The sequence below is a fragment of the Nicotiana tomentosiformis genome, chromosome 11, assembly GCF_000390325.3.
Source record: "Nicotiana tomentosiformis chromosome 11, ASM39032v3, whole genome shotgun sequence".
In the NCBI taxonomy this organism is placed as follows: Eukaryota; Viridiplantae; Streptophyta; class Magnoliopsida; order Solanales; family Solanaceae; genus Nicotiana; species Nicotiana tomentosiformis.
Window position 1 is genome coordinate 75,205,312 of NC_090822.1, and position 72,089 is coordinate 75,277,400.

Here is a 72,089-nt window from a genome sequence, read left to right on the forward strand (position 1 = left end):
ATATATATATATATATACATACAAGTTATAGATATATTGTAGATTTTGACCGAATTTGTATATATATCTTGTAAAAAACCTTAGTTACTTCCTGTAAATAGAAAAACTTAGATAAACCGGAAAATAAGTTTAAAATTTCATATATATACGAAAAGGTCCCTTTTTTAAAAACATGAGCTACAGTGTAAATACTGGGTTATGCAGGTAATAAAAGAAAAATTGGGCCAAATCCGATATACTAGAAGGCCAACTGTGTATTGGGCCATAATTATCCCTTCTTTCAAATCCAAACATGCTTAGCTCGACAAACTTAAATCATGAGTATTTAGCCCATCATATTTTGTGAAAATGACATCAGGTAGCCACTTTTAAGCATGTTGTTTAAAATATATCCATTGTTTATAATGTATTTAAAAATTAGACAATTTCGCTCAAACTTCAAGATATGGCGTCCTAGAGTTTAAACCTCAAATTTCAAATTTAGGACTTCGTGTCCTAAATTCGAAAATTATGTCCAGAAGTTCAAATCTTATGTCCTAAATTTTAAATTAGTAGTTTAAAAATTCAGAATACTTAGTCCTGAATTTCAAATTAATAACTCAAAAATTCAGGATACTAAGTCTTGAATTTCCAAATTCAGGATACTTAGTCGTGAAGTTTGGGTGAATTGGCTAATCTTTAAATACATTGTAAATTATAGATATATTTTAAATAGCGGGTTAATGTAGCCATTGCTGCACTTCGCCCTCAATTTTTCGAGGGAAAACTCATAGGTTCCCTTATTGAATCTATTTGGGCCAGCACAATAGCCCATACTGCATAATTAGGGAGCAGAAGACAACGGAGAATGAAAGATCATGGTCATGGGCTGCTTTCCAGCCATGCCGCATGACCCCTTGGACGCGCCCCGTGGCGTCGTGGCAAGCCTCCCAACGCTTAGTGCTACGGTCGGTCCCGTGATCTCGGCAGCGCCAAGTGACAAGCGCGCATGTGCCTCTGTCGCCCCACCGATAGCCCTCGCCAGCGCCCATTAGATGACAGATGCCAACAGTGCCGCGGGCACAGACCATGATGATGCCAAGAGTGTCGCGCGCCCAGGTCCTGATGCCTCACCAGAGCCCAACCGCAGGCAGATTCCAACAGCGTCGCACGCACAAACAATATCGTTCCCGCAAACCCTGATGCCAAGTGCTAACGCCCAGCCGCAGGCAGATACAAATAGTGTCGCGCGCGTAGACCCTGATGCTAAAGACAAAGTTTCTGCCAACGAACTTGTTGCTACCTTGTAGAAGACTAAGTCCTTTTCATTGTAAATATAGAGTAGTTTAACTTCATTTGCTTTCAGTGTGCTTATACAGCTTAGATAGGTCAAGTCATGTAACTTTGGTTTATTTTTTTAAGCATTATTAAGGGGGATCAAACAATCAAACTTTCTAGCAAGCAAGCAATTCTCTGTACTGGTGTCTCTCCCCCCGATACCGTGTTGCTTTTCTGTAATAGCTTTCATTAATGCAATCAATTGCTCTTGACATTGATTTTCCTGTACGATACTGACAATCTAGTCTAGCGTACAGAGGGAACCTCAGTTGGCAGAGAGTAACTACACGGACATCGATTGCTTAGCCTTAAGTCGCCCTTCCAAGGAATTTTAGGAAGGCGTCGCGTAATAGTTGGTATCAGAGCCTAGGCTCGACATCGGACGAGGCAACACATTGCCATTACCACCATTTCTAACCATGGTGAATTATGGGGATCGCATCGTGGTCCTTGAAGAGACGGTTGACGTATTATGGCCCATCGTGGATACGGTTCCTGATCTAAGAACCATCCTAGTGCAAAGGTTGGATTACTTGGACCGCAGAATGCGGCAGGCCGAAGTTGACATAGCAAACATCAGTCACGACTTTGAGGGAGACCGGGAAACGGCAACCATAGAGGCAGCCGAATGGCAAATTCGAGGACCTACAATAGGAGCGCGCTGAGGATTTAGCCCATCAGGAACTAGAGGCTGACAAGGTGACTGCCATGCAGCAATCCATAGACAACTTGACAAGCCATCTCAATGTTGTCAATGTTGCCCTACAAGGCCTACTCAGAGGAGGCGAAAACCAAATCAGGGGTGCCACGAACCTCGCCATTGTGCCACAAAAGCTGAAAATTCTGGAGCCAAAGCCATACAACGGAGCTCGGGATGCTAAAGAAGTGGAGAATTTCATCTTCGACATCGAACAATACTTTGATGTCGTAGGAGAGTTGGAAGAAGACAAAAAGGTAGCAACTGCTGCCATGTATCTTCAGGGTGATGCTAAACTCTAGTGGCGAATGAAATATGAAGCCATCAGGTCCGGGGAAGATATTCTCAACACATGGGCAGAACTGAAGGCAGTCATACGCCTGCAGTTCTTCCTCAAAAACGTGGAATACAATGCAAGGAGAAAGTTGCGGGAGTTCCGACAGACTAGGTCAGTGCGGGATTACGTGGGCGAATTCTCCGCGCTCATGCTAAACATACGGGATATGGGGGACAAAGACAAACTCTTTGCATTCATAGAAGGTTTGAAACCTCATACTCGTATGGAGCTGCAAAGACAAAGGGTAGATACCTTGCCCAAGGCGATCCAAGTTGCAGAATGCCTTGGTGATTATCATATGGAAACTCGGAAGGATAGGCCTCAGCCGCCTGTCCGAGGGGGATACAACGGGAGCCAACCTTTCAATGGTGGACCTAGATGAAATGGAGGAGATAGAAGTGCATCCAAATCTAAGACTCTTTCCTCAAGCAGTAACAGTGTTGCATCAGTCAACAACAATCAGGGGAGAAAGCCCCCTTCAGAATGTCGTCATTACGGCGGGAAACATTGGAACAATGAATGCCCACATACACAGATCAATGCTCATCAGACTATTGAAGATAGGTCAGATGACGACTTAGACGACGCAGAGCAAGTAGGTGCCTTCAATGCAATTGTTGGCTCCATCCCTGATACTTTGGCGGGAACCAGTGCTGGTAACCCTAAGAAGGATGCATGCCCAATCGCTAAGAAAGGGAAAAAGAAGGCGGATGAGAGGCCTCATACCACACAAGAGAGGATCCTAATGTTCGTCGAAATGAAAGTAAACGGCAAACCCATTCGGGGAATGATAGATACGGGGGCTACCCACAACTACTTAACCTCGACTCAAGTGCAACGCCTCGGTCTAGTTGTGCAAAAGAGTAGGGGTCGCGTCAAGGCCATCAACTCACCACCACAGCCAGTGAGTGGAATAGCCAAATAAGTGCCAATGAAGCTTGGCCCATACGAAGGAAGATTCAACCTACGAATAGCAATCATCGATGACTTCAAACTGATAGTGGGATTGGAATTCGTGAGGCAAATCAACACTATACCAGAACCATATACTGACATGCTCCTGATGATGGGAGAAAATGGGGCCAAACCCCGCATCATACCATGCATACCCATAAAGATGGCCGCTGAAAATATCTCGGCCATGTAGTCAAAGAAGGAAGTCAAAAGACATGAACCTATGGTTCCGGCTACCCTCAACATCAAGAATCAACAATCATATCATCGGCCTCAAATGACTGATGACGCCCCTCAGTGCATGAAGACTTGTCAAGAATGCCAGAAGGACAAGTCGGATCGCTCAGCACAAGCAGGACTCTTAGAGCCATTACTTGTCCCAAAGAGACCTTGGGAAAGTGTTTCCCTGAATTTCATCACAGGATTGCCCAAGGTTGAAGATCTTGTAACCATCTTGGTTGTGGTAGACCGGGTTTTCAAGTATTCCACCTTCATAGCAGCCCCACAGAACATATCGGCAGAAGATACAACTCGACTCTTCTTCTCTCATATTGTCAAATATTGGGGATTGCCCAAGGACATCATTAGTGACTGCGATTCACGCTTCACTAGCAAATTTTGGACCCATATTTTTGGGTGCCTCGGATCCAAATTGAATCACAACTCAAGCTTTCATCAACAAGTAGATGGCCAGGCAGAACGGTTCAATGACATGCTGGAGGAATATCTCCGCCACTTTGCAACCGGATCACATGCGAATTGGGTGAAGCTTTTGAATGCTGCTCAATTGTGTTTCAATTCTCAAAAGAGCTCTAGTTCAGACAAAAGCGCTTTTGAAATTGTTACCGGACAGCAACCGCTACTCCCACAGACTGTGAATGCACCAAACATGCCAAAATCGCCTCAAGCTGCCAGTTTCTCGAAGGAATGGGAGCAAACTTTGGAGATAATGTAGAGCTATCATATCAAAGCCCAAGAAAGGGCAAAGAGGTATGCCGAACAAAACCTTCGCTTTGTCCAACATCAAGCAGGATACAAAGTGATGGTAAGAATCCCAAAGCGGTACTTGCTTGCAGCGAGGACCCATGACCCTCGCCTATTGCAAAAATACATCGGACCCTTGTCCATTGAAAGACGCATTGGGAAAGCCACATACCAGATGAATACCCTAGCCCGGTGGAAAATCAATCCAGACTTCCATGTCAGCGGCTCAAATCATTTCAATAAGACATGGAGCATCATTCACAAAGCCACCTCACAAGACTGGGGGGAACAGACCTTCAGGCCTAAAAGAACCTGATCAATCATCACCTTGCATGTGAGGCTCTGAGGACGTTGCCAACTCAGGTGGGGGAGAATATCATGAGTTTCTTTCCATCCATGCCCCATGACCCCTTGGACGCGCCCCGTGGCGTTCTAGCAAGCCTCCTAACACCTAGCACCACGGTCGCCCCATGGTCTCGGCAGCGCCAAGTGACAAGAGTGCATGTGCCTCCGTCGCCCCACCGATAACCCTCGCCAGCGCCCATCAGCTGGCAGATGCCAACAGTGCCGCGCGTACAGACCATAATGATGCCAAGAGTGTTGCGCGCACAAATAGTGTCGCACACTCAGATCTTGATGCCTCACCAGCGCCCAACCGCGGGCAGATTCCAACAGCGTCACGCGCACAAACAATGTCGCGCCCGCAAACCCTGATGCCAAGTGCCAGCGCCCAGCCGCAGGCAGATGCAAATAGTGTCGCGCGCTGACAGCATCGCGTGCGTAGACTCTTATGCTAAAGACAAAGTTGTTGCCGACATACTTGTTTCTACCTTGTAGAAGACTAAATCCTTTTCATTGTAAATATAGAGTAGGTTTCCTTCATTTGCGTTAAGTATGTTTCTACAGCTTAGATAGTTCAAGTCATGTAACTTTGGTTTATTTTTTTTTAAGCATTATTAAGGGGGATCAAGCAATCAAACTTTAAGCAATTCTCTGTACTGGTGTCTCTCCCCCTGACACCATGTTGCTTTTCTATAAGAGCTTTTATTAATACAATCAAGCTTTCTTTCATTCTCAATTCTCTTTTATGTTCTCTCAATTGCTCTTGACATTGGTTTTCCCGTACGGCACTGACAATCTAGTTTAGCGTACGGAGGGGACCTCAGTTGGCGGACAGTAACTACACGGATATCGGTTGCTTAGCCTTACGTCGCCCTTCCAAGGAATTTCAGGAAGGCGCCGTGTAACAGTAACTATGTTGAACACATCATTCATTTTACACTTTAAAAAATTTTACAACCTGATTAAATATCAACCCATCTATGTGGGAAATTTGACCCCTCGTGATTTCCCATAGTTTACTTATGAAATTAATTAAAAGCAAGCACCACTCCGAAAACTTATATAACCCAAAAATCATGCACTTGCATGAAAACACACAGCCAAGAAAAACAAAACAGCCCATAAAAACATAACAAGACAAAAACAAGTAGCGAGAAGCATTTCTTGTTTTTGTTGCTAATTTAATTAAAACAATAACTGCATCTTTTAATCTATTTACTTTTTCTCCTTATAAGTTTTTCTTCACTTGTGTCCAATGGAGGAAACATCTGCTGCATCATTCTCATTTGCCTTAAGGAATGGCACCCTACTTACTGAGGCTGATTTGGGCAAAGTAACATTATCCCCTGATTTGGGCTTAGTGTCCAACTTGTCATCTGATTTGTACTTGTACCAAGATGCCCAATAGAGATAATTTATAAAGTTTAGGCAGCTTAAAATGGCCAAGAACCAATAGAAAAGTTGCAAATTATTTTGATCCAAATCTTGGCCAGCCAACCATCCTTTGTTGCTTTGTGAAAATCTTTTGGTCACTGAATTGATAATATCCACAAAAACACTGCTCAAGTAGTACCCAAAAGAGAGTGAAATCCATGTAAAAGAAGTAGACAGTGACCTCATTCCTTCTGGGGCTTCCTTGTAGAAAAACTCAAGCATTCCCACTAAGGTAAACATATCAGCAATTCCAAAAATCCCATATTGAAAAGATAGCCAAAAAACATGGATAGGCTCCAATGGATTTTTCAAGGATTGGTGTTTTCTTTTTATCTCAACAAGTGCAGCTATACCCATGGAAATAATCGAAAGGACTAATCCGACGCCGACACGTTGGAGTTGTGTGATGCCAGAGGGATGATTGGTGATTTTTCGAGCAAAAGGAACAAATACAAAATCATAAATTGGTATGAGAAAACACATGAAAAGTAATGGAATTACTGGTACTGAAGGTGCTGGTATTTCAAAAGAGCCAAAGTGACGATTCATTCGATAGCCTTGTTGGACTGAGAATGTTTGGAGTTGGGCCAAACATGTGTTCATTAAAATTGTGCTAGCTATGATAGGCATCATTCTTGTTAATATTTTCACTTCTTCTACTTTGGTCACTGTGCAAACTGTCCATTGTGTGGGCTCAACAGTTTTAGGAAGAATTGCAGCTTTGTCCAAGTATCTGCAACAAGTTAAACTACATTAATCATATAAAAAAATTGCAATATATCAATGTATGTAACTTATGTACGCAAACATCATCCGGCTAAGCTCTAGAATTATGTAGCCAATCTTGATATAAATATTTAGAAATAATCATAGCTACTAATTAATGAGCATCAATTCTCGAAAAGAATAACATCATAACCTCAATCGAATGAGTATTACGTATCTTTTAACCTGTCACTTTAATTGCCACATTGTCCAGTGTAATATTGACGAATTTATTTAAATTAAGTATTATAGGTTCCAGCGTAGACCGTAGTTGTGATACTTTTGGGAAATGGCAACTTCTTTTGAAAGTATCTAGTCTTTTAATCAGAAGAAATAACTAAATAAGCTAACTTTTTCAGAAATGGACTCAGAAAAATTTATTCCCTGGGTTCCCTTTTTCTTCTTGTCTCGTTTTCCCCAGTTGGGGTCTTTAAATTAAAAAATAAGAAATAACAAAATAAAAGCATAAAATCATAGCGTCCAATTATATTAGTGAGATATAACATTACCTGAATTGATCAGTATGTGCAATTTTTGGCTTTGATGAGTCTGATTCTTTCACATTAATCTCATACAACTCTTCAGGATTTTCTGGTGATTGCAACTTTCGGTTTCTGATTGCCACTGTGATAACCTATATATAATACCAACAATTTGTTTTACAGAATTTACACCATATATCCTATGTAATTGAAAAAAATACACGATTCTTAGTTATATGACAGTCATGCAATTAGTCCTGAATAGTGTCATGATTTAATTTATTTTAAGGATTTCCTATTTGACATGTAATCTGCGCCATGAATATTTGAATAATAAGATTAAATTACATCGAATGACAAAATAAAAATACTGCAGGCTTTTATAATTTGATTTAGTCGAACCAAAAAATAATAATAAAGAATATGTAAACTCTTAGAAGTATGATTAATTTCAGAAAATGTAAATCTGACCAATGTAAGGGAATTACATTAGGATAGAGGCGAAGTAACATAAACGCATTATGCATATACAATTTGACTATTGCCCTTAATATTTCTATGTTGCTGTAAAACATATTTACCCATCAGGTTACTTATAAGGTATTACATGTAAATTTTTATGATTAATATACTCCTAGTAATTGGTAACCTAGTGAAAATGTTAATTAAATGACCTACTACGACAACTTAATTATGTACTGACTATGTAAAAAAATATTGCACAATAGACATATACTCCTAACTTAAATTCTTAAACTAATTACATATAAGTTTTTAAGCATTAATAGGTAACCTGGTAAAGATGGTAACTAACATCGTTAGTATAAAAAATCTTATATAACTTAAATTGTTACTTAAATATTAAAGAAAAAGTATTGCTATTTTGGTAGGAATATTTTGTTTCTTAAATAAATGTTATGACATGCAAATTCGGATTAGTCGGGTTTCAAAAATATAAAAAACCAAAATGAAAGAAAGAAGAGAGTGGGAAATTAAACCTGCAAAATCCTTGTGAGAGGGCTTTCAGCAGGAACTTGGAGTCGGTAGAAAGGCTTTCCAAAGAGAAAAATAAGGAAACCAAGGAAAGTAGCACCCAAACTAATGAGGAAACCAATCCACCAACCTTTATTAGTGCTAACCCAAACAATGACAGTGACTCCAATTGCTGAACCTGAAACTGAGCTAAGCAACAGCCAATTAAAGTATCTCCCAAGAGCCTTGGCCTCATTTGGATCATTCTGATCAAATTGGTCAGCACCCAATGCAGGAAGTGCTCCCCTTACCCCACCAGTCCCCAATGCTAACAAGCAAAGTGAACCATAGAATAATAGTGCTATCCCACCTTCTAAACAGTTTGACTTTCCACATACTTGTGGTTGCAAACTTGAGTAACGACCTTGAATTGTCATCAATGTCCATGCCTACATATGAAGAAACTAATATTTTTAGCACCCTGTCCGTCCAAAAACTAATTTTCTGACGTTTATTCTATTGAAAATTCCAAAAATACCATCATAAAAGTAAAATGCTATAGAGAAGCTATATAATTGCAACAAAGGTTTCAATGCAAAGTGGTGCTTGTACGTAAATTAATGATTACTTACAAGTATTTCAGCTGTTCCAAATATGAGAATGGTATGGAATCTGCTGAGGTAAGTATCAGAAATAAAACCACCAATGATTGAGAGCATGTATGTTGAGCCCAATAAGTTAGTGACAGTGTTGGCTGAGCCGCTGAGGTCGAAATGCATTTTGAATGACAAGTATAAGACCATACTCACCATGTTTGCTACAAATCCAATGTTATCTAATCCCACAAAACCTACAAAGTAATAATTACGACAAAATTCTCAAACATTAACCATTGTTGTTTCCCTACATAGGACAGGAAATAACTCTCTTACCATAGATGAAGGAAGAAGCTCTGAATCCACCTTTTCCTTTAATTTTGTATGAGCTTACAGAATTGTACTCTAACTTTGTACCTTCCTCCTGACAACACATAAAAAGAACCAAGAAAGTTATTTTATTTTTTTATCTTTTTTTGTTGGAGGGTGTTAATTAAGGGATAGGGAGAAGGGGGAGGTAGAGGATAGCAAGCACTGACCATTGTTGCAGAAAGTTGAGAGGATTGTCAGTTAGATAGGAAATAACTGCCCAATTCGTGTGTTGTGTATGACTTGTTTTGAGTACTAGAAGTTGAATGGCAACGTTCTATATAACAATCACAGGCTTAAAATTCGTCGCTTTCTTGCTCTCTCTGTCATGATTAAGATAGGCTGGCATCTAAGTTGGGCTTACTTCACTTTGACAATTGCCATAATAGCAAAAAATATGGATTGTGGGCACTCCGATCCACTAAATTAAAGAACGTATTTTTATTACTTATAACTTTTTATTTCACCAATTCAAGAGGCGAATCCAGGAGGATTTAAAATTAGTCGAGTACTTAGAATATGTGTAATCTCTTTTTATATATATATATATATATATATATATATATATATATATATATTAAAAAAATTCATATACATATCGCATTCAAGTCGATCGAAAATAATAAGTTCAATTGAATCGACCGAACCTCTCTTAAATCTACCGTTGAGTGCTCCAATTATCTGGTTAATTTGCATTATTTTTCTCTCTTTTAGGGTAGGGGTATAGGGGAGGGTGGATTTTAAAATTTTGGAGTTACTATGCTGTGTTGGTCGGACCAATGATAAATGTACTAACCTATAACCCTATCTTTGGGGGATTTGCATCAATTCTAAGGTAGCATGTTCAACTTAATTATCTAAAATTATTGATGTCCTTTTCACGTTTAAGTGTGAATTATATAAGAATATAGGACCTTCACAAGATTTATGGTTACAGAGGTAAAACATCAAATCAACGTTATGATTTTTCATGGAAAATTTGAGGTTATGCCAATTATTGCAAGTCCAACTATTTTTCTGTATCTATATGCATTTCTTTGGGATACTGATCGACAAAGTGTAACGCACACGGACTGATGGACATATGCACAATACATACACAGACATAAATTACATTAAAAAGTTGATTTCTTCATTGAAACAAAACCTAAAATATGATTGGAATATTACATATCCAGCCTTTTAAATGAGAACCTCATTAGTCGTTAGTAGGCATCTTAAACTTAACTACTGTTATCTTTAGTTATATTCAGTAATTACGGCGTCCTTTTTCCCTTATTCTCTGTATACGTGTAGAAAACATAACAAAAAATATTTCATCGTCATTAATGTATTTGCTCTTGCAATTGTGACATCTCGGATGACTAGATGACTAAACAAAAGATTCAGTTTTGGCACATTTGATACTTCTTAACTAAATAATTGTATATAGCGCAAGGAGTTATTGAACAAAGGATTATTTCGGACCTAACCGAAATGTTGATGGTGATTGTCTAGTCTTGTAGAACATAATGTGAAAAATGAGAATATAACATTAGTAACTTGTACTTTCTATTTGTTTACCCGTAAAATGATATAGTTAAATTTGTAACGTGGTTTATAGACACGTAAATTAGTTTGACCCAAGAATATGAAAATAGTAAGAACATAAACAAGATTATTAAAATAACTTGAAGAAAATACAAACCCGGTTGTGGATCTAGCTTTTTCGGAAGCAGTGATAAGAATAGAGTTAAGAGCAAAAGAAAGAGAATAATTTTATAAAGTAAGAGAAAATCTTAGCTTTTTAGTACACATGATTTCTCGTGTCCAACTATGGATACAATTTTTTTTATTTAGCTCTATTCGGGGAGACAAGATCCTCAAAAGCTCTTCTTGAATGACAATAAAACCCCTATTGAATGCTGCATAACGGTCGAACGTTAATACTGAGATTCTTCGTAACGGTTGCTCATTGAATGTTGCCCTTTCTAATCGATGTCATCATTTCAAATCTTCGTTCTCGGTTCCAATGCCTTCGGAACTTACTCAGCACCGGTCACATGCTTGTATCCGGTGCCAACTATTTGCTGACTCATATCTTACCTCTCTTCAGTTCCACGTGCCATCTCGTCATTCATCCAACTGTCGCTAACCAATTTTACCTCATATAGATAGCCCCCCTACTTTTCGGTGATAAAACCCTGTGTTATCGGGAAGTAGATAAGACACCTTTTCTTGGCGAGAAATCTCCTGAATGATTTCTGACACTTGAAAGGACGCACGTCTTCTCGCATTTAATGACCCGAACAGGTGTAATTCCGTGATTCGGCAAATATTTTCGCCAATTTTCAATGTAATCATAACCATGAATTTTGCCGTGTATAAACTTCTCCACTACTCATCACTTTTACAAACCCTTCTTCTTGTTCTTCGAATTTCCTTGGAACCCTATTGCAAAATCTCTCTTCCTCAGTAAAGTCCTTTTACTTAAACTTCTTACCACAATGTCTTCTACTACCGATGTCTTCGAAAACTTTGGTTTTCTCATCGATGGTGGCCCTAAAAAGAATAAAACCAAATAAGTTGATGCTGAATCCGAGCCTCCTATCCTTAACACCATCATACCTTCACAACTTCATTCTGAATTAGACCTTCAAGTACATAAGGGACAATCAACCCCAAAAGTGACAAAAATTGGCTTGTCCGTAGAAATCCTTCTTTCATTCACCCTAACAGTATTCCCGTTGTAAAAGAATATTGCAACCGGAATAATATCGAAATCTTTGCCCCCAATGAGGTGGAAAGGATCACCTTTACCAAATCAGGGTTCATGTATGTTTATACATACCCTTTTACTTTGAGATTGAATCAAGAAATTGATCCCATAATTTTATAACTCTATCACCGTTACCAAATTTGTTTGGCTCGGGTAGGCCCATCAATATGGCGTACGGTGGCTTGCCTTTGAAAACTGTGTTCTGAGGCCAGGGAAACCCTAACCCTCGCACATTTGATCAACTTCCGTGGAGATATGCTAAAACTTAGCAAACGTGGCCATCATGCCATTGTTACCAGCGTCAATGATGATAACGACCGTGGATGGAAGGAATAGTTTGTTGTCATTGCCACTAGTGACATTCTCCCGGTGTCAACTCCTGCTATTCCCAAATCCTGGAATTTTACTTGTAAGTTATCGAACATATTTTTCGTTATTGTGTTGAAGAAAATTTCCTTGCTGCTAACTTTTACTTTCCTTACTCCAGCTACCCGTTGGGAACCACCATCGGTACAGAACGTGATTCAATGGGTAAAACAAATTCTAGACGTTTCCACACCGGAATCCCGTAGGTAGAAAGAAATTGCTCCCAGATTCAATTGGAAAGCTAAAAACCATGGTACGTAAGTAAAAGTTTTTCTTTCCTTATTTCAATTTTCAACATGACTCAGAACCAGTTTGTTGACTCCCCCTTTTGCAATACACAGACCTTCTGAAAGGATCTGTTGTTTGCCATGTTGTTGACGTCTCCGATGACCCAGAGGAAGCTCAACAACAATTACAAAATCTCCTTAACCGAAAGAGGGCTCATGAATCCTCACTCACTTCCGGTGAAGGTGCCTCCTCCCGGAGTCCACATCCCAAGGATAAGAAACCAAAGAGAAAACGTACCTCTACGGTTGGGACCCGAGAGGAAACTTCAACAAAAGAAGATCCAACTAGACCAGTCGCAGTGGTCCTTGTTGAAGAAGGAACTGAAGATGAAGTGGTTCCTCTTCAAGTAGAAAAAGATCTTCATCAGCTCAACCAGATGCTCAGCCGGGATAGCTTCAAGGACTCTTCATGGAAATAGAACTAGTTGAAAATGTTGAGTCTAGTTTCGGGGATCCTATCGACGCTTCCGTTCAGAGGAGCACTACCCCTTCATTCCCCCGCCATCAACTTCTATACCAACTACAACCGCAACCGCAACACCTTCTACACTGACTGCTACTTCTCTACCGGCCCCAACCGAATAGGGAGATGATGTTCCTTCCCCACGGTCATCCGACCATGGAAATATAGGGAACACTTAGGTGGCACCCACTCAAACCCCTAGCAGAAAACGGAGTGTCATTCTCACAGTTTCGAATGAGTGCCACCTACTCTCCAAACTGGTAAAGGTCGCCAATTACCTAAAGCCTTTGGCCACAGACAAAGATTGGAGAAAGATGGATAATCTTTCTATTGAATGTCTGGTCAACAATAGCATGCACTGTTCAGCCCAAGTATCAATTTAATATTTCTCTTTTCTTTTTTCTTGCTAAACGTTTGCCTCAATAACCTCAACTTTAACCTTTTTAGGATAACCTCCTTGCTTCCGAGGGCCTGCAAAAATTGATTTTGGACAAAGAAGAGCTTACAACGGAACGAAATTAACTTGTTGCCGATAGAAATCAGCTTGCCGAGCGCCTTCCGGTTTTGGAAGAAAAAGTCACTCAAATGGGAGAACTCGAAGCCCGACAGGAGCAATTTGAGCAAGAAAGGAAGGCCCACAGCCAAGAAGCCGCTCAATTACATGAAGAGCTTAAGGAGGTAAAGGCCAAGTGGGTTGAACTGCATGATGCTGTAACTGCCGCGGCCGAGCGTGAGTTTGATTTTATGGGGCAAATCAACAATTTGGAAGCTAGCTTACGCTCCAAAACCGAAGTGGCTACTGCTGCCGAGGAGAAGAGAGCCAGAATGTAAGAGTGGTTCAAAAAGGACATGGAGCAGAACAGTGAACACGTGAGAACCAATACCGTCCTGGATTCCAGGATCAACATAGTTCGAGCTGAAAATGATAAACTTCAATCCAACATCGAGAAACTCTAAGCTAAACTCCAAGATCAAGAAGATTATTTCCTCCTTGAAAACATATGTGTAATTTACCACATGAGGAGAAAGACTTTGAAGGAGGCCAAAGAAGGCATTGCAAATATAGATGATTGCATTTTCAAAGCTTGTAGAATGGAGACAACTGCTCTCGACAATATTCCAGCTTGGCCTATTGCTCCAAGCTCTTCGAACATAGCTCCGAGTATTCAAAAATCGGGGGAAGAAGAAGAAGAAGAAGAAGAAGAAGAAGAAGAAGAAGAAGAAGATAAGGATGAAGGCTTTGAACCGGATGCGGAACAACCTTCTCCTGTAAAAGAAACTGAAGATAATTCTCTTCATTCGTGCTCCGCATGCAAAAATAATTGATGTATATATTTTACTTTTCCTTTGTAACTATGCCAAAACTTCTTTATTTAGTTTGGTATTTTAAGTAATGACAGAATATATTTTTTTTCTTAAATATTGTGCAAAAAATATTCTTTTTTATTTAAATGATAACACTCGAAAATTCTTTTTACATCCGATAACTTTAATTTCGAGCATTCATACTTCTGGAATCTACTTTTTGACTATGAGGGTTTCATAAGAGAGGGCCCTTATATTTATGATGATGTTGAAGAGGACGTCTCTTGTTCATTACGGCACAAGCATTTGAAGTTTAATTAACTTTCAAACAGAAAATAATTTAACATATCATTTGGAAAAGAAATAAGATAAAAATAAAGGACTTTGATTTATTCCTTCCATCTTTAAAAGCATATTTACATAAACATTCATTTGCTTAAGTAAATAAAGCTTCCAATATATGTGAGTAACTTATATAACTTATTTCTAGGGCTGATCATGCAGTCCCCGGTCCTGATAAGACATAGCCTCTGGTTCTAACAGTCCCCGGTCCTGATACGACATAGCCTCCGGTTCTAACAGTCCCCGGTCTTCATAACACTTTTAGTGCTCTAATATGTAATAATTTTCCCAAGTGTTCGGATTCTAAGTATGAGATTTCGAACACTAGAGATCTCTCTATCGCTGATGACACTTTCTTCTTAGTGTGCTTTACATTGTTGCCTCATTAAAAACCTTTTCAGGAAAACTCAATTGGGATAAAAACAGGACAAAGAAAAAAGAGTTCAGTATCAGCAAGGATCTTCAGCAACAATACCTTTTGAGGTGAGTCACGTTCCAATTGCTTGGCAATTTAACTCCATCTTAGTTTTTTAATTGATATGAACATTTACCGGTTATAGCTAAAATCCGGTAAGGTCTTTCCCACGTTGGTCCCAACTTCCCTGCATTAAACTCTCAAGTACTTTGAGTTACTTTTCTCAAAACCAAATCTCCGACTTTGAAACATCGAAGATTTTCTCTGCGTTGTAATATCTTTCCATTCTTTGATTTTGTGCCACCATCCTCACATACGCTAAATTACGATGTTCTTCGAGCAGATCCAACTTAATCAGCATTGCTTCATTATTCGCCTCCTTTTTTGCTCGGGGAATATCTTATGGCCGATTACCCAATCTCCATTAAGATCAAAGCTTCTGCACCGTACACAAGCAAAAAATGATGTTTCTCCCGTGCTTGACTTCACCATCGATCGGTATGCCCACAGTACTCCCAGTAGCTCTTCTAGCCAATTACCTTTAGCATATTCTAACTTCTTTTTTAGATTTTAAATTATTACCATATTGGTTGACTCCGCTTGTCCGTTAGCACTTGGATGATATGGAGAAGATGAAACCCGTTTGATCTTCAATCCTTCCAAAAACTTTGTGACTTTGGAACCTAAAATTGTGGCCCATTATCACATGCATTTTCTTTTTGTATTCCAAACCGATAGATGATGTGATCACATATGAAATCAATTATTTCTCGCTCTCCGGTCTTTTTGTAAGTACCTGCTTCAACCCATTTAGTGAAATAGTGAGTTAGAACCAAAAGAAATTTTACGTGCTCTGGCCCTTGTGGTAAGGAACCAACTACATTCATCCCCCATTTCCTGAATGGCCATGGTGACACCACTGAATGCAAAAGTTTTGCCGGTTAATGCACTAACTGTGCATGACACTGACACTTATCATATTTTTGAATGAATGCCTTCGTGTCTTGTTCCATCCGGGGACAATAGTAGCCAGCCCCTATTAATTTGAGAACCAACGAATCTGCACCGGAATGATTTCCGCATACTCCTTCGTGAACTTCTCTTATCACATAATCAACCTTCAATGTCCCTAAACACCGAGCCAATGGTCCTTGAAAAGACCTCTTGTATAATTTACCATCAGCAAGGCAATACCGAGCAGCTTTAGTCCGAAGTGCCCGGGATGCTTTCGGATCTTCAGGAAATTTACCATGCCTTAAGTACTCTATAAACTTATTTCTCTAATCCCAAACTAAGTTTGTTGAATTAACTTCACAATATCCGTCCACGTCCAATATCGAATGCAACAATTGAACTACCGTACCAGAATTAGATCCCTTCATTTCCATGGACGACCCCAAATTGGCCAATGCATCTGCCTCAAGATTCTTTTCTCTTGGAATGTGGATGATCGACCATTCCATGAACCGGGAAAGCAATACCTGAACCTCATTCAAGTACTGTTACATGCGCTCATCTTTGGTATCAAAAATTCTATATTCCTGGTTCACTACCAGCTGGGAGTCGCACTTTATTTCAGTAACCTCGGAGCCTAGTCCGTGAGCTAACTCAAGTCCTACAACCAAAGCCTCGTACTCGGATTCATTGTTAGTTAATAGTACAGTTCTAATGTCCTGACTTAGGATTTCTCCTGAAATAGTGATTAACTTTATCCCAAGACCAGACTCTTTTACATTGGAAGATCCATCAGTAAACAAGGTCCAAACACTTGATACAGTTTCTGACACTAGTACTGCTACTTTAGCAGCTAAAGGCATCAGTCCCTGACTAAAGTCAGCTACGAAGTCGGTCAAAACTTGTGACTTGATCACAGTCCTGAGTTTATATAGAATTCACTAATTTCTACCGCCCATTTATTTTATGAAGGACGTTCTTCAAGGGAAAAGTCGTCACAACGGCTATTGGATGGCACTGAAAATAAGGCCTTAGCTTTCGAGAGGCAACTACGTGAGTTAGAGCCATTTTTTCTAAGTGAGTATAGCGTGTCTCCGCTCCCGGCAAAACCTTACTAACATAATAAACAGGAAATTGCGTACCTTCCTCCTCTCGGATCAGAACAGCACTTACTGCTACTTCCGAAACCGCTAAATAAATTAACAACTACTCACCTTCCATTGGTTTTGACAATAGTTGAGGACTAGATAAGTACCTTTGCAAGTATTTCAATGCTTGTTGACATTCTGGAGTCCACACGAAATCATTCTTCTTTTTCAAGAGCGAAATGAAATGATGACATTTATCCGAGGATCTTGATATAGATCTGCTTAGGGTCACCAACCTTCTGGTCAACCTTTGCACCTCCTTCACACTTGTCAATTGATCCGGGATATCTTCGATGACTTTGATTTTATAAGGGTTTACTTCAATTCCTCTTTGAGGGACCAAAATTCCCAAAAACTTTCCAGAACCAACTCTGAAAGCACATTTTTTAGAATTGAGCTTCATGTTATACTTCCGTAAAATATCAAATATATCTTGTAGATGAGCCAAATGATCTCCTGCATTAAGAGACTTAACCAACGTATCATCAATATATACCTCCAGTGTTTTACCACTTTATTGTTCAAATATTTTATTAACGAGCCTTTAGTAAGTGGCCGCGACATTCTTAAGCCCGAAAAGCATCACATTATAGCAGTATGTGCCAAAATTTGTGATACACAAGGTTTTTTCTTAATTTTTCGGGTGCATCCTGATTTGATTATACCCTAAATATACGTCAAGAAAGCTCATTAACTCATGTCCGGTCATAGCATCGATCATTTGATCAATGTTTGGAAATGGGAAAGAGTCCTTAGGGAATGCCTTATTCAAATCTTTATAATCTACACACACTCTAAATTTAATATTCGTTTTAGATACTACCACTACGTTAGCTAGCCAATCAAGATAATTTACCTCTCGAATTGAACATATATTCAGTAATCGGGTTATCTCTTCTTTGACAAACTTGTTTATGACCTCTGTTATCGGTCTTTTCTTTTGCCTTACCGGAGAGAAGTTAGGGTCAAGACTTAGCTTATGGACATCCACTTCCAATGGAATACATGTCATATCTAAATATAACCGCGCAAAATAATCAACGTTAGCTTTAAAGAAATCAATAATTTTTAGTCCTAGTTCGGGGCTCAACCCCATTCCTAAGTGGCATTTCCTTTCTAAAAACTCTGTGAATAAGGCAACTTGTTCGAGCTCCTCTACGATAGATTGGTTGCGTATGTTTCCTCCGGTACCTGAAAAGACCTCGGTACCTGATAGAAATTTGATGACTCCTATTCTCCATTATCTTCAATCGGGATGGAAGAGGGCATTGACTCCTGTAGTTGCTATTTGCTTGTTTTCCCCTTAATACTGGACAAGGTAACTGCGTGCATTTCTCTTACAGTTGGTTGACCTCCTCTAATTTGTTTGACCCCTTCTGGTGTAGAAAACTTCAACAGTTGATGATAAGTTGATGGCACAGCATTCATTTCATGTATCCATGGCCTTCCAAGGATCACGTTGTATCCCATGTCGCCATCTACCACTTCGAACAAAGTCATCTTTATTACGCTTTCAGCATGTGTGGGCAGTAGAGTCTCTCCCCGGGTCGTTACACTTGTTAGATTGAACCTGGCCAGAAGCTTTGTTGTCGGAGCTATGTTTCCGGTTAACTTTTCTTGCTCCAAAACTCTCCATTATATGATATTGGCTGAACTACCTGGATCAACCAATACACGTTTAATTTTAAAATCTAAGACATTAAGAGATATTACCAGAGCATCGTTGTGCGGTAGAAGAAGTCCATCAGCATCATCTTCCGTGAAGGTGATGTCATCACCTTTCGAAGCTTCTAGGATCCTTTTTCCATGAGTTACCGATATCTCCGTCTTCTTTACTGCTAAAAATGTCACCCCATTTACTTCGTCGACACCAAAGATCATGTTAATTATCAAGCGAGGTGACCATGCAGCCAGTTTATCCGGCTCCATAACGTCTCAATTTTTCCCATAATTACTTTTGGCCTGATCACTTAGAAATTCTCTAAGGTGACCATTCTTCAATAACGATGCAACCTCTTCACGAAAGTGTCGGCAGTCCCCAGTCCTGTGACCATGCGTTCCATGGAACTCACACCATAGATTAAGATCCATTTGACTAGGATCCAATCGAATTGGTTTCGGAAACCTAGCCTCCTTAATGTTCCTCATAACCGATACCAATTCTACTAAGCTGATAGTAAAGTTATAATCGGACAACCGGGAGTATACTGAATCTCGGGACCGCGATGGTTCCTTCTCCTATAAAGCTCTGTTATTTCAACCACGATCTGCTCTTTTATCGGCATCAAACATGTTCGATGATTGAAATCCTTTATTTCCACACCCCTCAACCCTTTTTGTAAGGTTGAAAGCGACTCCTGAAAGACCTTTGATTTGCATCATAATTAGTTTTGAACTTGTCCTGATTTAGATCACGATTACGTCCTTTAGAAGACACCGAAGAGCTCAATTGATCATGTACAATTCTGATCTCTGATTCATAACAATTATGGATATCTGCCCATGTAGTTTCCTGAAATTCCAACATGCCTTCCTTCAATTTCCTGAAGGCATCAGGGCTTAATGGATTAAGACCTTTAGTGAATGCTTCAGCTGCCCATTCATCTGGTACTGCCGGCAATAGCATCCTCTCCTTTTGAAATTGGATCACGAACTCTCGCAATAGTTCGGATTCTCCTTGAGCAATTCTGAATATATTCGCCTTTCTAGATTAGAATTTTCTTGCCCCAGCATGAGCTTTAATGAAAGAATCCGCAAACATTTTAAAAGAATCATTAGAATGCTCAGGTAAAAGTGAATACCAAGTTAAAGCACCATTCGTTGGGGTTTCGCCAAATTTCATCAGTAAGACAGATTCGATCTCGTATGGGGCCAAGTTATTTCCCTTTACAACTCTTAGTATAAGTTGTGATATGCTCTTATGGATTTGAAGTCCTATCATACTTCGGAATATCTGGCATTTTAAATCTTTTCGGAATTAATTCCGGGGCAGCACTGGGTTTGAACGGCAATTGTGTATATTACTTTGAATATGGTCTTGTTAACACCGGTGGTTCCCTCGGGATCTGATCTATCCGAGCATGAAATTTCATAGTATTTTGGTACATTCGTTCATTAATTTTCCTTACGAATCTCATGAGCTCGATTTTGAAAGAATCATTAGCATTGTTGTCTTTCTCGGATCCACTACCTGCACCACCTGCCTTATTAAAACCGAACTCCTACCTTGGAGCATTGTTACATGTCCTTTGAACTGTTTGATTTGCAGGAACGTTGGGAGGACTCTGAAATCCTCCATTGGAGTTATGGGAAGCAACCGAAAGCACCTACTTCAATTCTGTCATCACCCGGTCTTGTCTTGAGAGGTGATTCATAATTTTCCTTTGTTGCTCCCTCAAAATTTTAACCATCTCAACTACGCGTTCATCGTCCATATCGTCAGAATTTGGGCTTCTCACATGTCGAGAATTTTGTTATCCACGAACCGGGGTTATTTTATCCCCTTCGTTGCGAGTTTCATTAGTCGAAACATCGCGCTAGAACACATCTTCGTTGTTTGTTCCATACTTGTAAGAGTTGTTCACATCATTAGCTGCCATATCTAATTTTTCTTTTAGTAGAGAAAAGAACCAAACTGCGTTAGTAACAGATGAATGGATCCAAGTAATTACACAATTGTCTATGCCCCACAGTGAGCGCCAAACTGTTTACCAGTAAAATGATAGTTGAAATTGTAACGTGATTTGCAGACATGTGAATTAATTTGGCCCAAGAATATGAAAATAGTAAGAACATAAATAAGATTATTAAAATAACTTGAAGAAAATATAAAGATGGTTGTGGATCTAGCTTTTTCGGAAGCAGTGATAAGAATAGAGTTAAGAGCAAAAGAAAGAGAATAATTTTATAAAGTAAGAGAAAATTTTAGCTTTTGAGTACAGATGATTTCTCGTGTCCAACTATGGATACAAATTTTTCTATTTATAGCTCTATTCAGGGAGACAAGATCCTCAAAAGCTCTTCTTAAATGAGAATAAAACCCTTATTGATGGTTGCATAACGGTCGAATGTTAATACTGAGATTCTTTGTAACGCTGCTCATTGAATGCTGCCCTTTCTAACCGATGTCATCATTTCAAATCTTCATTCTTGGTTGCAATGCCTTTGGAACTTACTCAGCACCGGTCATATGCTTGTATCCGGTGTCAACTATTTGCTGACTCATATCTTACATATCTTCAGTTCCACGTGTCATCTTGTCATTCATCCAACTATCACTAATCAATTTTACCCCTACACTATTATTGTTTCCTTAAATGCTTTCACGCTTGAGTAAACTAATGGTTGAGTATTTGTATTTCTTGACTAAACTAAGTATAGAATATGTAAACCGAGTTATATCACTGGTTAAATTTGGAGACTCATATCTATGTTAGCTTTCAGATGCCAGCCAATTGGACTGCCTACTAAAGCTATAGTGAAAAAAAGAATTAAAGTTAGGAGCATTCGTTTTCCAAAGTCAAAAGGATATATAGGGCTTAGCCATATAGGGCTTGGTACTAGTACCTAGCTACGTATTATTCACCAGAAAATCTATGCATATTAAACTCCTTTTAGTTTAGAACTTCCAATTCTAGAACAGTGAAGTTTTTCAAATGAAATTGAGTAGTTTGCTGTTCTTTTCTTTGTTGAGTTGTGATAACTTTTCCTCTTTTGAAAATTAGCAAATACAAAATCGTACTTGATGAGATGCCCGGGGCAGTGTGCACAAGCTGCTCATTCCTCACTTATTGATTGCATTATCTAATCTTTGAAGTTAGTGTTGTTGTGGGCACATTGATGCTAAAGTAGATATAACATCTTTTGCCCACTCCTACATGGCTTGTCTAACAAAGCCAAATCTAGGTAAAGTAGAACTTCATGGGGCCAAAGGAGTTGAAAGCAAATTCTTGGCTGGGGTCAGGGTTAAATCCAACTAAAGTTTTCTTCCATGTTATTATTAATTTCCTTATTAGTTTATTTTAAAAAGGGCATCATCTTTATAAATCTAAAAATAAACTTAAACATTTTATTTTGTACTTAATTAATAATGATAAACTTTTACAGTCATACAGATGTTATGGATAGATATGTTGTAGGATATTAAATCAAAAGTCGATCTTATAGCTGCCGCTCAAAATTATGACATGCTTAACACCTCAAGTTTCTAATATTTTTTTCTTCTTTTTTTTCTTGAATTCCTTGTCCAATCAAACTATGTCATATAAATTAAAACGGTTGGAGTATTAAATAATAAGAATAGGGCTTCATTTCCATTGAAAAGAAAAGGAGGGAAAAAAAAAAAGGAATGCATGCACCTCCCCCAAAGATGATCATTTTGTTCGATCACTTCTTTTTAAATAACAAATACAAGTCAGAAGAAGGATCTTCCAAGTTGATAAAAGGAAAGAAAAGAAAGGGAAGAAAAAAAAATACAACGGATATATCTCCTGACCAGAAATGTGAAGACCAACGGGATGTATCCATTTGAGCTTTCCCTTTTTCTTTTCTTTTTTTTTTTCTTTCTTTTTGGTGTGTAAAAACAATTCAATAATAAGACCACGTTAGACTCACCGGTGTCAACTGTCAAGTCATTCAATAAATATCCATGGTTAATTAGCGACCCATCGACAGATACAGTACGAGGACAATGGCCAGTATGTGCAGTCGCAGTCGCTAGTGAGTCTAATGCGCAGTGTCACAATCACAGTGCACGTGCACGAGGGGAGCTTAGTGCAATGGACTATTATTTTTAAATTTATTTCTCATTTATTTCAACAAAGTACTAGTAGATACTTTAATTTGTACCAAGGGCGGAGTTAGATACGAATAAAGATTTAATTGGATCCCCTCATTGTAGAATTATACTTATATTGTTTAAATAGAAAAAATGAGTTTTTTTTTTATTATATAAAAACCTCTCAATCCACTTGAGGTAATGACAAATGGTTCAAAAATTAAAAATCCTAAGTATGAAATTGTGGTATTTTCTTGAATACTCTTAATTATTCCTTGTGGAAGTCGGCCACTTGGAAAGACATTTATTCTACAGCACCACTATTCAACCATCCATTCGAGTTTGATAAACTGTCTTTCTCACACTTCTTTTCGGATCATCTTCTAAGATATACTCTCTAAATTGCGATCTACTTTGAAAGTTGCCAAAAATTTTGTAAGGTTTCTCTCGTCAGAGCATAGCAAGTACTAACTACTAAGTCAGTGTCAACTTTGGACTTAAAATGACAAGATAACAACTTCTTGATTTATGATTAATTACACGAAGTAAGTCCTTTTTGATAATTAATAGACAATAATTGAGTCACTTTTTGGATACTTGAGTTGTCTAATCTCGTCTGGGGAAACGATTTGTTGTGATAATTGTTTAGACAAATCTATTTGCTACGAGTATCTGCCTATCAAAAGCTTTGGATCTTGCATTTGATTTTGTTATTTAATCCCTTGGTGTGATGGAACCTTAAACTGATAGCTTTGTCTTCAACTCATTAATTTGATCTGGAACTAATTGATAGTACATACAATAACTTCTAGTTAATGCTACAGTTTCAGTCAAATAAAGTGGGATAAGTCATGTCTGTCTACATTTTATACTAAGGAGTCAGTTATTTTCAGAGATGTATTCTGTGCACATGAGAATGTTTTCCTGACATCAATGATCATATAGAGGCGACAAGTTTAAATGACTCTGTCACAAATGTCAGATAAAAATGTTGCTTAGCCTATAGATTTTAGCTGTTTTTTTTTATTTTATTAAAAAAAGATTGAAAACATTGCTCGTTCATGTAAAATGATCAGTTTTTGCGTGAAACTTTTTCTTTCACTCATAAAACTTTAATTTTTTTCAAATAAAATATATATTCAAACATAACTTCAACTTCCAAAAACTCATTTTTCAAGTTTCAAACCAAATAAATATTCATCTGACAGAAAACTGTAAGATTATTTTTCCAAATAATATTTTGCTTTGTTCTTTCTTTTGTCCTTTGGATCAAGACTATTGTGCATAGCTTTTTTTGGTCATGAAACACGAGACCTGGTGTCAATACAACATAAAGAGAACAAGAAGCAGTAACACAAATTCTCTATTCTGGGAGTCATAATTTTAGATTTAACCCATAAGCCAAGAGAAAAAAGATGAAGCAGCAGAGGAAATTAAATAAAGGTACAATCAGTTGTCAACTTCAAAGTTGATATCTTTTTTCTGGTTCAAAGAAAGATGAGTCTAGAAAAAGTTAAAGTGTGGAAAACAACCACACAATACAAATGAAATCTTTGAGGATTATGTTAAGTTTTTTGGACCCATCAATCAATGGATAAACCATTAAACATTTATGGCTGATCGGCACATCATATAGTATATGAAAAGGGTATTGTTGAAAAGAATGTTATGCGCCACATGGATGCATCCCCACACAAAATATTGCTTTTTCATATTTTATAGGATATAGCTTAGTGAAATCCAGTCTATCAGCTATGACTTGAGCTATTTCTTCTCACTAAAGTTTTCTAACTTCAGCAATTTTGTCTAAACTAAGATCAAATTAATATCAGTTTTCTCTTTATTTTCTTGTCGATAAAACAAACACAATGAATACAATTCAGGCTGAGTCAGGGCTAAGTTCCTTGTACTGGTCATTGAGAACCTAATCATCTGTGACTATCGTTTTCAACTCAGCTAAAAAACAGAAGGTAAACGCCAAGCAAATCAAATGCACACGATCGACCTCAACTCTAATAACATCATGCTTGTCAGTTTATGAATCTAGGAATTCTTAGTCGTATTTGATGTGAGAATTAATGAGTCGTGGAGCCCAAGGACCAATAATCAGACAGCAGGAAAGGCCTAAAAAATTAAAGAAGCACAGGTTACATCCATAGAAAACTCCGGAGAAATTAAAAAATAGCCAGATTTACAAGTGGTAATTGAGAAATAGCCACAATTCCATTATATTATACTGGAGCTCCAGCATATTCCATTATAATATACCGGTTCGGCGTAATATGCTGGAAGTTTATACACAGGTGCTCCAATCTTCAGTATATTATGCTGGAACTTTCTGCGTGTTGGAGTTCCAGCATAATATGCTGAAAGTTCATACACAGGTGCACCAATCTCCAGTATATTATGCTGGACCGGTCCGTGTTGCAGCAAAATAGTGACTATTTTTTAATGACTTTACAAACGGTGGCTACTTTTGAATTACCAGTCCGAAAACTGACTAGCCCGTGCTATTTTTACAGAAAACTCATAGCACTAAAAATTAACAGCAAAACTTATATCCCAATAACTTTTTGGAAAAAGATAAATCACTGAACTCGAAGTTATTCCAAGAGATGTAGGCTAATAATTAATTTAGACTTATGTTTCTCTGTTATTTGGCTGAATAATCTGGAGAATCCGCAAGCCTTTGTAGAGGACTCAGTTGAATGAGAAACACTTTATCCAAAATACTACTAAGAAAAAAAATCAGACAGGCTGAAATTTAAAATCTTATAGTTGTGCTGATACTAAAAGGCCTCTTTCTTTTCCTTATTCTATTTATCTGCTGTTAACTTTCTGTACACACAAAATAGGATGCGAAAATATCTGTCTTTGAAATGTAAGGGTAACACTCATGAAAAGCATTGGAAGTTTGGAACTACACAACCATTTCATTCCACTAAAGCATATGCTTAGATCAAAAGGAAACCATCTCAATTTCCACTATAGGTGATCTTACTTTTGAGACCTAAAAGAGAGAAATATCCAAAGTAAGGATTTCTCCACTTTGCTCAAGTATATTGCATGTGATGAAAAGGCCACTTGACTTCTTTGTCACCAAAAGGAACAAAAGATCAGATAAGTCACAAGATAAATTCTACTTTTTTAACCTTGTTCTGCTTTTAACCATAAAATGGGATTGATAAAATCACTGAAACATCTTTGCATTCAACTTTATCTTTTTTGTTGGGTTTAAACATGAGTATCCAATTTGGATGCAGGCATTATAATTTTACGTGTCTTTGTCCATTTGCTGAAATATTTCATTGCAGTGTATTTGTTCTGCTGTTAATCATGATTAAAACCCTTTTAGCAAGGTTTGGACTTTCAAATCACAAGCAGTTTAAGATAAAGACAACTGTACTGTAGCTTGAAATGAATTGAAGCAATTTTAGAATACCCGTACGAGAGATGGCCCATTTGATAAGAAGCCAAGAACCATAATATAAACGCCTGTAAAGGAAACAACTTGCTATTTTCTGTCTTTTACCCTTTGGCTCGAGTTGTCAAATATATCACAATAGATCATTGGAAGACGATCAACAGCGCACACGCTCACCTAATGTAAGCTTGCAGCGAACTCCAAAAATTTTGTACCCCACTTAGCCCCATTCTTGCCGTGGTAAGACCCGAGTTATCCACACAAAACTGCAACCTGGCGAGCTCACATTGACCAATCTGGTGAACATAAAACTTAAAAATAGACGGATACTGAAATACCCAGCTAAAAGGTCACCTCGCTGTCCAAAGACCCAAAAACAATCCTGAAACATACCAAGCAATTCCCTCGTAATACAATACAATTATTGCTTGAAAGCTTCCTCACTTGCATCACTATGTTTTTCTGCTCAGTCGGACAGGAACAAATCTTTGTATCATCTACCACGGACATTTTTCTTAGCTTCAGATATATGGAACATCAGCTGCATTATAAGATCATAGCATGATAAAAAGCATCGAGGAAGTTCAAAGTGAATTAGATGCATTTGGAGAGTCCTACCTTAGTGCCAACGTAAAACGTAATAAACATGCCACCAAGTGTCGGGAGTCCTAAAACATGGAATATTTTGTCATCTCTGCACCTACATCAATCTAATAGACAAGCATCAAGTAAAATGTGACACAGTACCTTCTTTCTGAAGAAATCTAGAAAGAAACCAATTGATTCCGGACGGTCCGATGACAAAGCCAACAAGATTGGCCACCTGATGACAAAGCAGTGTGGTTAAGACAAAATTTAACCATTTCAGCTTTAGGTGGCAAAACATCCGCTAAAATGCAACACGAAGACCTTTGAAACATAAAAGTTGTCCGCTTAACCCTTCTAAACGCACACTAGGGAAAGGTCAATCAGAAGTTCAATTTTTCTCATCCCACCTTGTGGCTACGAACTGTGGCATTGTTGCAATGCATTTGCATGTGCTGATGAGTGCTCATCATGCACAATATGTTACGATCATAAAGTGCACAAAATAATTAGTGACACTCGGCAATAAGTTAAGTCATATGGTTGAATCTTGATATGCAGAAATATCCAAAATTCTTCATATTTCTAGTCTTATGTCCTGTAATTTGAACAACTTTATCATTCTGAAAGAGCAACATTAGTTTTTGTTCTTCAGTTTTTTTTAGCAGAAACAATAATTCAAGTTGGAATTCTTTTTATGCTTCAGAACTACTTGCTTAACTTTTGCGGTATACTTAGTCGGATAAATAATACCACAATCCGGTTTAAGTGCATAAAATAAAATAGAGTTAATACCTAAACAACGCCCCCCCCCCCCCCCCCCAACAAAAAAAAAAAACTAAAACTATCCACGTTTTGCAACTTTAATACTTGAACTATGGAATGTTGTTACACTTAACTATAACATTTCTTATCTAAAAAAAACCTACAGTGCAAGTGGCATGGAGAGTGACTTCACTCTTTTTGTAGTATGTGAAAGCTAGAAAATAGACCAAAAAGAGCATCAATGTCGCATTTTACATTTATTTTTTAAAATTAATTATTTTTATTTGTTATTTTTTCTTTCTACTCTCTTTTACTTTTTTCTTCCTCAAAACTCTACATCTTTTGCTAATAACAGTAAACTAGTTGAAATCCATAAACTTAAAATAATAGTAATACTAAAAATAATTTAATCATAGAAAATGATAAACCTAGTTGCCAATCACAAATGAATTATATCAATAATGATAGACTCAGTTAAAAAAGACATAACCATACGTGAACATTTATTTTAAGTACATTTTAATGTTCAATCTTTTCAATTGGGTTTAATTTTATTGATTAAATTCGATTCTGATTTGCAATTAGGTTTACTGTTATTGATTATTATTATTTTGTTTTACCGTTATTTTACGAATATGGATTTTCAACTAGATTTATTTTTATAAACAAAAAGTTTCGGTTCTGCAAGAGGAAAAAAAAAAAGAAATCACTAAATTTAGATAAGGCAACAAGAAAGAAAAAATAAGAAAAAAATATTATATGCTTAAACGTTCAAATTTTTGTTTCTTTTTTGTTAATTTTTTGGTATTACTGCACCCAAGGGTATGGCCTAGTAGTTAATGAAATGGGTGAGAACCATGAGGTCTCGGGTTCAAATCCCAACGAAGACAAAAACACTAGGTGATTTCTTCCCATCAGTCCAAACCTTGGTGGACAGAGTTACCTGGTACTGTTGCTGGTGGGAGATGTCAGGTATGCTGTGGAATTAGTCGAGGTGCATGCAAGCTGGCCCGGATACCACGGTTATGAAAAAAAAAATTAGAAGTTATCTTTTTTAACTGAGATACCACGGTTATCAAAAAAAAAAATTAGAAGTTATATTTTTTAACAGAGTTTATTTATATGATAAAATGCACTCGTGATTTCAAATAGATTAATTATTTTTTGATGTTATTATTATTTTAAGGTTATGGGAAACAAGAAGTTTAATGTCATTAGCAAAAGATTTGAAGAAGAAAAAACTGAATAAGAAAAAGAAAATATTGAATAAGAAAGAAAAAGAAAAGATACCGACTAAGAGATAAAAATAATTAATTTAAACAATGAATGAAAAATGCCACATGTATACTCTTTTTGGCCAAATCTCTAGCTCCGCACACTACAAAGAGAGTGAAGTCACCCAACAATTTAAGTATTAAAGTTGTGATACGTGGATAGTTTAAGGGGTTTTTTAGGTATTAACTCAATAAAATAATATAAAAGCATGCTATTTTGACTGACTAATAATTTAGCAGACAAACCATGAGACAAGTGATGGTGATAGCCCCAGCAACAGCACTAAGTTCACGGCAAAGGAACTTGCCAAAAGAGCTCTCCACCTAGTGCGTACAATAGGTTCAGCAACATGGCACCAAGAAGAAAAAATAGTCGGTCATAAAATAAAATAAAAACCGGCATGCGTAGAACAAAAAGAACTACGAATTAAGCATTGAATGGCATAACCTTGAGAGCATTCGCTGCCGATTTTACTATCATTTCTGGTACAAAGAAGATGCATGTCAACCATGCCCAAGAAAGAAGCTTCCTGAAGCCAATTGCAAACAAGATGTCAGGTGAAGTCTAAGCCTAGTACAATAATACAAAGTGGAGTTGATGATTGCAGAAACAGTACCACTCCAGATCATGCCATATAGCAACAAACGTGAAGATGACCCACACATTTAGCAGTTTTCTCTGAGTACCTCCAAGAGGAATATACATATATCTAAAGGTAGACACATCATACCAAATCTTAGTGTCAGTGCGAGACAGATGCTCAGATAAAGCAAGTCAAAAGATTGAGAACAGTACCTAACAAGCCATTTGTTAAAGGAGGCATGCCAGTTTTTCCAAAAACTTTCCAAGTTGTAGCAATTATTTAAACACCTTGGCATATTCTCAGGAGCCTCAATGCCATTGACCTGGACAAATATTATGGTAGAAAAGAGGCTTCTCCTCAGATATATGATTAACATGCTGCGGAGACCAAACGTCTCCAAAAAGCATAAGCATAAGGAGCTACAGCTTAGGAACGAGTAGAAAGGCAAAAGAAGCATGACTGCAAAATTTACCAGTGACCAGAATCTGAAGTAGCGCCAAAGCAGAAAAAACTTGAGCCACATGAAATTCAAAACCTGCTCTTTTTATCATAGAGATTAGTAATGGTACATCCTATTAACTGGAAAATCAGTAACTCAAGAGATAGTCTGAAAGACCATTGGCACTTCAATAACAAATACCAAAAAAGATGCTTGAGAGAATAAGCATTTTAAGTAAATATAAGAATGAGGGAAATACAAGAAACCGCGGAGGGAAAAGAATCAGATTTAACAGCAATTCCTTGTTGATGATAGTTGGTGTTCTTTCGTTTGACTTGCTTATAAAATTCTCCTTTAGATGTTGAACCATAAGGTACTATTTGCAAGGGCCTTTCCCTTCCACGCTTGGGGAGTTTAAAGGCGAATGAAAGGATTGAACCTCACTACATAGAGCACCTCAGAGGTGTTGCGTTTATATATATCTGTATAAATAAAATAGGTCTGAATTTTCTAGTTGAGCAGCTCTGTAGAAAGAAAATAGGTAGCATACAAATGTACAAACATTTCACCACCTCAGCATTGAATTAGAGAAATAGAATATCACACTTGAAGAATGGTGGTCAGTGTGCATCTGCAGGGATCTAAAGACAAAGCCTCAAAGTATCTGAAGGATCTAGAATAAGTGATACTTTTTAAGTCTTTAAATGGTTAAAGAACAACGGTCCACATTCCAGTTAGACTCTTGGAGTTGTGCATCGTTAAGGAAAAATATTCCATGTGGCAAAACTGGATAAATCAAAGACATGCGCAGCAAAACTCAATAAAGCCAAAACATTTAAAAATGGAACTAGGGGAGTGAAAAAGCACAGATCTTGCTTGCTTTGAGATTCATCTGTTCCTTCACAATTTTTACCTTTCAAGAAAAAAAATCATGTATTTTGTACACAGAACAGCACTAACAGCTATGACCTAAGTAGCTCTAAATTTAAACACCAGCATTTACTCCGACCTAGATCAAGCTGTTCAAAGGATTTACGACCAATAACTGCAAGCTGCTGTTTTCAATTATTCATTTTTGAGAAACACATAGAATTATGTTTACTAGGGAACTCTATGAGTTAAGTGGCTCTAGCATCATATGTTCCAGCACTTACTCCATACCCAATGACGAAGATGTCCAATGGAGATAAGTATTTCCATGTTCCACTGCAAATTTAACAAGATTCAATCACAAGGCCAGATAGGAGTTCAAAGAAATTGGGGTTATTTGAACACCATAAGATACTCACCTGATTGCGAAAGCATTGTAATAAAAGAAATGTGTCATTGTCTCCATTAGCATCAAGCTAAAAATCCAGCGTAGTCCATACCACACTACATCTTGTACTGAGTATGTTTTCTGAGGAGTATCCAACTGCAACGACAGTAACATCAATAAATAATGAGATTGATGAAGGTCATGCTGTTCACAAAATTCTTGGTTAAAGTAAAGGAAAACAAAAGTGGTCAAATTCATTGCTCAAACTCGTACTGGGACAATCAGCTATACCAAAGAGAAGTACACACCAAAAATAAGAACAGATTCAAGATGTACCACACAAAAATAATTGTGATCTCGCCGAAGGAATGGTTCTTAACAACCTGTCATTCCTTCTGGCACATGGCATTCCAGATAGAAAATTACTGTTTTTTAAATGGAGGGCACTGACATAAGTACAGTTATTCAACAGCATGTATGTTCATATTTTTTACGCTATGACAGTATCTTCTGCACAAATATAAGGACATAAAAGAAGAAAAAGGATGTAAAAGCAAAATCATCTCTACCTGTGAAGCAAATGCATTGAAGCTAATAATTGGTCCAGCAATATAAAGAGGTGCATAAATCAGGTAACACAAGTATATAGTAAAGGAGAATGTGTCGTTTTTGAGACTCCTTCCCTGCAAAGGGGGGAGATGGTTCAGACACGTAGAGAGCTAGATACATTTAGAATCTAGCAATTGAATTACCGGCTAACCTGTAATAGCTGGTAGCATGTTTTTCCTGATGAGCAATTATTGCAACGCTGAACATGCTTCTGTAATCACCGTAACTACTAATATCAGAACAGATAAAGGCTTCATTTTATATGATTGCATTCATCAACTGTTAACCACTATATATAGGATAAAACAATGAAGATAAGATTCCAATATCCAATCAATGAGCTCATACAGGAAATTGATGCTTGAAGTGGTATCTACCCTATTGAGAGAACTAAATAAATGGAGACCATCTATCAGCAGCACATGGCAACCTTCTCTTAACACGCATGTTCATGCAAAGATATTATGCTGTGAGATAAAGGAGATCTCTTAAGGAAATAGCGTTCATGATGCAGTACTAAAGGAAAGAATCTATGATGGTAACAAGGATGTACATAATTGACAGCACTTTCGAATGGACATCTTACCATCAACATACCTCTTGGTCAAAGCGATTATCATGACCTGCCCAATGGTAGTCGTACCCAAAGCTAATCATTCGCAGGACAACTGCAAAATAGATACACTTAAAACTTCAGATAACCAACGAAGATGTTTCTATCCATGTTGACAGCAAAGTATAACAGGGAATTATTAGTTAAACGCTACAGTTCCTTCACTGTCTTTCTTGGTATATTTGCAGTTCTAAACAGGCACGTTACATAGCACCTTTGCGCTAGGCAGAAAGATAAATAAAACTAAATCTTTTTCCCCAGTAAAATGGGATCTTGATACAAACATATTGCGAGCAGGTAAAGTACCTTTTATTTTTAAATTAAAGAGCACAACTTGGAGTTTTCCTCAAGAAATAATAGGCATGAATCCTAACTTCTCATAAAGCAACAAACTTTCCACTTTGTCAGCTATTATGCATATGTAACATAAAGTTGCACTCAGGAAACCTTGTAAGCAAGGACACTATAAAGGTCATCAAGTGTGTTCCTATTACAACAATTGCCGAGGATTTTCTTATCCACCGACCACCATTAACTATGTTTTTACTTCTTTATGTTTCAAGATCCTCAATATGTCTCCTTATGTGTCACCTGTAATAAATCAACTAAATAGATTGGACATGAGTATAGCGGAACAGTTGAGCTTTATCATATTTAAATGGAAGTGGGTCCTAATATAGAGAGATTTTACCCCTTTAATGAAATTGTTCCCTTCAGGGGACTAAAATAAAGATTATTTTTGGAATAAAATATGGTTCAATCTTATCTCAACGGCATCTTACTGAAAAAATGTCGAACAGCGTAGAATGTTTATTTGATATCCCAAAAGTACCACGGCAAGACTTTTCTCCCCAGAAAGAAGACTCATTTTTAGATCAACCAAGAAGGGGTAGTTATTTGAGAGAACAGATGAGGTGATAAGTGATGGAAATAAAACATGCATGCAACTTAAAATAGACAGATCGAGAGTATATACCAAAGTTAAAGCATATATGCCACCTAAATGTGCCTCGATAATTGTCCAAGTAGGCCCACTTTGGCCTACAACATAGACACAAGATCATCGGAAGTATTAAAATAACGTAATTTCTGGACTCAGATAAATCACATCATAGTAAAATGCAGCTTGTGATTGACCAAAGACAACTTACCCCAAAAGGGAAAATGGATATCCTCCATAAACACGGTTACATATTAGAAATGTAAGATTAAATATCCACAACAGGAAGGCATATTTGGTCCTTCCGCATACCTGCAGATACAAAGGTATAGTAAATAAAAACAGAATAACTTCTTTTGTCATGTGGGACTATTTTCCGCAACTTTAACAATAAAGATATTTTTAGTTATGAAAATCCTCCACATCCAGCACTATGGAATGAAAATTGTCTAGTTGTAGCTCTTGCAGAAAGATGAAAAATTTCTGCAACACAGCTAAAAATAAAATCTCCAAAGGAAAGCTAGCAGATTTGAATATCATAAATTCTCTATATCAACAATAGAATATGAAACTAAAATTCCACGATACAAACCTTAACTAAAAGATAATTAGCTGAAGCAATTGACAAGATGTATACAATGCTGCACCAAAAACAGAACGTCACAAAGGAATCCCGAGACCCACAATGGAAAAATATTACTTTTTAAATTTTAAAATAGAAAACACACCAAGCTCCATGGAGATATGACAAATAAGCCATAGACAGTAAAAGCCAAACGATTGACATTCCCTTTGCTTTTAGGCCATATGATCTAGATACAGTAGCCACTAGAGCGAAGATTCCAAAAACCAAGGTAAGAATCGGCAAGTTGCCCCGAAAATTTCTCCACTGAGCATCTGATACATCCTAACAATAGAGCAAAACTTAACAAAGAGGATGAAAAATATCTAAAATGTTACTAGATGCACAATTGATACAAAAATGACTACTCCCTCTGTCTGAAAAATAATGGCAGGGTGCGTACCAGAGTCGATGCATCTAATTTAATATGCTAATTCAAACATCACACCTTAATTCTTGAAATAAAATTTTCTTACATGTGTATGGTATGGAGAAAATGTTATCCATGAAAAATATTTTCTACAGAAAATGTTCAACCTTGGAAAATCATTTTTTGGATCAACTACAAGAAAAATAATTTGACAATACTACAACAACTCAAACAAGTTGGGTCGGTGATAGTTGACTATTAAAAGTTGAGAACAAATTCTAAGTATTAATTCAAGTAAGTTACAGTAAGAATAAGGATATTTGTATAGGAAATTACTTCATAAGTGAAGGAAGTAATTTTTTCCCTTTTTGCGGAAAATGTTTTCCCTTCTGAGAGAATATTTTTCACCAATCAAGCACATTATTTCGAAACTACGTAATAAGTACTACAAACCACAATGTTCTCTGGTTTAAAATATATGAAAGACTCTAGTGGTAAAAGAAGAAGCTATTTGACTCCTAAAGTAGTAATTGTGCCCCACAAATTAGGATAGAGGGATTACTATAACAAAACCCAGTAGCAACAGTAACCAAAATAAAGAGAACTCAAAAATGGTTAAAAAGTAAAATTAGCATACATTGAGTCTATCAGAGATCCAGCCAGGTCGAAGCCCATAAAGTTTGGTGTAATGATCTGCAGATTCAATTAACCAAATAAAAGTTGGATTAGTAATTATTTATTTGTCCATTCAACACACAGAGACATGGGGAAAAGGAGAGAATACCGCGGGAGATTTGGAGAGAACGACGAATGATGATAAAGTAAAATCCAACGGCGTAGAGAATGAGAAAGGGAAGCTCCTTCCTCTGCCAAGAGCTTGTCATGGCTGAATAGCTTCAATCAACTATGCCTACTCCTGTAACTCAATGGTGAAGAAAATGGGAAAGAATCTACTTGGTTTAGAGCAAGAATCATTCAGGCATTTCGTCAAATACTTTAAAATTCAAATCAAATGAGTACTGATACTGGGGGTTAAGCCTGGAAGCAATTGTTTTTGGGGCTTTTCTTTTAGCGGGTCAAAAACACTTCTATGCGGGACATTTGTCGAAAGAACATTTCAGATATACTAGTACTAGAATAACATAAGAAAGTAAACATAAGATAAATTATACAAGTAACTCATTGGTAAATTTTATTAGTTGCTTCATATTTGCTCCTAGAAGTTAGATTAATTAAGCCATAAAAGTTTTATGTATTTGTAATTTTTATTTTAATATCTAATTTTAGATTTCAAAGTTAAATTTACCAGATTTTGGTGTGTACACACGGTGTACACCCAGTATATGGAAAATGGTTTCTCAAACTTTGACCTCGATTAGGCCAAATGCCACAAGAGGTCCTTAATCTTCGTTAGATCATAATTTGTAGTTATGTACCTTCTCCTTTGTATTCTTTTGTTCTATAATCATAGTAACGGAGGTTAGTTTTATTACAATTAGTACTGCTATTAGGTTATATGCACTGTATATTGAGTTTTACAAGGACAACAAGGCCTCATTTGTTTTTATTAAGATTAAGACATTTGAATTTGAATGCACATATGAATATTAAGATGTATATGCATATCTAAACACTGAATAATTAAGATTGTTTGTTCAATATAGAAATGTGTATAATTTATCTATATTTAAATATAACAAATATACAATTCAAATAAAAATATTTAACTATTATATGAATAAAATACTAGAGAAATACTAACTTGAACAAAAATAATCATTATTTGAGATAAATTGAAGTATTTAAATATGTAAATGAGTATTTTGTGTTTGATTCAATTATTAAACTATCTGAACTATAAATAAATTATATATCAATAACAACAATTTTTGTAACAAAATATAATCATAAATATTTTATTCAACGTAAATTTATCTTCTAATCAAACTTATCCAACAAATTTAAACAATAAACTCAAAACTAGTTCTAATTTAGATGCACAAATATTAAAGTATTTAAATAACTAACTGATAATCTGATCAAGTTTAAATATTCAAATACTGAAAAAAAAAATTAAATAACTAAAACACAAAACTCTCTAGTACCTCCTCTTCTTTCTATTAGTGGAACCAACAACAATAATCTCATATCCAAGAAAGAGGGCACATACACATGAAGTAAACATTTTTTGGTCCTCAAATAATCCAATGATGAAGCTTCAAAACACAAAAGGAGCTTTGTTAAGGGCTATAATTTCCCATGATTCAAGATAATGTTTTTACCATCACCAACCCAATTTACTATATTTCACTGTTCTACTGTTCCAAACAATGACATAAAACCCTTTAAATTTGATATTACTCTATGCATCTGAGATCTCTCATACACAAACTGATAGTGCCCAAAAGTTTTTCAGGGAGTTAGAATGTAGATTTTTCACTTAGAACTCACAAGAAGAAATGTAATTTTAGAAGTTCAGAGAAGATTATGCAAAGAACTGTATGACGAGCCATCGAAGTTTACTCAGACCTAACACTTCTGTCAAACTGTCAATAACTCTATTCTTTATACTAGAATTTATCCTTCCCATCTGAACCCACAATTTTTATCAATGCATCCTTCTACTTTAGAAGGTCTTCTCTTTTTGATGATTTCAAAAAGGGTCTTTTCAAACTCTAATCTCAAAACAATAAATTACCATTGAAAAAATGGAATCAGGATGGAGAATTCTAAGTAAAGATTTTGAAATATTACCGAAGAAAAACATTTGGCTGTGGCTGGTTGATGTTGATACGAGTGAAGTCGTTTTGCCGAAAGTAGAAATAATGTTTTACGCGAGAGAGAGACAAGCATGTATTTTAACGTCCGGAAAAAAAATGGACTCAATGGGCTGAGATCAGGACCATTCAAATTCAGACCCTCAAGTAGAGAAATCCAAGGAAAATTTACATGGTATAACCAGTGGCGGATCCAGGATTTTACACAAGCAGGTTCAAAAAAACAACATCGATAGATATTAGTATAAGCAGTGTTAGGTATGACAAGCATGTAAGGTTTGATCACTTCTTTTTTTCTTAAAACAAAATCAAAACAAAGACATGCTAAAGTCCGCGCTCTATAGTTTTAACAAAGTTAAAAATACTTTTAAAAAGATATAAAAATAAATATTTTTCTATTTTTAGCAATTTATCTATTTAATTTAACAATTTTTACTTCAAGAAATTCAATTTAAAAAATATTATTAGCTCTAAGATATTCATATAAAATCTAGAATTTTTCTTGTTATTATGTTAGAAGTTGTTATTTCTAAACAAAAGAGAATAAAAGAATTTATAAATCCTAAATTAGTTCCAATAATTAGTGAAAAAGAGTTACTCTATAAACCACATCCAAAAATTTAGTATAAAACAAATAGACATTTCAACATAGACTAAATTTAAATTAAACTAAAAAATAAATAGTTTGAATAAATATACTTGCATTTTAATCAAATTTTAAGAAAGAATCAAAATTCGCACCAAAGGGAGTGGTCGGGTGGTCAATGAAGTGGGTGAAAACCATGAGGTCTCAGGTTCAAATCCCAGCGGAGGCAAAAAATACTAGGTGATTTCTTTCCATCTACCCAAGCCTTGGTGGATAGAGTTACCTAATTTCTTTCCATCTACCCAAGCCTTGGTGGATAGAGTTACCTGGTACTTGTTGCTGGTGGGAGGTGGCAGGTATCCCGTGGAATTAGTCGAGGTACGTGCGCTGGCCTGGACACAGAAAGAATCAAAATTCACTTTGTAGATAGATTTAATTTTTTAAAGCAAATTAAATTATAGAATAATTATTATTGATTTCAAGCAAAGAAAATAAAATAAACTAGTAAAATGACAAAGGAGAGGACATGAGAGTATAAATTCAGAAGGGACAAAATGTCTTTGCCTTACATAAGTCTTTCCGCTACAGGCTAAAAAAATATATTGGACCAAGCGTCGAGCGGATTCGAATATATGACATAATCCCAAATTAAAACCAAATACCCAGTCAACCTATACTTCTTGGTCAAAGGTGCAGTTTAGGTTGACCAAATCTGGTACGGATCACACAGCCACATCCAAATCGTATCTGATCGACGGCAGTGCAGCAAGGATTTAGAAGGAATTGACAATATAGCTCATTCATAAATAGCCCAATGGGATTGTTAGCAGCATTTTTAACAACATTGATTGTTATCATGTCATGAACCATAAGCTTAAAGTTAAATTGAGTGAAGAAGAAACCAAGATAAATCTCTCACCACTTCTCGCATGCAAACTTCACTATAATGCAGATGACTGCACTTTCCTGGATACTACCAGCAAGGGAAAATACAATACATCAAAGAAGTGGCAGCCTAATGAAATCTTATCACACAAGGAACCATGGAGGTTTTGTCATGATAAATTGAACCTATTATGATTTGACTACAAATTTACGTATTCCAATCTACAGTGGCGAAGCCACATGGTCCTAAGGGTGGTCAACTGACCACCCTTCGTCGAAAAATTGCACTGTGTACATAGGTAAAATATTACGTTTTAGAGGTATATAACACATATTGAACACCCTTTGTCGGAATCTTTTTTCGCTTCTTTTAAATTTGAACACCCTTGGAGAAATTCCTAGCTTCGTCACTGCCAATCTATGTATGGTCCCTCCCTTACTCCCTCCCTTTAAGCCAACCAAATAAGGGAAATCAATTGATAAAGATTTAGAATTATTACTTAGGTGCAAATTCTCTGCAGTGGTCAAAGCAGCTTGCTCCATTGTGACTGAGAAGGCAGAGCTGCTGAGAACACTAAACTCAAGTGAGCCAGGCGCATTGTTGTTACAACCAAGTAAAGATCAGCTGTTGAGAAACATGCTCTCTGTCGAACAAATATAGGTGTAAAAACAAAAACAGAACACCTCTACCAACTCTAACTGCCCCCAACCCTTTATCCCCCACAAAAAGAGTGAGAAAATTACGCCTTTCTTATATCAAACTTGATGTTCTAAAATTAATTGCAAAATTGTAAGTATTGAGCAACTTCTTTTTGACTGTTCTCTTGTCATGTTAGTCTCAAAATCAAGTCTAGAGGTGAGGAGACCAAAAAGAGGTAAAAGAGAAAAGAAAGACACAGTTATATGAACCAAAATTCATATGGGATGTACTTGTGTATAACTCTAATGCCACTCACCATACAAAAAGAACCAGCAGCCTGGTGCACTAAGCTCCAGCTATGTAGGGAAGTGTTGGACCATATTGGGTCTTATATACGCAAGCGACCATATAAAAACAAATCTAGCAAAATTGTAAGACATCCCTCCGATAGAATTTGACCACCCTCCAATAATTTAGTGGTAAACAAAATAGTAATTACTGTAATTTTTAGAGGTATCAAGTATCTAGTTCTCTAATATATTAACCTTAAGGCATGCAGAAAGACTGGATTATACTCAAGGGTACCTAAAACAATGATATCTAAACAAAGAAGTTTTACAAAATTATAAGACATACCATAAGATAATACTTCACCAATCCCTAATGTAGAGGTCCTAATTATCCGTTTTGGTAATTTATTAACCTTCAGTCAAATATACCAATTTTGCGCTTAAGCTGTACTTAAAACAATGATATCACACTGCTTATATTTGACACAAAAGACTTTGAAATCAAATTATCTGGAAAGGATGTGGCAGATGACCTTAATATTTGTAACTTTTTCCCAAGAACTGATAAATATTCCATCTTTAATACATTTGGGACACAACTTAATCGATGATCAATCTAGACATACCAAATGGTGGATACTATTAGCAAACCACTCATGTCCCACCTAGCCCACAGTTTCTTTCATGTCATATTAGCAACCTGTAAGCTTAAAGTTAAACATAGTGAAGAAAGAAACCAAGATACAAACTCTTTCCTACTTCTCAAGTCCAAATTTTAGGACAGTATAGACGAATGCAACTTACACTAGAACAAAAGAGCACAATATGGCGATGAACTAGCAGCATACTGCCAATTAATCATATCAAGAACCATGCCGGTTTATCAAGATAGTTGCTCTTAGTTTTTTATTTGGCTGCAAAGTCAAGACTGGTAATCTTAACTCGACGCATATGGATAGAGTGAATTATACTTAAAGGAGTAATTAAAACAATGGCATATAAGCAAAGAAAAGTAACAGGAATCTGTAACACTTCCCTCAGATAAACTTGTCCACTCTCTAACAATTTATAATCTAGGCAAACAAGACATTTATAGTTAATTATCAGAAAAATTAAAGTTCTAGTTCTCTAATATATTAACCTAAAGTCAAGCCATGTGGATACAGTAATTTGTGCCAAAGTACCAGTAATTGCTAGCACTTAAAAGCTAATTAGTACAACATAACAAGTTAGAAGCCATTATCACATGGTGAAACACAATTTTATGCAGTATGAGCAGACACAAAGCAATCGATTCGGAATTCCTATTTTACCATTAAAGCACATTCGAAGACGAAATAGACGGTAACTTACAACTTGATTTGGCCGGCAAATAGAAAGAAATGGAGCCTGGGGCGAGTAGAGTAGGGTTGCAGTGTCAGCTGGTCGAAGAAGAAAGTGTAGCGCAATTTGAAATTGGGGGCGAATTCAATTCCACTCTGATTTTGTGATTTGGGTTCGAATATGGAGTCCGTTGCGCAATCAAGGGTCGCGTGCTTCATAGACTCGTTTTGTTATAATTATGAAAAGAATCGTGTTACGTATAATGCATTGGTTATAATTAATTTATATTCAAGGTGTCAGACGGCCAGGCTGGCCGGTTTTGGACCGGCCCTGATCGGTTGCAGACCGGACCGGCCCGATAGTAAGGGGGCCAGACAAAGCTGGATTGGGACGGGAACCGGCCTGTGTCGGGGAGAGTTTTGATATCGGTTAACCGGATCGGTACAACCTGGAACCGGTTAAACGGACAGGCCTGGATTGGTTCAATGACTAAGTTAAAAAAATATATATATATTGACCGTTGCTCAACGGCTAATTTGCAAGAATATCCCTTTTTGGATATTTTTTTCAAAAATAATACTTTTATTATTTACTAATTTAACCCTTTAAAAAACTATAAATAGACCCCCGCTCCTTCTTCATTTCTTCACTATCTCTCAATTCTCAAACCCAAGTTAAATCATGCCCCATGCTTCTAGAGTGCGCTCATATATTTGGAAACACTTTGAGGTGGTAGAAGAAAATGAAGAAGTTCGCAAAGTAAAATGCAAGAACTGTGGTCGAGTCTTAAATGTTCGCGAAAGTGAGAGGACGCATGCTGTTTAAGGAGGCATATGAAGAGTTGTCTTGAGCGTCTTCCAAAAATTCTTATTTAAGTTGATTTGAGACAATTTGTATTATTTTAAAATTATTAGACCTATTTAAGCTTAATGTTTTAGTTTGTTAGACAAGTTAATTTGAAGTATTATTATGCAATGAAAATATGAAATGAAAGCCTTTGAAGTTTGATCCTTACATATCAAGTTATCAACACTCTAGTATAAGACTTATCCTATAAGTTATATTTTTTTCATGTTCATTGTATTATCTAAATTCGTAATGAATTTTTCAAATATAAAGCTTTTAAAGCTTTTGAAATTTATTCAAACATTCTTTTTATACGTTAGTTTTTAGTGTTTTGCATTTTTACTTTATCTTAGTATAAAATTACAATTGCTATAAAATACAAGAAGAAGAAAAAAACGGCCCGGCCCATTAGGCACGGAACCGTTTCGGTTCAATTTAGCATCGGGGAAGCCTGAAACCGGTAAAAAATAACCGGTAATCGGCCCGATACCGAAACCGACCTGTTCCCTTTTCCTCTACCCCGATCGGCCCGGCCCGACCCCTTGACATCTTTAATTCATACTAACAATACCTACGAGGTTGTTTGATTGGAGGGATTAGAAAACATACTCCTAATACAAACTCCTCTACAAAAATAATAAAATATTTTATTGGAGGAATTAAGTTAATAAATAATAATCCCAACACAAGTAATGTAGTGTTTATTGGTAGTACAAGAAAAAAATAAATTTTGCGTAATTAATGAAGCGTTCGATCAGCGATATTAAATAATACTCGCATTAGTTATACTCGCTTTAAACAAATTATGTGCAAGATCAAACGAAAAACCTTCTTGTTTTTTTTTTACCTCTTTGGCTTGACTACTTCTTTCAATATAGACATAAAAGCATTTAACAATAAATTTGTCCTTAAAGCAAGTATTCTCGCCATAATAATTAGTGTATTATTTCCTCCGTCCTAATTTGTTTGATACTATTGGGATTTCGAGAGTCAAACTTCTCAATTTTGATCGCAAATTTAAACATAAAATCTTTAAGTTTTTAAAAAATGTACATATTTTTTTAAAAATGTATAAAAAGTATTATAAGTTATAACAAGCGACTATTTAAAATATTTAAAAGGCATATGAAAAATATGTAGTAAAAGAGAAACTCGTTTGACTCTTGAATGAACTATATAACTTATTCGTCATATGACAAATTGATAATCCTTCATTTGTTAAATGAAAATGACAACCAAACAAAAAAGATAATACCAAATTGTATTAGGATTATTTTGTTCGGTTAGTTAATGTTGGGCATGATATGGGAGAGGGCGGAGAACCGAGTAGCTTAAAGAGTAAGCTACACGTACGGTTACTCGGCTTAAAATGTAAGTCTGCGTAAAACTAACTACTCTTCTTCTCTATTTATATAATATATACTCCTATACACGATCATGTTTCCTCATTCCCATACATTGTCTTTTCCAACATTCCACTTTTAAGGAGAATATACCAGTGATCTTGCTCTTTGCTATCTCTGTTTCAAAACATGTCGATGTTTTCCTTTAAAAATGATACCGCACCATGTAAGTGAAATTTATTCTTTCTGCTCTTATGTTTGCTTGCTTTTGTTCCTCCTCTATTTCTGTTGGTTCTAACTTAATTCTAAGTTGAAAGTTTATGCAGTTTCTCCATATCCTTGATATTTGAGAACAAGAATGACTACTTATATATTGATAAACACTTACAGTATAATATAAGCATTTTGCCTCCTTTTTTTACAATTTTTTTCCCAATAATTAAACACAACTTCAACTTTCAAAAATTATTTTTCAAAAACTCTTTTTTCAAGTTTCAACCAAATTCATGTGCAAACGCTAGCTAAGTTTCAGCAACTTTCGTCTTCAGTGGAGTAGAACATTCATATGATTCCCCATGTTACTTGTCTGCGAATAATTGCTGGTATATTACTATATACACTAAACAAAAAGACCAGTAACAAATAACAATAAAAGTTTTTGCATATTTATACAAAAAAAATGGTTTGAACCCACAGAAATCGTCTCCTCTAATTACATGTAGTAGTATGATTTCTCATAGTTGTCTTCTTCCTGTTTGTTTTATGTTTAGACTATTTTTTCTTCTGGTTGATTATAATTTTTTTTGTAGAATTACATAATTAATATAGTGATTGATTGTTTTCTCTCTTTCTCTCATGCATGTTCTTTTGACAGCTTCAGGCCTCTTTAGCAGTAGCAACCTATTTGGTTCTACATCCGGAATTCAACAGAATGGGAATCCTTCTGTGCCATTTGGAACAACATCATCAGCATCAGCACTTGCTTCTTCTTTTGGAACCTCAACGTAGTAAGCAAGAACATTACCCACCATACTGAGATATTGCAGTTATTACTAACATTTGGAAAAAGAGTAGAGCTCTATGCCACTTCATTGCATAGCTACCTTTCCCAAGGAGCAATTTTATTTTTTCAACCAATTCCACAAACCACCTCACTGCTCTGTCAAAGAAGATATGGTAACTCTGCTTTCATGAAATCGGCAGTATTAAGTATAGCATCTGTACCAATCCTCACCTGCGCCATAGGCGACAGAGAATATTATGTTATAACATTTAGTACATAAACCATGGAAAAGCATAGTCAAAGGGTGCCTTTAGTTCATTCGCATGCAACAACATCCAAATTAAATAGAATAAGTGGTCTTTCTTCTGAGTGTATACATTTGGACAGAGATGGGGGAGTGTTCTATGGAAAATTCAGTTGATAAGACATAATAATATAAAGGGGAGCCTTGAAGCAACGATCAAGTTGTTTCCGTGTGACTTATAGGTCACGGGTTCGAGCCGTGGAATCAGTCACTAATGCTTGCATCAGGGTAGGCTGCCTACATCACACTCCCTTGGGGTGCGGCCCTTCCCCGGACCCTGATGCTTTGTGCACCAGGCTGCCCTAAGACATAATAATGCACCATAATCAAGCTAGAGACGCAATTTAACTGCAAAAAGTTTCACAAAGAAGAAGAAAAAAACGTATTGATTATATGGTGACAAGTGACTTTTTCTGAGACAATTGCAGAACCTAATCTTTTTGGATTGGATATGATCATGCAAGCTGAAAAATGTCATAGTAATAAACAGATCGTGGGATTTTAATTTCTTGGAGAAATCAATCGCCTATTCCAAAATCATTATGCATAAATAATCGAGTTAGATTAAAGTTTTTACCACCAAAAGACGTTGAACTTCCAAAGGGAGAAAGTACTGATGGTGATGAGGTTGCTCCAAATGCTCCACTACTTCCAAACCAGTGTGGCACTGAAGGATTACTATTAGAGTTCCTAATCTGTTGAAATCCAGATATAGAACCAAAAACATTGATGCTGCTAAATGACGGTCTTGAAGCTGTCAAAAGAGAGAAAACAATTGATCACTATGTTAATTATGTAACTAAGGAAGTTGTTCTACAAATATCACAATCAACCTGCAGGAGAAAAAGTAGTCCAAGCATAAAACATACAGGAAGAAGACAATCATGCTATGTAATCAGAGGCGGATATAGAACGGGTTATGCGGGTTCAACCCATTATTTTTTTGTTCAAACTATGTATACATATGCAAAAAACATTTAAACAGGCGCGTATAATAAGATTACATTCTGAAAGCGTTGACTTTAGACTCTAAATTCGCCGATGACTATGTATATATTGTGATAGCAGTTAAATCCACAGAAGATGAATGAATAGTCTATTAGTGTTACAATTGATGCTTGACAAATTTTTAAGAAGGAACTAATTAGACTAGGAAAGATTGCACAAAGCTTTAAAACATTTATAATCTATCTATCTGGTCCTCTATATTCAAGTTGAGAAATCAATCGCCTATTCCAAAATCACTGTGCAAAAAAGAAAAGAAATAATCGAGTTTTTATTTCGGGAGAACTTATTCAACCAATCTCGTGCGTCTAGCTACTGATGCTTGTAGTTGTCTTCAGTGATTAGAGAAATCAATTCAGTCTGCTTCTGGAACTGCAGGAACCACAGCCTTTAATGCAACAAACAATGCTACAACTTTACAAACACAAGACAAATCTCTGGGCTCGTCGTCCACTTTACCAACATTTGGAAAGAAATATGAAGGTAATAGTGTGGCCTATAAACCTCTGTTGTGGTCCAGAGATGTCAGTGTTTCAGACTCCTCAATATTTGGTTCCTACTCCTTCGGCCAGCCAGCAGTATCCACGTCAGGTGAGCAAAGGTTTACATTATAAGTATTTCTCATGTACTAGCAGATTATTCAACATTTGGGGGGAGAATTTTGTTTTGATATAAGATAAGATACCATTCAATGTGCATTCCTACATGCTCCATATAGCTCTGAAGTCTATGTTGAATTTTTATTAAATATTTATCGATTTCTTGATCAAATTTGCAATCCAGGAAAAGTAGTTACTACACCATTGCTCAAGAGCTCTGATTTTGGAAAGTCAGCATTCGGTATTAATCAGAAAGGAAGTAGAATAGCATCATACACTGCAACTAAAGAGAAAGAGAGCAAGGAAAAAATTCAATCCATTAGTGGCATGCAGGCTTATGAAGATAAAAGCCACGAAGAGTTGAGGTTTGAGGACTATCAGTTAGGTGATAAAGGTACGCTTAACTTATTTTATTTATCTTTAAATAGCAAGCAAATCTACCTTATTTTATAGGTATATATTTCGTGTGTGAATTTGCAGGTCCGACATGTGCTTCTATATTTGGTGATTCAGGCACATCTAAATTTGGTGTCATTGACAAATCCAGGCCTTTCACATCACCAGTATTTAACCCATCCACTGTTAATCAACCTTTTCATTCTCATTGTCCAAATCCATTTGCCGTGAAAAGACCAGGGATTGACTCACTACCAAATGAAAATTCTATCACAACTTCATCTACCCCATTATTTCCAAAGTCACAGCAGTCAACTGTTTCCCATATATTTCCCCCCAAAACATCATTCTTAAACTCAGATGTTTCTTCTTCTCCATGGACCAATTCAAGCCCTTTTGCATCTTTAAAAGCAGCTTCTACTTCTTCCACTACCTCCATCTTTTCTCCGTCAAGTAATCCATGGGCTTTATCAACGTCTTCTGCTCTATCGTCTCCACTGTCTACTGCTTCTCCATGTTTGGTCTCACCTTCCCGAGCCCATCATTTTGATCAGAATCGCTCTTTCTCTACTTTTAACTTGCCCACCTTACCTTCTGTATCACCTCCATCCCTTCTTCCAACTCCTGTCTCGACTACAGCACCAGCTCAATCATCCTGGCAGTTGCAGCCTACTTTACCAAGCCTTTTTAATGTTCCAAGCACACCATCCTCTTTGTTTCCCACATTCGTTCCACTTGCTCCTAGTCAAATTACTGTAAGTGATTCTCAACCTGTATGGAATTAGATCTCATTTATATACCTGTGGCATTTGCTTTCTGTTATAAATAAATTATATCCCACATTGTGGTCTCGTGGAGAAAAGGAGAGGAAAAAAAAAGTTTGGACACTTCTGTTGTGGGTAGTGGAATAATTCTTTCTGGTGTTGTACATTTAAGTTGATTTGCATCCACTGTTCTTTGTTCCTCTGCAGCCAGAAAAGACTCCTAATAGTGAAGCAACAATTTCACCGGCCATCTCTTCTCAGCCATTGACAGGTACTAATTACTTCACAATGTTTTTTCACATTGATAATATGTTGGATTAACAATCCATGTAAACTAATCACCCCCTGGCTCCTGTTTCTTTCAGAAAATGGACAAGGAGTTGGTCATCCGGGTATCAATGTGCAACAGTGAGTAATCAAACTTAGCTATCCTTTTGTTTTGTACTTCTCTTGTTAAAAATGCCTACTTTTGGCTTTCAGAATTACCGATCATTATTTTGATTTCTGCTGCTTTAGTAAGAAGTACTCTACAGTTGTTGTCTTAGCCTGATCCTTTTATTCAATACTTTAACATGTTTTCAGGTCTTACTCTCCAAGCATCACAGGGTTGCAGCCATCTATGGTTCCTTCTGAAACAAAACCTGAAGTCCAGGTATTCGCTGGACGCCCAGATTCAGCAACATCCGTACAGTATGGAATATCAAGCTTACCTGTAAGTTTTATTAACCTATGCCTCTGGACGTGTTCATTGGTCTCAAACAAAGCATCATACTTCTCAATAGCAGTTACATGGTGTACTAGTATGCCTCATTACAAATCCTTGTATGCCGTTCATTCTATGCATCTTGGCAATAAGAGTTTTCACTTTTAGTATTTCTCCAATAAGCATAGACATCAATATAGGTGGCCAAGTTCAAACCAAACCATCAACTTTATTTTGGGTTTATAGCCATTTTTTTTTTGAAGTCATATTGTCTGTTTAAGGTGAAAATAGAGGTTGTAGGTTCTTATGAACAATTCTCTTTGGTTGCGATTACAGGTTTCTGACAAAACTGCTCTGGTCAGACGAAGATCCTCGTTGATAATTCGACATTCATCTCTAAGTCGGCATAGGTTGCCACCTCAAAAATACAATCCTGCAAGTGATAAACCAAAGGTGAGAAGTAGTATTGTTTTTCTGGAAAGAAATCTAGAGTGCAATAATAGATGCTTGTGTAAGGAAAAAAGCAAAGATCATATGCAAAATGCAAGTATTGGTATTCATCTGGTCTGGGTGAAAAAATATATAGTATAAGACAACGTCCATTCAATTATCAGCTCAAAGTAAAAAACGGGAAAATCTAACAGGACTATAATTTCTGTTTATGCAGGTTCCCTTTTTTATGGGTAAAGAAAATGCTTCTGGCATAGTAAGGAAAGAAGTTGTGATCATTTCAAGGGAAAATCCAAGGGATTGGGTTCATCCTACCGCTAGAGAATTTCCTATGGGGTCTGATTCATGTATATTGTCTCAACTGAAGCATACATCTGCGGACGGTAAGCTTTCTTTTTTAATGTACTATTTGTCTATTTCATGCCTTCCTTTCACCTCTTTTATCAAATGTATATATAGGAGCTGATTAAATCCAAAACATGTTCTACACTAAAATCAAAATCTGTTTTTCACCAAGAGGCTATTAGATTGAGACATTTAGCTTCAAAACTATTGGTTTAGCTGGAGATGCATATATCAATTATAGTCACGAAACGAGACAACACGTGTAATGTTAGTTGATTACTTGCTATCTACCATTTTATGGCTGCTCCATTAAGATTACCTCTTTCCATAAGTTCAAACCTTGGAATCTCTAATAGTTCAAATTAACACCAAATAACTTCACAAATTAATGATTCTTTAAATGATATGTGGGACACTATGATTTGTTATCTATTTGAGTATATCTAAGATATATAAAGAAGTTGACTCGCTATTAGAGTTGCCATGTGTGTAGACGTAATTTACATGAAAAAGAAAGAGAAAAAGTGAATCGTTTATATACAAATTTCAAGCAGACAGGCAGTAACATCATCCGTTCTCTGTAGCTAGGTGCAGTTCCAGTTAGCTATATTTATCTGCTTGAAGTCTGGACAATCTTTGGGTTTTTTCTTAATCTTGTGAGAACTATTGAATGAGTCTTCTGATGTTTCAATGATAAAGCAGTAGTGCTACAAAGAGATGGAGAAAAAGATAGAGCTGAATAGCAAGTAACTAGTTTATCTCTGTCTGTAGACATCAATGCAATCTTAAAAGGGGGAAAGAGTTAATACATAGTCCGTCTTAACACCTTCTAAATTCTCTTTCTGTGAAAATGTAGGGATGCACGATGGAGTCAAAGTTAATGACAAGCCTAACTTAGCGCCTGAAGAGAAGATGCATCATGATAAATCTGGACACCAAGTTTCAGCTGAAGCATTAAAGGATAGCAAGCATGATTATAAGGATATTGATGCCATAATGCCCGAGCTCCAACGCTCTGATTACTACACAGTTCCTACTATCCAGGAATTAATGTCAAAGGAGAAGGAAGATCCTGGTTTCTGTAGCCCACGTGAAGGACTTTGTGGTAGGAAGACATGGCTTTGGAAGCATCACGTTCTTGGGAGAAACAGATGTCCGGAATCTTGATCTTGATTCTGCTGTCCATTTTAAGTGTCGTGAGGTGATCATCAATATGGACGAGAGCAAGAAACCCTCAGTTGGACAAGGCCTCAACAAGCCAGCTGAGATAACTCTCCTTAATGTCAAATGCATCAACAAATCGAACGGGAAGGAGTACACAGATGGACCAGTGGTTAACAAGTACAGAGATATGCTTTTTAATAAAGCAGTAGAGCAAGGTGCAGAATTTGTTTCTTATGATCCAGTGCAAGGGCAGTGGAAATTTAGGGTCTCACACTTCTAGATTAGTTTACAGCTTTTGCTATAGTACAGTCAACAGAGTTTTGGATTTGGTAATATTCTACTAAAGGTCTATCACTTCAATTGTAAGGTGGTCCTCCAACTGATTCATTATACAATTTGCTCATTTTGTTCAATGGCCTGGTTCTGATCATTTACTATTCCCAATAATGTATATTTTACCATTTTGCAGTATAATTGTGTTATAATTTCATTTGTACTTCATTTATTTACTAATGGATAGATATCCCTCCATTTTATTTCTTGTGAAAGTGATTGATTGAGCACAATATCTAAAAAAAAAAAATGACTTTTGAAATATATGGCCTTAAACAATTCGTGAAATTTTATATTGCTATATAATTATGACATTAAGAGTAAAATTGAAAGTTTATACTAAATGGTTATTTATTTTGAATATAAATAGGTATTTTTCATTTTAAACTGGTTAAAAAAAAAAGAATGTTACATAAAAATGAATCATATGAGTATATCTATTTGAATATAATTTCGAAAAAACTGGTTTTATAACCTTTTGATATTTTTTTTTCTGAGTGTTTGGATTTGGTTTTGGGGGAAAAGATTTTGAAGCTATAGTGAAGGAATTTATTTTGGGATTTAACTCTTCTATTTAATTTTCAAAAATAAAAACCTAATAAAACGTGCTTGAACGAGAAAATAGAACAAATTCACAGAAAACAAAACAATCAGTAAATCTCTTGAACAAACTTGTTGGCTTCCCTTCAACTGCAATTCAAGTCAGCACCGGGAAAAGAGAGATCTCTTCGATTTGGTTGGAAAGTTGATTGAAAGTTTTTTGCAAAACTTTTTCTCAACTTTTGAAACTAAATTACTGCGTTTGTTTTACCAAAAAAATCGATGTAAAATAGATAGTTTGTTCTATCCTCCGCTGAATATTTTTTAGATCAATAAATAATTTGATAAGCTAATAATTTTTTTCGTGTTTCGGTATGTGGTTAACTCATCGACTAAAGATAAATTAGATCAATTTTTGCTATTTTTTTTGTACTACCTCGACATAACATGAGCATAAAAAGTGTTCGAGAATCAATTCAACTACTTGTTTAGGAGTTTTTAACTTCGCAAAAGAGTTGAATTTTTTGTTCTTCCAAATTTATAAAAAACGTAATTTTTTCTTATCAAACAAACTAGTCCGAAGAATTTTTTCCATCTTCTTCAAGAATATGACAAACTATTCCTAGAGGTGCTTCCTTTAAAAAAAAAAAAAAATTCTCTCTGATAGTGGATGGGTGAAAAAAAATGATTTTTTTAAAACAAAGATAAAAAAAGTTTTCAATAACTTTCTGTAAACAAAGGGAGCAAATAGGTTTACATATCTTGCAATAAAAATGATTAGGGGTTTCCTTTTTTTTTTTTTGGTTTAAAATTTAAATAGAAAAAGAGAGTATAATTTGACAAACCAAAGAAAAGAAAAAAGCGGGAAAAGAGAAAAGGCAAAAACCGAGAAGAGAAAAAAACCGGAAAGTTAAAGCGGCAACCGAGTTAGCTTTAAGAATAAGCTAAACAAGCTTACTGGGCTGCGTACAGAATATGCAACCTCTCAACTTCTGTCTTCTCAATATATATATACGACCAATGTTTCTTCATTCCCACGCATACATTCCACTAGTGAAAGAATATACCAGAGATCATAGATAATGTCGTTGTTTTCCGCCCCATGTAAGTAAAATTCTTCTTTTTAATTTGTCCTCCTCTTAATGTATTTATTCTCTATTGTCATTCATTCTTGATAACTGAGACTTGCAGTGTTCTTTTTCGTGTAATTACTGTCGTGGTTCTTGCTTGTTTGGTTGTAATTTGAAAGTTTGTGCGATTAATTTCTCTACGCACCCAACGCCCAATGCATGGGGTTCGTCCAACAGTTGTCTATGCTATTGTCTGTAATTAGCCCTGTAAGGTTATGTTAAAAGAGATGGCTATGAGATTATAAACTCTGAAAATTAGAATTTGAATTTCTAATATCGCACATTATTCACTAAGAACGACATGATAGTAGTCGATTCTGATGGACCTTTCAATCTTTAGGTATTAACTTTTGCTAGGTCTTCATTATTCAATCATCCTTATTTCTCTTTGAATCTTATTTTTCTCAATATTGTTCTTCTCTTGTTCACGAGGTACAGAACTAGTTAATATAATAGTTAAGTGTTACCGAGTTAACTACCTATAAGGAACTGATTCACACATTACGCTTTTAGTTGTGACTTATAGTATGGCTGTGTTTGTCAAAATTTTAAATTGTTGAAAGCAAACAATTCTAGAGTTGCATTATGAAATTGTTAGTTATTTCTATAAGACTAATAGTCATTTTTTTAATTTATCTGAAAATTTGTTCTCTCGCAAATGATGAAAAGAATGTTTTTTGAAGAGAAAGTTTGAAATTATAGTATTAAAAAATGTTTCATGATTTATTTACTTCTTATGATATATATATATATATATATATATATATATATATATATGAGAGATTTCCTCTCCTAAAGAATGTTTTTTCACTTTTGATATTAGCTTTTTAGGATGTTGTAGGTAATTCACGTATTATGATATCTTATTCATATATATATATGTGAGACTTAAGCCCCATGTCTCGGGACTTACCGCTAGCCTCGTCCTAAGTAAAATGCTCGCCTCACGAATGAGTTCTTTCTACACTTGCATTACTTGCTTTTATCCTCCTCTATCTTTGGGTATTCTCTGTTTTTCATGCATCCTTCAAAATTTAAAAAGAGAATGTTGTTTTCTAAAATTCTTTTTTGGGTTTAAATTTATGTGTGGATCTTGAATGCAGTAGAGGAGCCATATACGACAAAGTGGATTCAATCTTATACTGCGTAAATAGGATAAAAGTAAAATTATCAATACATATATATAAAATTTTGAATCCCCTTTAACATAAGAGAAATACAGGAGTGACGTTTTTGAACTTTTTTGAATCTCCTTGATAACACCTTTAAGTTTCAGAAATTTGTGTTTTCAAGCGAGCTGAATATTCATGCTACCCAAATTTAATTTATAGAAAGAATCTTGGTATTACTCTCTAAACTAACAAAATAGGAAAGAGGAAGAGAGAGCGAGGATACTGGATGAATATTCTTTGTCAAACTCACAATACATAAAAGCTTCTCATGATTGTACAATTGTTGGACGTTTAATGTTATGCTAAAAATTTACAAGTGATCATCACATTAATGATAGATGTCTAACCCATATTTTGTGGATTTTAATTCTGCTTCAGCATGCATGCATGTAATTTGTAAATCACAATATGTACCTAGCATGCTTTCTTCTGTTTTGCATAGTTTTCTTCTACTGTATGTTTCGTGCTTCGATTACTTTTTCTGGTTGATTACATTCTCTCCAGAACAAATTGGTTATATAATTGCAGTGACTGATAGTTCTCTCTCACATACTTTTCTTCTCACAGCTTCTAGTCCGTCATTTAGTAGTAGCAATCTGTTTGGAAATAGAGCATTTGGAGCAACCTCATCAGCTTCATCATCGGCATCATCAGTATTTGCTCAACCTATTGGAAGTTCAGTGTCTTTTGGCGGTAAAAACTTGAGTATAACTTGATTATTTCTTTTTCTTTTAGCATTCTGATTTTGGGATAAGGAGATTCTGGAGATGCTCGGAGGCAAAAGGTGTGTCGGTTCCCTACATTATGGCGATTAAGGACATGTATGATGGGGTTAAGACTCGGGTTAGGACAGTAGGAGGCGACTCTGAGCATTTTCCTATTGTAATAGGGTTACACCAAGGTTCTGCGCTCAGTCCGTTCTTATTCGCCCTGGTGATGGACGCGTTAACACACCATATTCAAAGGGATGTGCCATGGTGCATGCTATTCGCCGATGACATAGTTCTGATTGATGAGTCGCGAGCCGGTGTTAACGAGAGGCTGGAGGTTTGGAGACAGGCTCTTGAGTCTAAGGGTTTCAAGCTGAGCAGGACGAAGACGGAATAACTGGAGTGTAAGTTCAGCGCTGAGCCAGGGGAAGTGGGCGTGGATGTGAGGTTTGATTCGCAGGTCATCCCGAGTAGAGGCAGCTTCAAGTACCTTGGTTCGGTTATCCAGGGGGGAGGGGAGATCGACGAGGATGTCACACACCGTATTGGGGTAGGATAGATGAAGTGAAGGTTAGCATCTGGAGTCCTGTGTGACAAAAGAGTGCCACCGATACTCAAAGGTAAGTTTTATAAAGCGGTGGTTAGACCGGCCATGATGTATGGGGCTGAGTGTTGGCCCGTTAAGAACTCACATATCCAGAAGATGAAAGTAGCAGAAATGAGGATGTTGCGGTGGATGTGCGGGCACACTAAGATAGATAAGATTAGGAATAATGATATTCGGGAGAAGGTGCATGTGGCTCCCATTGATGACAAGATGCGGGAAGCGAGGCTTAGATTGTTCGGACATGTTCAGAGGAGAAGCCCAGATGCTCCGGTACGGAGGTGCGAGCAGCTGGTTACGGAGGGCACGAGAAGAGGTAGAGGGCGGCCTAAGAAGTATTGGGGAGAGGTGATCAGGCAGGATATGGCGAGGCTCCAGATTTCCGAGGATATGATACTTGATAGGAAGATGTGGAGGTCAAGTATTAGGGTTGTAGGTTAGGAAGTAGTTGAGTCGTGCCTTACTTCGTAACATGGTGGGAATAGCCATGTAGGGTTTTTGTCTAAGATAACTAATGGGAATGTTGTGGCTTACTATTTCGCTTTTCAGTGCAGGTCCTATTTACTAGCTATCGCTTTTGCTTTACATCTTTCCTCTAGATTTCATGATGTTCCTATTTTTCTTATGACTGTTGTGGTGATACTAATATTTACTAATATTGTCTTCCTTTACTTTGCATCTTTCTTCTGGATTTCATGGTGTTTCTATTTATCCTGTGATTGTTGTTGTGATACTAATATTGTCTTCCTTTTTGCCCCTTTTGTTTTTTTATTTTTTTGAGCCGAGGGTCTTTCGGAAATAACCTCTCTACTCCTTCGGGGTAGGGGTAAGGTCTGCGTACACACTACCCTCCCCAGACCCTATTAGTGGAATTTTACTGGGTTGTTGTTGTTATTCTGATTTTGGGATAGGCAATTGACTTTCCCGAAGAAACTGCAGAATATATTCATTTATTGTTAATTAGAAGATTTTTAGCTTGCATGATCACATCCATATCAAAAGTATTAGGTTTTGATTTTGTCTTAGATCTAATATCATTTGTCGCCTTATCACCAGCGTGTTCTTTTGTTCACCTTTTACAGTATTAATTGTATCAACCTCTTGCTTGATTTTGGTCCAACATTATGTGTTATCAACTGAATTTTCCACAGAACCCTCCCCCATCTCCAAAAAAATAGAGATGGGGCTATTGCATTTTGCATTCGAGAACTAGAGGCACTCTTTGAATATGTTTTTCCTTTCATCTTTCAATTCTTTAAAGCATAGCATTCTCTGTTGCCTATGGCCCAGTAAGAAACGCTATAGATGCTATTCTTAATAATGGCAATTTCATGAAAGCAAAGATACCATATTTTCCTTTCTAGAGCAGCAGTGAGGTGGTTATGGAATTGGTTGAAAAAATAAATCTGCTCCTTGGAAAAAGTAGCTATGCAAGGCGTTGAGCTGTATTCTTTTACAAATGTTAGTAATAACTGCAATATCTCAGTGGGATTTCTTATGGTGGGTAATGTTCTTGCTTACTATTTTGGGAGAAGTTATTCAACCAATCTCGTGCCTGCTACTGATTCTTGTAGTTGTCTTTAGTGATTAGAAAATCAATTCAGTCTGCTTTTGGAACTGCAGGAACAAAAGCCTCTAGTGCAACAAACAATGCTACAGCTTTTCAAACACAAGACAAATCTCTGGGCTCGTCATCCACTTTACCAACATTTGGAAAGAAATATGGAGGTAATGGTGTGGCCAATGAATCTCTGGTGTGGTCCAGGGATGCCAGTGTTTCAGCTCCTGCATTTGGTGTTGCAAGCAACTCACACTTTGGCATGTCAAGCACTCCCACATTTGGTTCCTGCTCCTTTGACATGCCAGCAGTATCCACGTCAGGTGAGCAACTGTTTACAATATAGTCCATTTTTCTCATGTACTAGAGCTGATAATTCAACATTCTGAGGGAGAATTTGTTATGTTATCTGGATTATGTGATTGATTTAAGAGAATATACCATTAGGTCAGACATATGGTTCTTCATTTGGTGTTTCAGGCATATCTGGATTTGGTGGCCTCCTCATACCAAGGCCCTTCAACGAATCAACAGTCGAGCACTTTGGTATGTCAAGCACTCCAAGATTTGGTTCCTACTCCTTTGGCCAGCCAGCAGTATCCGTGTCAGGTGAGCAATGGTTTACTTTATACTCCATTTTTCTCATGTACTAGAGCAGGGTTTTCAACATTTCGAGGGAGAATTTTCTTCCGTAATCTGGCTCTTGTTGATTGAAACAAGAGAATATACCGTTCAATATGCATTACTATATGCTATATATTGATCTGAAGTCCATGAGTTTGTTTTAATTAATATTGTTTATTTCGTAGCTTTAGAGTCCGTTTGGCCATGAATTTGTTTTTCACTTTTTTCTGGAATTTTACAATTTTTATGTCCAAACGCCAATTAGTTTTTTGGATATGTCAAGTGTTCATTCTTGATCAAATTTGCAAACCAGAAAATTAAGGTAGTACAACACCATTGCTCAAAAGCTCTGGTTTTGTAAAGCCAGCATTTTCTATTAATCAGAAAGAGAGAGAGTGCAAGGATACTGGATCTGATGAATATTCTATGTCAAACTCAAAATAAACAAAAGTTTCTGATGCTTTGTGCAATTGTTGGACGTTTATTGTTATGCAAAAAATTGACAAGTGATTATCAACATTAATAATCGGCGTCTTACCCATCTTGTGTTGATTTAAATTCTACTTTAGCATGGCATGTAATCTAACTCACAATAGCATGCTTTCTCTGTTTCTCATAGTTGTCTTCTTCTGTATGTTTTTGCTTCTGAACACTTTTACTCTTGGTTGATTACATTTTCTCTAGAACTACATAATTGCAGTGATCTGTCTCTCTCTCTCCCTCTCCCTCTCTCTCTCTCTCTCATACTCTTGTTCTCGCAGCTTTAAATCCGTTATTTAGCAGCAGCAATATGTTTGGTTCTACCCCCGAAATTGGACAGACTCAACCACTGTTTGGAAATAGAGCATTTGGAGAAACCTCATCAGCATCATCCGTATTTGCTCAACCTATTGGAAGTTCAGTGTCTTTCAATGGTAAGAACTTAAATATAACTTGATTATTCTTTTCCTTTAAGCATACCGATTTTGGAATAGGCAATTAATTTTCCCTAAGAAGCCCCAGAATATATCTATTTATTGTTAATTAGAAGATTTTCAGCTTGCATGGTCACACCCATACCAAAAGATTAGGTTTTTGAAATTTTCTCAGAAAAATTGTCACATTATCATCATCTTGTTCTTTTGTTCACCTTTTACAGTATTAATTGCATCAGCTTCTTGCTTGATTTTGGTCCATCATTATGTCTTATCAACTAAATTTTAATAGAACTCTCCCCCATTTCTGTCTAAATACAAAAGTAAAAGACCACTTCTTTGAATATGTTTTTCCTTTTATTTGTCAAATCTTAAAGCATAGCATTCACTGTTGCCTGTGGCTAAGGAAGGGAAACGCTTAGATGCTATTCTTTTAAAAGATACCAAACGTTCCTTTCTAGAATAGTTGTGAGGTGGCTATGGAATTGTTCCAAATACAAAATCTTCTCGTGAAAGTAGCTATGCAATGAATTGGCATAGAGCTGTACTCTTTTCCAAATGTTTGTAATAACTGCAATATCTCAGTATGGTGGGTAATGTTCTTGCTTACTATTTCAGGAGAAGTTATTCAACCAATCTCGTGCCTGCTACTGATGCTTGTAGTTGTCTTTAGTGATTAGAAAATCAATTCAGTCTGCTTCTGGAACTGCAGGAACCACAACATTTAATGCAGCAAACGATGCTACAGCTTTTCAAACGCAAGACAAATCTCTGGGCTCGTCCACTTTATCAACATTTGGAAAGAAATATGAAGGTAATGGTGTGGCCAATAAACCTCTGTTGTGGTCCAGGGATGCCAGTGTTTCAGCTCCTGCATTGGGTGTTGCAAGCAACTCACACTTTGGCATGTCAAGCACTCCCGCATTTGGTTCCTACTCCTCCGTCCAGCCAGCAGTATCCACGTCAGGTGACAAAGCTTTATATTATAGTCCTTTTTTCCCATGTAATAGAGCAGGTTATTCAACATTCTGGGGGAGGATTGTGTCCTGTAAATGTAGATAATGTGGTTCTTCATTTGGTGTTTCAGGCATATCTGGATTTGGTGGCCTCGTCATACCAAGGCCTTTTGACCGGCCAGCAGCATTTGTGTCAGGTAAGCAACCATTTACCTCATAGTCCATTTTTCTCATACCGATTATTCAACATTCTAAGGGAGAATCTTTTTCTATGTGATTGATATAAGAGAATACACCATTAAATGCGCATTACTACATGCTCCATATTGCTCCATGTTGAGTTTTTATTAAAGGTTATTTATTTCTTACTTTATCTTTTTAGATATATTAAGTGCTCAATCTTGATCAAATTTGCAAACCAGGAAAAGAAAGTACAGCACCATTGCTCAAGAGCTTTAGTTTTGGAAAGGCAGCATGTGGTTTCAATCAGAATGGAAGTAGAATAGCATCATACATCGCAACTCCAGAGAAAGATAGCACAAAACCAGGTGAAACAATTCAGTCCATTTGTGGCATGCACACTTATAAAGATAAAAGCCAGGAGGAGTTGAGGTTTGAGGACTATCAGTTAGGTGATAAAGGTATGCTAAACTTGTTTTCCATATCTTTAGATAGCAAGGAAGTCTACCTTGTAATTCATTATATTATCTATATTTCATGGGTGAAATTTGCTGGCCAAACATATCATTCTTCATTTGGTGTTTCAGGCATATCTGGATTTGGTGTCATTGACAACTCAAGGACTTTTCAATCACCAGTATTTAACCAATCAACTGTTGATCATCCAAATCCATTTGCCGTGAAAAGAGAACCTTCTTCTGGTCATTGTCCAAATCCATTTGCCGTGAAAAGAGAACCTTCTTATTGTCATTGTCCAAATCCATTTGCCGTGGAAAGAGAACCTTTTGATTTTCATCCTCCAAATCCATGTGCTGTGAAAAGAGAACCTTCGTATTGTCATCCTCCAAATCCATTTGCCGTGAAAAGAGAACCTTCTTCTGGTCATTGTCCAAATCCATTTGCCGTGAAAAGAGAACCTTCTTATTGTCATTGTCCAAATCCATTTGCCGTGGAAAGAGAACCTTTTGATTTTCATCCTCCAAATCCATGTGCTGTGAAAAGAGAACCTTCTTATTGTCATCCTCCAAATCCATTTGCCGTGGAAAGAGAACCTTTTGATTTTCATCCTCCAAATCCATTTGCCGTGAAAAGAGAACCTTTTTGTTCTCATTGTCCAAATCCATTTGCCATGAAAAGAGAACCTTCTTATTGTCACTGTCCAAATCCATTTTCCGTGGAAAGAGAACCTTTTGATTTTCATCCTCCAAATCCATTTGCCGTGAAAAGAGAACCTTTTTGTTCTCATTGTCCAAATCCATTTGCCATGAAAAGAGAACCTTCTTATTGTCACTGTCCAAATCCATTTGCCGTGGAAAGAGAACGTTTTGATTTTCATCCTCCAAATCCGTTTGCTGTGAAAAGAGAACCTTCTTATTGTCATTGTTCAAATCCATTTGTCGTGGAAAGAGAACCTTTTGATTTTCATCCTCCAAATCCATTTGCCGTGAAAAGAGAACCTTTTTGTTCTCACTGTCCAAATCCATTTGCCGTGAAAAGAGAACCTTCTTATTGTCACTGTCCGAATCCATTTGCCACGAAAAGAGCAGGGTTTGATTCTCTATCAAAAGAGAAGTCTACCACAACCCCACCTGGCACTGGAACTAGAGTGGCATCTTATGCTGCAACTAGAGAAGTGGAAGGACAATATTCAATAAAGTTTTTGTCAATCTCTGCTATGCCATTGTATTCTAATAAAAGCCACGAGGAGTTGAGGTTAGAGGACTATGAATCTGCAAACAAAGGTAACACTTAACTTTGGTTTTCATTAATGTCTCTTTCCTTCTTGAGTTTTCATTTGTTTTCCCATGAATCTTCAATGAAAAAGTAATGTTGTCTATTTGACTAAGTGAAAAATCTGCTGCTGGTATTGCAGGGGCTGCATCAATTTTACAAAGTAAACCATTTGAGTCTTCATCAGGATCTACTGCCTCAAATGTATTTTTTTCTCCATGGATCCATTCAAGTCCATTTGCTGCACCTTTGAAACCAGATTCTAGTTCTCCGATTACCTCCGCCCTTTCTCCCGCTCCTATTTTAACTACCGGAGCAGCTCCACAATCCACATTATGCTCAAACTGCCTAAACAAGTCTCAATCATCCTACCAGCTGCAGCCTACTTCCCCAAGACTTTGTGATTCATCTATTGGGTTGGAAAACTTGACTACATCCTCTCAGCTCTATCCACTTGGTCCAAGTCAAAATACTGTAAGTGATTCTTAACCTATATGCAATTGGATCTCATTTGTATACCCGTGCCATTTGTGTTCTGTCGTAAATAATGTATATCCGCACCTTGTGGTCTATAATATCGGTGGAGAAAGGATAACTAACAAAAAAAAGTTTGGAGCACTTCTGTTATGGTATGTGGAACAATTCTTTTTGGTGTTGTACATTTAAGTTGTTGCTACTCTCGCAGCCTCTGTTCGTTGGTCCTCTGCACCCAGAAATGACTCCAAATGTTGGAGAAACACTTCCTACAGCCATCTCTTCTCATCCAGCAACAGGTAGTAAGTGCAATATGTATCACTCTTTTTCAAGTTGATAGTATGTTGGATATTTCAAGGATAAAGCAGTAGAGCTACCATCAAAACAAAGAGAGGAGAGAAAAAGATAGAGCTGACTAGCAAGAAAGAAGTTAATCTCTTCTGTAGTCATCAGTGCATTCTTAAAAGGGGAAAGAGAATACATTGTCTGTTTTAACACCTTTATAGTTTGCATTTTGTTTAATTGCATATTATTTGATTAGCTCTTTCAAACTTCTTAATTCCTTTTTCTGTTAACTTAAAGAAAATGTAGGGATGCATGATGGAGTCAAAGTTAATGACAGTTGTGGCAAGCCCAACTTAGCGCCTGAAGAGATGCATTATGATAATTCTGGAAAGCTGAAACCTTGTTTCATAGTTTCAGTTGAAAGTGCTGCTGAAGAAGCAACAGATAGCAAGCATGATGATAAGGATGTTGATGCCATAATGCCCAAGCTCCAACGTTCTGATTACTACACAGTTCCTCCTATTCAGGAATTAATATCAAAGGAGAAGGAAGAACCTGGTTTCTGTACCCACGTGACGGACTTTGTGGTAGGAAGACATGGCTATGGAAGCATCAAGTTCTTGGGAGAAACAGATGTCCGGAAGCTTGATCTTGATTCTGCCGTCCATTTTAACTGTCGTGAAGTGATCATCTATATGGACGAGAGCAAGAAACCTCCAGTTGGACAAGGCCTCAACAAGCCAGCTGAGATAACTCTCCTTAATGTCAGATGCATCAACAAATCGACCGGGAAGGAGTACACAGATGGACCAATAGTTAACAAGTACAGAGATATGCTTATTAAGAAAGCAGGAGTGCATGGTGCAGAATTTGTTTCTTATGATCCAGTAAAAGGGGAGTGGGCATTTAAAGTGTCACACTTTTAGAATGATGTTGAGATCTCTCTAGTTACTTGCACTAAACATTGGGATTTCAAAAAAGCTGAAACTTTCTTGATTGATGCTGTGACATAATCAAACTTAATATAGTTATAGTTGAATTCTATTTGACTCTGATATATGAGGTGAAGCATTCATTGCTGCAAGTGTACTCAGTCAACAGATTTAGTTTTGGTTTTGGCTATCTTCTAACATGAAAGTTCCAGTAAACTGCAAGGTGTCCTGTAATGAGTTTTTCATACATTTTACTCGCTTTGTGTGTATAAATCTGTTCAGTACTAATGCTAATGCAGTTATATAATATGAAAAAGTCCAGTTAGAAGGAAATTTCCAATCTAGTCCTGTCCGAACTAATATTTTGGGAGAAGGAAAAACATGAATGGTGACAGTGATTAAGCATCCACCCTTGGCTCCACTGGGGAGATTTCTTCCTGCATGTTTCATCCAACTGAAACACTCATTGTGCAATTATTTCGTCAGTCTGTTTAAGGTGCTTAATATTACTGCTTGGAGCCAATGTTTTAAAAGGCGTTTTCGGGTGAGTCCGGGACAACGCAGGGCGTAGTAAAAACGCACTGGGGCGATCTGAGGAGGCGAAAGTATTGTGAGGCGTAAGCCCCATTGTTCTGGACGTATGCTTAGGCGTTGGGCGAGTTTTTGCTTGGGGCGTAAGCCCAGAAAATCTTTCCAAATTAGAATGAAAATTGCTAAACAAGTCCCTAATTTAATACCAAAAAATACAAAAATCAACTTGTTATTGCATTCTAAAAAGTTTAAAAACTTAAAAGTTAAAATATACTTTATTCTTAACCCTAATTTTATTCTCTCTTTGTTTTCTTCGGGGTAAAGGAAAAAATAATCAATTTTCAAACTACAAAGCAAAAGCGCATCATCCTTCATGATTTGTTACGGTTCAACGCTTCCTATTATTTCTTTTCAAGTTATTTTGCTCTTTAATATCAAGTTAGTTTATAAATTTCTACTCAATTTTTTTTCTAAATTCTGATTCGTTTTTTTTGCGAAGCAGTTTTGATTAGTTTTTTTAGTTAATTGCTGATTTAAATTTGTATTTTAAGATGAAGTAATTATATACACATTCCACTTATTTTATATTTTTTGAAACTTCTATAAATTTTATGTATTTTAACCTTATCTTAATATTTATTTTTATTATTTTAATTTATAGAATTTCAAAAATTAAAAATTGATGGGGCTTACGCGCAGCGCCTCGAGGCTTACGCCTCGCCCGTATAAGGTAAAACGTTTCGGCTTGTGCCCTCACCTTTTAAAACACTGCTCGGAGCTAAATGAAGGTCGCTTCTAGCTTGAGGCATATTGTTTGCTGAGCAGTTATTATTGTATCCTGTAGCTTGTTTAACGTCGTGAAATGTCACCAATGACGACTCCTTTTGAAATCTTAACAATTTTGTGTGTCTATGTGTGAATATTATCACAATGTAATTGTGTTATAATCTCATTTTTACATAATGAATTCCTAATCAGTAAATATTCTATCAGAAAAGGAAACGATGTCCAAATGTATAAAGGCGAATCTTTAGTTGCAACCAGCAAAGCTAGAATTAACTTGAGGTTTTCCAACATGTCGCCTTCCGAGTTATTAAGAAATTGGTCATCTTGGAACTGACCGCACACAGAACCGACATAATGAACAAAATATAGGATGTCGGAGACAACCATGTCATTGGTAAAATAATCTATTTATCTATATCTATATATATTATATTATATATTATCTATATCTATCTCTTTATTTATTTATATTTATATTTATATCTATCTATTTTATTATAAAAGTACGAATAGAATATTAATTTACAAAAATAACCTTGTAATATTAAGCATAATAACTCATAGTAAAAGGTCATAACCGAAATTCTAGACGTCGTTAGCAATATAATCCTATTAGTTTTAGGACATACTTGACACTGGAATTCTTGATGTTAGCCATATAATTCTATTACTTTTAGGATCCTATTACTGATTCTTAAACTTTGGAAACTTTTTGCTAAATCAATTTATTTATAAATATGCCGGTTTTAGAATATAGTAAAAAAAGTTTGTGAATTTGACTAAACTTAAATATGCCCGTTTTGGGAATTAAACGAGAAAAAGAGACTAACCGTAAGTAGTCTACCAATCCACAAATTTGCTTTACTACTTAAGTCTAAATCCCAATATCAATTGGAAATGTATATAACTTATTTTTTGTTTGAGAATTGCCACATTGTCACGTAATTCTATTATCTTTAGGAATCCTATTAGTAATTACTTATCGGATATAGATATGTTTTCTTTTTTATATTGCACGTTAGCCGTGTAATTTTTTTTATTTTTAGGACATATTTTTAAAAAAAATCTATTACTAATTTAATTGAAGAACGTATTAAATTGTACGAATCCATTTTAAAAAAAAAGGAGCCAAACACTTCAACAAAATAAGTTAGTTTTTAGCTTTGATCTTCGTGTAAAAATACAATAACAAAATTCTGCAAACTTTGAGAAGGGTATTATTCCTTCCAATTATTATAATCTTTTTATTGAACTTATCAACCAAGTTTTTCTTACTTTAGCTTATGTATTCATATGTTATTTCCTAAGATTAAAAATTAACCATACGTGCAGGTGATATATTCCTCCATTTTTACTTTTTTCCTTCAATTTATCAACCACGTTATTTTGCAAAGAATTATTCAAGGTAATTCATATAAATAGTTATTAGATGTATATATTTGCAGAGAATTTTCATTCAGATGTATCAATATTAGATCAAAATATTTTTATCTCTTTTCTATTTGGCTTAAATATTATATTATTTAGTTATTTCCTAATCAGCATTCACCTATTAATGTTCTATTCGTTTTATTAAAGAGATGTACTGGATTAGGCCGCTCGGCCTTTATAGCTCCTTTGGGTATTTTTTAAGATATACTTCTTAGGAATTTTAATCCTAAAATTAAAAATATATAGGGATACACAATTTTTTACTTTGTCTTAAAATAGTTAATGACATCATAAATGGCTCATGTACAATTGTGAAGGTAAAAAATTTCAAAACAAGTTATAGTCTTTTTGAATGTGTAAAACCATCATAAATAGCTCACCTACAACTGCCAAGGTAAAAAATTTCAAAAAATTTCAAAATAATTTACATCCTTTTTGAATGTGTAAAATCCAATATATTGACTTTTCTTTATATGTAGGATTTATATTGTAGATCTTATGCATAAATAACAAGCTTTAAAGATAGAGATGCATCGTCATATTCTTCTTACAAAAAATGTTACAAGAAGGTATATGTTAAAAACAAAATTGCTAATTGTAGCAATTGTACAATAAAAGACATCACTTGTGAATAAAAGTAAACAGATAAAAAAAACTTTTCCCTTCTTTTTTATTTCTTTAAATTAAATAAATATCTTTCTGATAAAACTATATAACACTTTATAGATACTGTTTAAAACTTGATGTGTTCGATCACAAATACTGTTATGCTCTTTGATGCTATAAAATACTTGCTAGGTTGTGATGTTAAAGAATATATCCAAGTAATTTCCCAAAAGATTATCATTTTTCAATTTTATTTTTGGTATATTAAATATATAATTTGATGACAACTTGGATATTCGGCTAATAACAAGGACATATACATCATTCCGTAATTTCTTGCTTCGTGTCAAAAACGAAAAAGAGCAAACAATAAAAGATAATTTGGTATGTCTTCCAAAATAATCGATCATCGAGCTCAATGATGATATTAATTGTGAAGATCGCTTAACAAGGGATATATTTTCACTAAATAAAAATAAAAGTTTTTACCAGGTACATGACAGAAAGAGCTATCTTACTTAACAGAAATGAATACGTTGATCAACTAGATGAGATGTTGATTGCAGAGTTTCTTGGTGAGAGCAAAATATTTATCCGTTTCGACTCAACAGAAGATTATACCAACTACTACTAAAAGAATACTTAAATACTTAACACCAAATAATATTCCACCTCACAAATTCGTTGTCAAGTTCATTATTTCTTTATGTGTTAGTTTCATGTATGTATATAATAGACACAAAAATTCTTTCACCGTCACTATGTTAAATTTATAATGGGTTCTAACTCTCTAAATGCTTAAAGAGTTGTCATTCAATTAGGAACCATTGCAGATTTTAGTTCTATATACCTTCTTTTTCTTCCACTCAACTATAGTTCATAAGTGTCTGAAAGCCAACAGTCAAAACACATGCTTTAGTAAGTTTTTAATTCCGTTTGACAATTAAAGGCCTTTAATTTTCTTTTACATGGTTTTGGTTTATTTTGTGGCTTCGTGGTGCATTAGCTTTTATTTATTTTTTGATAGCCGCTTTTAACCGGAGAATTGAAGATATTCTTATTAATTCAAAAATAAACTTCCACATCGTACATGCTGATTTTGAAGCAAAATGCATTCATTATATTGCTAAGAAACTTAGATCTGTCAAATAACTTAATAGTATAAGAATAATATGTAGAGGTTTTGACAACAATGTTATATATGCAGAAATCATAATGGTCAATGTACTTTCAAGCATGCGTTGATCTCCAGAATTCAACTTTCGCCTCCAGATAATGAAGGATATCCTTTTTAATTTACCGAAAAATAATTTTCAGTATGCTTGCATTTTGCAATGACAACAAATAAAGCACAAGGGCAAACAATTTCAAATGCTGAACTGTATCTGCCACAACATATTTTCTCACACGGACAATTATATATTGTACTTTTAAGAGGAATATCATATTTTACAATAAAAATTCTGCTCATGACGAAGCAAGCAAAGCGTCAAAATAGAATATACATAAAGAACATCGTCTACAAAGAAGACTTAGGTAAAATAACTATAAATATATAATAATATTATCTAACTAACATGACTAAATTGATCCTTTTTGCTGGTTCAGATAACAATGTCCAATCATTTTGAATTCACGTCTTATGCTAATGTAATGATATTTTTCGTCATTTAAATAACTATTGTATTATATAATTTTCTCATTACTTAAATTTCACGTTCCTTCATAAAATAATTGCCTAAACAATTACGTACAATTTTTAACGTGCAACGCACGTTCGTAGAAGTTAGTTATTATAAAAGTATGAATACAATGTTGATGGATCATAATAACCTTAAAAATATAATTAATGTTGGATAAAACTGTAATCTTTAAAAATTTGAAAATAATAGGACTTGAAATCAACTAAAAGTAAAATTCTCTAAATTTTGTAACGAGACATGGTGCCCATGTAATAGTAATTCTACTTGGAGGATTAACTTTTATGAACTTTCAATCCTACTAGGACTAACAAGTAACATCTTCAAAACTAATTGGGTCAAAGAATTATCTGAAACCTAATTTTATTCTTATCAAATTATTTTAATATAATCCAAGGAAAAATCTAACTTTTCTATCTTTACAAACCAAAAAGTTCAAATTTGTAAGTTTAGTTACTAGAGATATTTCTATTTAGAGTGGACTACTTAAGACTCTTGCTTTTGGACGTCATGTCAAGCATGCTTAATAATTTGGACTTTTAATCAACTAAAATTTATAATAAATTCTGCTTAGCAGTGTTAATGATTTGTTTCGATCGATTATTTATAACTTAGGATTATGTATGCAGCTATTAATTTAGCCCGACCGTCATTACTGAGCTCATTAGGATGAAAATATTAGACATGAGACTTATTCAAAAACTTGAATTTAAAATTGGAGAAGGAATTTAACATGCCACTATATATTAATGGTGTTTAGCTCAAATTCGTTCTACCACGACATTCATCAAACCCAACTAACTAGACACATCTAAATGATAATAGTAGTGTTAAACAATATTTAGTTAGAAATAATTACGGTACCTTTAGCATACACATCGATTGATCAGACAATTTGCAAAAAATTAAACGTAGCTTTTTGACTCAACGTGAGATGCATCTCACGTTGGGGAATTAAGCATTCATGTAGTTTGAGCTTTTCAATTATTCACGTAATAAAATTTGTAAATAAAGTAATATAGTAGGAGTGAACTAACGGTACCTTGAAATAAATGCTTCTATTTGTTTCTTCTAAAAAATATCGTTAACACATATAAAATACTATAGAAAAACAATTTATAGAACATATTTTTTCTATAAATTTTGTTCAGTTCGGTTCGATAAATTTTTTATTTCTTTTTATAGAATTAAAAATCTATCCTAATTATTCGATACGATTCTAAATTTATATTAGAAACCCACGGCATGTTCTTTTAAAAAAATATGTTTTTAAGGATAATCTACTATATTTTGTTGTTGTAAAAAGACATATTGACACATTGCTCAAAATATAGTAATATTTAGGACATTAATTGTCTAATTTAATAATTTGAACTTTGAAGTAACTTTACCCTCTTTAGATTAAAATACAATGCTCCAATCTCAAATAAATATTACTCTGTAGTACTTTGTAACTCATAGTCTGTGTTATTGTAAATACTAACATCTCAGTCTATTGCATTAAATTATATTTTATGAATATATTCTATAAAAATATTGTCCACCCTTTAGCTAATACAAACTTTTAGTATAACTTTGTTATGAAGCAGTTTACATCTATGATTATTTCTCTCTTTTGTGTTAGATGGATATGTGTGGCCTGAGGCCATGTCTTAAAAAATCCTGCAATATTTTATTAGTTAAAGCACTTAAAAGATGTGAAATTACTTTGTTGTATTTAGACTCTCTTCATCTTAGTTATCACACCCAGAACAATGCCAACATGCATAAGGAAATGAATTTTTGTGGAGTATGGATGAGGTCCGAAAATTGATAGATCTTTCACGTAACGATGTAATAGGACTCTTTGAACAACACGAAGATTTATATCAATTGTTCTACGTTGACATTTGCAGCTTGAATGTCCATATTGTGTTCTTTATAGTGATGATGAAGAGGAATTTTGTAGAAAATGATGATCAAGTTCGGCACGAGAGAGGAGAACCAACTTATGATATCCTAAATAGTAGAGCGTATATGGCTTATTTTTTTGTGAATGTATTATTACTTTAATATTATTGAGTTCCGCTAATTTACTTGATAACTGTTTTTATTAATATTCTTAGCCATAGTTAGTGAATTTAAATTTTATTAGATATATCACTGGAAATCTCCTTTCTTGAATATTGTCCACTTAGATGGTACAATAGAGTTACTTTAGGTACACATGCAAAATATATTCGTGCAAAGCATGAACATAGAGACTAGTATCTATATCTATATCTATCTATACTACATTTGTCACGATCTCAATTTTCCACCTTAGACCCCAAATTCTCTCCGTAGGAGGTCGTGATGACACCTAGTCTCTAAGACTAGGTAAACCTATCGATGCGGAATAATAATAGATATCAGAAATAAATAAACTACAATTCAAATAATTACAACTCCTAAAACCCGGTAGAAATAAGTCACAAGCTTCTAAGAATTTATTCTTAATGTCTCTATATATAAAGGTCTAAAGAAAAATAAGGAAGCAACATAATAATGATGAAGGGGACTCCGGAGTCTGCGGGCACTGACAGATATACCTCGAAGTCTTCGTGCACAGGTAACTCACTGGTGTTTGGGCTGGTAAGATGTACCTGGAGTGGTGAAAAGATGAGGATAACAGCTGCGCATCTCATGCTCCGTCTCCCAAGTCGCCTCCTCGACCGGATGACCCCTCCACTGAACCTTCACGGAAGCAATGTTCTTTGACCTCAGCTTTCGAACCTGCCTGTCCAAAATAGCCCCTGGTTCCTCAACATAAGATAGATCCTTGTCCAACTGAACTGAACTGAAGTCTAACACATGAGGCGGATCGCCGTGATACTTCCAGAGCATAGAAACATGGAATACCGGATGAACTGCAGAGAGACTAGGTGGTAGTGCAAGTCTATAAGCCACCTCGCCAACTCTTTCAAGAATCTCAAAAGGCCCAATATACCTAGGGCTCAACTTGCCCTTCTTCCCGAACCTTATCACACCCTTCATAGGTGAAACCAGGAGCAAGACCCGCTCACCAACCATGAATGCAACATCAGGAACCTTCCGATCCGTATAACTCTTCTGTCTAGATTGGGCTGTACGAAGTCGATCCCGAATCAATTTAACCTTTTCAAAGGCATCCTGAACCAAGTCTGTACCCAATAGCCTAGCCTCGCACGGTTCGAACCAACCCACTAGAGACCGGCATCGCCTGCCATATAAGTCCTCATACGACGCCATCTGAATGCTCGACTGATAACCGTTGTTGTAATCAAACTCCGCAAGTGGTAAGAACTGATCCCAAGCACCCCCAAAATCTATCACACACGCACGAAGCATATTCTCCAATGAATAGTGCGTTCGGACTGCCCGTCTGTCTGAGGGTGAAATGCTGTACTCAAGTTTACACGAGTACCCAACTCTCGCTGTACAACCTTCCAAAATCGTGAGGTAAATTGTGTACCCCAGTCAGAGATGATAGATACCGGTACGCCGTGAAGTCTGACAATCTTGCGAATATAGATTCGAGCCAACTGCTCGAAAGAGTAGGTAGTCATCACAGGAACGAAATGAGCTGACTTGGTCAACCTATCCACATTTACCCAAACTGCATCGAACTTCCTCTGAGTCCGTGGGATCCCAACAATGAAATCCCTAGTGATCCGCTCCCATTTCCATTCTGGAATCTCTAACTTCTGAAGCAATCCACCCTATCTCTGATGCTCATATTTCACCTGTTAACAATTTAGAGACTGAGCTACATACTCCACTATGTCTTTCTTCATCCGCCTCCACCAATAGTGCTGTCTCTAGTCCTGATACATCTTTGCAGCACCCAGATGAATGGAGTACCGCGAACTGTGAGCCTCCTGGAAAATCAACTCATGCAAGCCATCTACATTGGGTACATATAGCCTGCCCTGCATCCGTAATACACCGTCATCTCCAATACTGACTTCTTTGGCATCACCGTGCTGAACTGTGTCCTTAAGGATAAGCAGATGGGGGTCATCATACTGACGCTCCTTGATACGATCATAAAGAGAAGACTAAGAAACCACACAAGCCAAAACTCGGCTCGGCTCGGAAATATCCAACCTGACAAACTGGTTGGCCAAGGCCTGAACATCCAAGGCTAAAGGCCTCTTTGCTACCAGTAAATATGCTAAGCTGCCCAAACTCTCTGCCTTACGACTCAAGGCATCGGCCACTACATTGGCCTTCCCGGGATGATAGAGAATGGTGATATCATAATCCTTAAGCAAATCCAACCATCTCCGCTGCCGCAAATTAAGATCCTTCTATTTAAACAGATGCTATAAACTCCAGTGATCGGTGTAGACCTCACAATGGACACCGTACAAATAATGCCGCCAAGTCTTCAAGACATGAACAATAGCTGCTAACTCAAGGTCATGGACTGGATAATTCTTCTCATGTACCTTTAACTGTCTGGACGTGTAGGCAATCACCCTATCGTCTTGCATTAACATTGCGCCGAGACTAATACGCGACGTGTCACAATACATAGTATAAGACCCTAAACCTGTAGGTAACACCAATACTGGGGCTGTAGTCAAAGCTGTCTTGAGCTTTTGGAAGCTCTCCTCACATTCCTCGGTCCACCTGAACGGAGCACCCTTCTGGGTCAATTTGGTCATAGATGCAGCAATAGAAGAGAAACCCTCTACAAATCGGCGATAATACCTTGCCAAACTAAGGAAACTCCGGATCTCTATAGCTGAGGATGGTCTGGACCAACTCTGCACTGCCTCAATCTTCTTCGGATCTACCTTGATCCCCTCGCACGAAACTATATGACCCAAAAATTCCACCGAATCAAGCTAGAATTCACACTTTGAAAATTTTGCATATAACTTCTTTTCTCTCAAAGTCTGAAGCACAGTCCTCAGG

General features: G+C 36.2%; 3 protein-coding genes, 1 long non-coding RNA gene and 1 pseudogene across 13 annotated transcripts; 3 read left to right on the forward strand and 2 right to left on the reverse strand.

Annotated features, from left to right (window-relative positions):
- Positions 1-5,545: 5,545 nt before the first annotated feature.
- LOC104103887 (protein NRT1/ PTR FAMILY 4.5-like) lies at positions 5,546-9,556 on the reverse strand. Of its 2 annotated transcripts, XM_009611838.4 has the most exons (6): positions 9,420-9,556; positions 9,217-9,304; positions 8,917-9,134; positions 8,311-8,733; positions 7,340-7,464; positions 5,546-6,798 (listed from the first exon to the last, which is right to left on the reverse strand). In XM_009611838.4, the coding sequence occupies exons 1-6, from the start codon at positions 9,420-9,422 to the stop codon at positions 5,874-5,876; spliced, it is 1,782 nt and encodes a 593-aa protein (XP_009610133.1). In that variant the 5' UTR covers positions 9,423-9,556; the 3' UTR covers positions 5,546-5,873. The 2 variants fall into 2 exon arrangements, with proteins under 2 accessions (XP_009610133.1, XP_009610132.1); XM_009611837.2 differs by lacking the exon at positions 9,420-9,556 and having other exon boundaries at positions 9,217-9,331.
- A 16,891-nt stretch (positions 9,557-26,447) lies between these two features.
- Positions 26,448-41,303, reverse strand: LOC104103885 (membrane-bound O-acyltransferase gup1). Of its 5 annotated transcripts, none has more exons than XM_018773332.3 (22): positions 41,078-41,303; positions 38,236-38,301; positions 35,331-35,462; positions 35,184-35,239; positions 34,283-34,461; positions 34,147-34,195; positions 33,766-33,866; positions 33,591-33,655; positions 32,599-32,669; positions 32,153-32,212; positions 31,962-32,075; positions 31,424-31,548; positions 31,289-31,340; positions 30,168-30,230; positions 29,908-30,017; positions 29,729-29,821; positions 29,560-29,641; positions 29,358-29,435; positions 28,781-28,842; positions 27,235-27,310; positions 27,106-27,155; positions 26,448-27,028 (listed from the first exon to the last, which is right to left on the reverse strand). In XM_018773332.3, the coding sequence occupies exons 3-22, from the start codon at positions 35,428-35,430 to the stop codon at positions 27,025-27,027; spliced, it is 1,590 nt and encodes a 529-aa protein (XP_018628848.1). In that variant the 5' UTR covers positions 35,431-35,462; positions 38,236-38,301; positions 41,078-41,303; the 3' UTR covers positions 26,448-27,024. The 5 variants fall into 5 exon arrangements, with proteins under 5 accessions (XP_018628848.1, XP_070043968.1, XP_009610129.1 ...); XM_070187867.1 differs by having other exon boundaries at positions 35,331-35,496; XM_009611834.4 differs by lacking the exon at positions 38,236-38,301.
- A 1,991-nt stretch (positions 41,304-43,294) lies between these two features.
- Positions 43,295-44,541, forward strand: LOC138891392 (uncharacterized). The gene is made up of 2 exons (XR_011411793.1): positions 43,295-43,462; positions 44,111-44,541. It is a non-coding gene; the product is annotated as an uncharacterized lncRNA (long non-coding RNA).
- A 966-nt stretch (positions 44,542-45,507) lies between these two features.
- Positions 45,508-50,456, forward strand: LOC104103884 (nuclear pore complex protein NUP98A-like; annotated as a pseudogene).
- Positions 50,457-51,797: 1,341 nt separating this feature from the next.
- Positions 51,798-62,264, forward strand: LOC104103883 (nuclear pore complex protein NUP98A-like). 5 transcript variants are annotated; one of them, XM_009611827.4, is made up of 12 exons: positions 51,798-51,946; positions 53,712-53,837; positions 56,082-56,339; positions 56,497-56,625; positions 57,402-57,554; positions 58,267-58,521; positions 58,642-58,707; positions 58,933-59,151; positions 59,278-60,432; positions 60,564-60,895; positions 61,107-61,194; positions 61,487-62,264. In XM_009611827.4, exons 1-12 carry the CDS (start codon positions 51,925-51,927, stop codon positions 62,104-62,106), a joined length of 3,423 nt encoding a protein of 1,140 aa, XP_009610122.2. In that variant the 5' UTR covers positions 51,798-51,924; the 3' UTR covers positions 62,107-62,264. The 5 variants fall into 5 exon arrangements, with proteins under 5 accessions (XP_009610122.2, XP_009610123.2, XP_009610124.2 ...); XM_009611828.4 differs by having other exon boundaries at positions 61,592-62,264; XM_009611829.4 differs by having other exon boundaries at positions 61,598-62,264.
- The last annotated feature ends 9,825 nt before the right edge of the window (positions 62,265-72,089 follow it).

Coding starts and splice junctions, on each gene's coding strand:
- LOC104103887 (XM_009611837.2), bottom strand. CDS start 9,316: ATGTGTTGTCAGGAGGAAGGTACAAAGTTAGAGTACAATTCTGTAAGC. Junction 9,135..9,216: donor AGCTTCTTCCTTCATCTATG/GTAAGAGAGTTA, acceptor ATTACTTTGTAG/GTTTTGTGGGATTAGATAAC. Junction 6,799..7,339: donor GCACATACTGATCAATTCAG/GTAATGTTATAT, acceptor AACTTGTTGCAG/ATACTTGGACAAAGCTGCAA.
- LOC104103883 (XM_009611824.4), top strand. CDS start 51,925: ATGTCGTTGTTTTCCGCCCCAT. Junction 58,522..58,641: donor GCCAGCAGTATCCACGTCAG/GTGACAAAGCTT, acceptor TTGGTGTTTCAG/GCATATCTGGATTTGGTGGC. Junction 60,433..60,563: donor CTATGAATCTGCAAACAAAG/GTAACACTTAAC, acceptor CTGGTATTGCAG/GGGCTGCATCAATTTTACAA.
- LOC104103885 (XM_009611834.4), bottom strand. CDS start 35,430: ATGACAAGCTCTTGGCAGAGGAAGGAGCTTCCCTTTCTCATTCTCTAC. Junction 34,462..35,183: donor GGATCTCTGATAGACTCAAT/GTATGCTAATTT, acceptor CTCTATTGTTAG/GATGTATCAGATGCTCAGTG. Junction 29,822..29,907: donor TTTAACAAATGGCTTGTTAG/GTACTGTTCTCA, acceptor GTCTACCTTTAG/ATATATGTATATTCCTCTTG.